A 64,267-nucleotide genomic window follows, 5' to 3' on the forward strand; every position below is an offset into this window, starting at 1 on the left:
AGATGTCGATGACAGAGGTGCCCGCGGACTTGCTCAGAGGACAGTGTCGATGCTGGAGTATAGTAGTTCATGGTTGTGGAAGAGGATGGCTTTGCTCTTAGGAAACACACAAGTCCTGAGTGGGGAAGGTGCCGAGGGTCTCCAGTTTACTCTCAAATGGCTCAGAGAAAAAGTCTGTGAGTATAAACAGAGACGAGGAGAAGATGACCAAGCAAGGGCAGGACGCTGCAACTGGCACGTCTAAGACACTCCCAGGAAGTCCTTGTACTGTTCTTGCAACTTTCTTCTAAGTTTGAAAGGATATAAAAATAAAAATCCCCCCTCCGAAAAGAAGGGAGCATAGGAGCTGGCTTGAAGAGGGTCTCGCTGTTCAAATTTAGATCAGTTTGAGCATCAAAAAGAATCTATGGGGGGCACCTGGGTGGCTCAGTGCTTAAGCCGCTGCCTTCGGCTCAGGTCATGATCTCAGGGTCCTGGGATCGAGTCCCGCATCGGGCTCTCTGCTCTGCGGGGAGCCTGCTTCCTCCTCTCTCTCTGCCTCTGCCTGCCTCTCTGCCCACTTGTGATCTCTCTCTGTCAAATAAATAAAATCTTTAAAAAAAAAAAAGAATCTATGAATTCATCTTAACATTTAAGAATTTTTTCTTAAAAGAGGGAAAGCATTTCTCAAACCAAACAATGCCTACTACATGTAAAGGAACTGATAAAATTAGGAAGTCAGGACTTTGTGATCATAAATGTAATGAAGGAACCAGACACCAGCCATCAAGGGAGGCTAAAGCCACTGGGGGAATGACTGTTGGAAACGCGCAGTTACAGTTTCCGGGAGTCGCCCCACACATGGCTTATTCACTCTGTGAAGAACCTTGACCGTGGGGCGCTGTGGCACACCCCACCTTGACCGTGTGTCCAGAATCTGCTCCCCACTAACAGGACAAGCCGGTGTCCCAGATCTCCCGACGGGCTCTCCCCCTCCTGCCTCACTGCTCGGAATGCTTAGCCGCGGAAGGAGGATCCAGTTCGCAGCAAATGGGGCTGCCTTCTCACAGAATGCGAGTGTCATGGAAAAGTGAAACAAGATGAACAGAAGATGGAGGGTCTGTTGTGGATTAAAAGAGCAAAACAGATGTGACGACCAAAGGCAATGCGACAGCCAGCTGTGAAGGGCCGTTCTGGGGCAAGGGCAATTCCAAAGGAAAGTGTGTATCAGGTGATACCGTCGCACCCATGACCATGTAGGTCATGTAGTCCACCTTGGGACCGGCTACAGGCAGCGGGGAAGGTCCTGGTTCTCAGGAGGCGCTGCTGGGTTACTCGGGTAAATACTCGGGTCATTCTGCTGGCTGACCTTCAGACATAAATACATGTGCAAATATCCATGTGGAGAATAGGCAAATGTGACGAGTCCTTAGCAGTGCTCATCTAGGAGAAAGTGTAGAGAAGTGCTGGAAAGTGGTGGCTTACTGTATCAAGGGTTCGGTTTTCTGTAAATGTCACTTTTGTAAGTTTGTCTGTTTTTTTTTAGATTGTGTTTATTTGTCAGAGAGAGAGAGCACAAGCAGCGGGAGCAGCAGGCAGAGGGAGAAGCAGGCTCCCCGCTGGGCAGGGAGCCAGGTGCGGGGCTCAATCCCAGGACCCCCTGATCATGCCCTGAGCCAAAGACAGACGCTTAACCAACTGAGCCACCCAGGCGCCCCTTAAAGTTTTTGTTTAAATAATCTCTCTACCGAATGTGGGTCTCGAACTCATGGTCCTGAGATCCAGAGTCACATGCTCCTCTGACTGAGCCAGCCGGGAGCCCCTATAGATGCCATTTTTTAACTGAAAATTGTACTGAGATGATGACAGAATCACGTGGAATCATAAAAAAGAACACGGAGCCTACCCCTTGCTCACTTTGCCGGCTCTTCCGCGATCGTAACATTTGACAGAACTAAGGACAGTGTCACCACCTGGACAGTGAGGGGGACATGGCGCACCCCCTTCATGTTCCCTGAGGGTCCCAGGCATTACCCTCCCACAGCCACACTGGCCTCACTCCCTCCCCCAAACCATCGCCCCGAACACCTGACAACCCTTCCAGCATTTCTAAAATGCTGCCATTTCCATCAGGCTGTACAGATGTGCCCTATGATATGCCTGTAGCCCTTGGGGAATGGCTTTTTATGCCTCCGTCCCCTTCCCCGGAGAGCCACCCAGGGCGCTGCGCCTGTAGCTTGTTTTGGACGGCTGAGCCATGTTCCGCCGCGGGGTGACCATGCCACAGGGTGTCCAAGTGCACACCTGTTGAAGGACATTGGGTCATTCCAGGTGCGGGCGTCACAAACGAAGCCGCTGGACCAGGAATGCACAGCCCTGCCCTTCTCCGAAAGAGCGGCTTGGGCAAGAAGAACAGAAGCTGCGCGGAGACGCCGAACAAAACCTGGGGAAGGACCCCTCTTCGTGGCCTGGCCAACCTCCCAAAGATGACCTTTGACCCCACGGTCTCCTCTTCTGGGCCGGAGTCCTGCGATCCAGGGTAGCTCAAGGCCGCATCTGGAATGCGTAGGAGGAGACGGAGCACAAAGCGAGCTTGCTGAGTCGCACAGAGGAGCTGAGAGGCAGCCCTCTTGGGGGAGCAAACCCTCCCAGTGTGTGTTCGGCTCCAAGTGCGCGGTCACCAAAGGCAGGTGAGGGGCCTTCCCACGGTGGCGGGGAGCTGGCACGTCTGGGACCTGAATGTTCGGCTGTGGTGCGAAATCAACCCCCGGCCAAGGGGGGCCACCTCCAGGTGTTTCTTGTCTTCGGAGGCTTGTCAGGCTGTGGGGCCAGTGCCCCAGGGCTCCAAGCCAGGACACAGTGGCCTGAGTCCCCAGGTGCCCCACTGTGTCCGGGTCCAGCCATAACAGGCCACTAAGGGGAAGGGAGTCTGGCCTGACTCTCCCACCTCCCACTGCCAGGGCCCCAACGCAGATCCCACAGAGTCTGGGGCACCCTGCCTCTGTCAGGTGAGGATCAGCGGCGGGAGGGGAAGGCCCGGTTGGGGGGCTGTGTGCTCATTGTACTAGCAACGGTCTAACACTTGCCCCCTGCCAGGCTCTGCCCCACGGACCTCGGACCTCAGACCGGTGCAGTGAAGGGCCGCGCAGACGGAAAGAGCAGTAAACAAGTGAGAGAACGTGAAAGGCCTGTCCTCGTGGGGCGGAGGCTCCAAGGGAACCCCGGCCCGGCGACATGCTAAAGAGGCTGGGCTGGGGACGACTTGGGGTGTAGGGCCCTGTCTCCCACAGAACGCCTGCGGGGGCCTGATAGGCAGAAGGGTGGGGTGGGAGAGCTTGACCCCATAGCGACCACAAAGGCCCCAAGAGGGTGTGCTCTAAGCCCCAGTGTGTCCGGCCCCACACAGACAGTGAGACCCATGAGAGCAGGCAGGAGTGGACAAGGCGATAGCAAGGAAGGGACAGGGCAGCTGCCGTTGTCTCTGAGCCAGTGAAGACCTGGCTGTGGCTGTTTTTGGGGCTTGACCAGATGACCTCACAGGTGCCTCCGGAGTAACATCTCCAGTGTCCTCTGATGCTCTGTGGCCTCGGGGGAGGGGCTCACTGATGGTGAGAGGGCTCCCTGGGACACTCAGGTCCCACTGAGCATTGCACTGCTGCCTGGATCCTGGACTCTGAGGCTAGAGGGTCCTTGGAGCTTCCTCAGTTTCTCTACATATGCATGCGGAGGTCTGTGTTGGTTCGCATGTGGGTACGCAAGAGGTGGGTGGGTCACCTCCACGAAGGTGGGACAGCACCCACACAGGAGGGGTGGAAGGATCCTACGCACCCATTCTCCCGACCTTCCACAGACTCCCCCTGCGGTGGGCTGGGATGGGGGACACATCCTGGCTCAGGGTATGGCTGGTGGTGAATGCGAGCCCGGCACGGAGCCTGTAGAGCGCTGGTCTCGGACTTTCACCCAATGCCCTCTCTCTGGTCTGGAGCCTCTGGCCGGCCTTTACCCCGAGCCGGTCCCTGACCTTCACGCCACCCCCCAGGGCTGCAGGCGGAGTGACCGCGGGGGACTTGGGGACAGTGGGCAGGAAGGAGGGTCAGATCGGCGGGCGCTGGAGCCGGGGCCGAAGGGCGAGAGAGGCGCAGGCCGGCGAGGCGTGGTGGCCGGGCGGGGACCCGGAGCCCAGGCCACGCGAGCTCGCGGCCCGCAGCCACGAGGCGCCCGTTGGGGTGTTGGTGCCGGACCACGCGGGCTAAGAGCTCTCCGCAGCTCGGCGAACGCGCCCCGGCTCGGGCCCGATTCGGGGGCGGGGCCCGGACCTCGGGGGCGGGGCCCGGACCTCGGGGGCGGGGCCCAGACGCCGCGGCGGGCCCGGAAGCGCGCGCGAGCTCCGCCCCCTCAGGCCCCGCCCCGCCACCGCGTGGCTGTGCGTCCCGGCTGTTAGCGAGAAAGTGGTTTGACGCCGGCCTGGCGGCGGCGGGTCACGTGAGCGGAAGATGGCGGCCCCGGCAGGCGGAGGGGGCTCCGCGGTGTCGGTGCTGGCCCCGAACGGGCGGCGCCACACGGTGAAGGTGACGCCGAGCACCGTGCTGTTGCAGGTGCGGCGGCGGCGGGCGGTGGCTGCGGCCAGGAGAGCTGCGGGCGGGCGGGCGGCGCCGGGCCCGCGCCTGCGGTTGGGGCCGGGAGGGGGGGCGCGGGGCGGGGCTTGAGGGGGCGGGGCCCGCGGCGGCCAATGAGCGGCCTCCTGGCGCGACGGGCCCGCCCCCTTCCGCGCCGGGCTTGGGGTTCAGGGGCTCTGCGGGTCGCTGCGGGGCTGGGGTCGTGCTGGCGGGAGTCCGGGTGCGGCACCTCCTTCCGCCCCACGGAGTGGGCGGCGGAGCCCCGAGCCGTGTCCCCGGCCCGGTGTCCCCGGGCGTGCGGCCGTGGCGCCTGGAAACTGACCTGCTGAGTCACTCGTGCCCTCTGTGCGGGGCAGCCGCCGCCGCAGGAAGCGCCCCGGGCCCCGCTGTGCAGGCCGGGTGGGGAGCAGCCCCCAGCGTGGGGCGCTGGCAGCCTGAGCCGCGTGCTCGCGGGGCCCGGGGGCGGGGGCCGTCTGTGCCGGCGGCCCGTGGGGAGGACGGTGACGCGCAGCCGGCGGAGGGGCCCCGTGCGTAGCGAGAGGTGTGTGGTGGAGTCTGCCCTGCAGGCCCGGTGTCGGGGGGCAGGCCTGGTGCCGGGGGGCAGGCCCGGTGCCGGGGCGCGGTGAACAGGCGTTGCAAGGGAGGGGTGTGGGCCTGTCGAGTGGACAGCCCGTTAGTTCACGGAGAGGGACTGTGTGCCTGCCAGCCCAGCGGCCGGCCCCACACAGTGGCTCAGGGGCCTGTGGTCTGACTCCTAGGTTCTGGAGGACACATGCCGGCGACAGGACTTCAACCCCAGCGAATACGATCTGAAGTGAGTTTGCTAGGGTACAAGTCTGTCCACCCCTGCCCAGCGCCCTACCTGGGGCCTTAAGCCAACACGTTCATTTTCTCACAGAAGCCCAAAGTCAAGGCATGGGCAGGGCCACGCTGCTGGCAAGACTAGGAGAGGAGCCTCCGTCATCTCTCCCACCTGCTGGTGGCTGCCCTCAGCCTCTACCTCTTCCTCACGTGGCCTTCTCCCTCTCTGTTGCGTGTCATCTCCTCTTCTGTCTCCTATAAGGACACTTCTCATTGGATTTAGGGCCCACCCCAGTCCAGGATGACCTCATCTCCAGATCCTTAACTCAGTTACAGCTGCCAAGTCCTTATTTTCAAGTGAGGCCCCATTCCCGGTTCTGGGGTTAGGATGTGGATGTGTCTTTTCTAGGGGTCTCCGCAGAGGGTTTTTGTGCGTTTGGTTGTATAAGTTCCTGGTGGGGCTCTGAGAGCAAGAGGACGTGGTCTTGCAGAAGCAGGAAATCCCCTGCAAGCTGGGGGCGGGTTGGGTGGCCTCACGGCCTCGGGGTTACACGCGTGGGTCTCCATGTGCGGGCGTTTTTCTAGAGGGGGGGTTTCCATCGGATTCCCAAGTGGTCTGAAACTACAAAAGGGCCAGAACCCTGCTTTGGTCGGGTTTGGGTTTCAGTTCCACCTGAGAACTTTTCGCCTTAGCCGCATGTCGTGATGGTGTGGCTGTCTTCACGTCAGGGACGAGAGGGGCCCTTCGTGCGGGCGCTTGCTTTCCTGGGCCTCACCCATGCCGCCATGAGAATCCTGGGGCTGTGCCCGTACTGGCTGTCCCCTGCCATGCTGTCACCGAGCCTTGTGCTCTTTCTGTCCCCCCCGCCCATCCCCCTTAGTACCCCTGGGTGTGTGTTTATTTCTTGAGCCTGGACTTGGGCATGTTGCTGCTTTACACCTGGTGGGGGTGGACAGCCCCTTGGTCTGCCCCAGACGGTGACCCGTTTCTGGTTTCTCCCTCTTGCTCTTTTCTTGTACGCTCGAAGCTGAGTCAGTCGGCACTCTCTTGTTCCATTCGAAGACCGCTGCAGACGGGGGCCCACTGTGTCCCGGCTGGCAGGCTGTACGGCTGTTCCCGCAGCGGGGGGCACTGCTCCTAGCAGGGCTGTGCCAGCACCGTGGGATCACCGGGCTGTGTCAGGCAGCCCGGGAGCTATGGCCTGTTTTGCAGGTTTCAAAGGAATGTGCTTGACCTCTCTCTCCAGTGGAGATTCGCCAACCTGCCCAACAATGCCAAGCTGGAGATGGTACCCATCTCCCGGAGCCGCGAGGGCCCCAAGAACACGGTAGGCGGCTCTCAGGGGGCGGGTGCTGCCTCTGGCTCTTTCCTTCAGGCTGTTTGGGCTGCGGGAGGCCGCGTCACAGGAGTGGTAGGGTAAATGGAGGGCGGTGTGCCAGTGAGGCCCGTGTCCCCACGCCCCACGCCGTCCGAGGTCAGCTGTGGATGGGAAGTGAGCCTTCTCAGTCTTCGTTCGGGGTTTGTCTCTCGGGTGAGCTAGCTAGCGCTGTGTCTGTCAGCAGCGCTTGCCGGCCTGATGATTGTGCTCGTGGAATTGTCTGGAGCCTGCAGAGTCCCGTGGGATGTTGCATGCAGCCTCGTTTGGGGAGGACGGTGGCCCAGGGGCCCAGGCTTCACCCTGGACCTCCCAGGTCTCACCCAGACTGTGGCCCGAGTCTGATTGTGGCCTGTGACTCTCCACCAGATCAGTGACTCTTAGGTTCTGGAGACTTAGGCGGACGACCCCACGGTTATCACGGGTGGAGACGGCCATAGTGGGGCTGGGGGCAGTGCTGGTGGGTGTCGGACACACGCTCGCCCCCGGGTTCTGAGCACGCGTGCCCTGATGTGCCTGTCACGCAGCAGAGGGACGGGAGAGGTAGACCCACGTCCCCACTTACAGAGGTAGCTGTCATGCCCGGAGCCGGTCCGTGGAGAGAACTTGGGGGGTGCGCGCTCCTCATCTGTTGCTGCGCGACGGGCCGGCCCCAAGTCTGGCAGCTTCCAGCGTGGCGACAGACGATTGCAGCGTTCCGGGCGGCTTCCCATACGCCCACACGATCCCGGCAGCCCCGAGGGACAGGGCTCTCTTACCTGTGCCCTGAGACGCGGACGTGGGTCCGGGGCAGGACGGCCGCTTTCCTTCCTGACTGGTGTCCTGCGCCCGCGCCCCTCAGGTTCGCATCGCTCTGCAGCTGGACGACGGCTCTCGGTTGCAAGACACTTTCTGCTCGGGCCAGACGCTCTGGGAGCTGCTCAGCCATTTTGCACAGACCAGGTGAGCGCCGGTGAGCCGGTTCCGGGCTCTGCCCCGCTGTGCTGCGGGTGCTGCTGGGCCAGGGGCCTGGTCCGGAGCCATAGCCCTGAGGCTTGCCGTGGCCTGTGGCCGAGCCTCTTGGGCTCTGTGGTCCTGGTGAGGGGACTGGCTTCATGGTGAAGGGGCTGCCGGTCCGTTTGCTGCCCCAGAGGGTGTGGCCGCCTGCAGCTCATCTTTCTTGCTCGGCTTCCTGTCATGACTGTGGTGCGGTCCGTGTCCTCCTGGAAGGGCAGAGCCATGCTTCTGTCATCATGGGGGGCTTGGTTAGTGGTGAGGGGAACAGGGGGCTCTGGGCTCCTCAGTGGACCAGGGGTTTGGGTATAAAACTTCCTTATCGTGGAGCCATGTCCTGTTTAAAGAGAAAATCTTAGTGGCATTCGGCGTGTCAATTTTCATCTGGTAGTTAACGGTGTAAATGTTATTTTTGAATGTGTCAGAGTGGTGGTGCTTTGCTTTTTGGTCTTTCATTTTGGCTCAGATGTCTTCGTCCACTCGCGACAGTGCAAGGGCTGTGGGAGGGTGTGGTGCTCTGTGTGTGACCCGGGGCTGCCCGCCAGCCGTCTAGGGGGCTCCCGCGGGCGATGTGAGGATAGGGCGGGTGAATGTGTGTCCAGTCCTGAGAACAGGCCTGGCCCTGAGGCGTGTCTGTGGACAGGGGGCCTCCAGGTAGGGCTCTCCTGGGGACAGAGCCTCACCACAAGACAGCCCCTGTTGGTCTGACCGTGGCCTGTGTGGTCCCTGCAGCCGATTCCTGCCTCCCCTTCCCCCCCACCGGAGCTGTCCCACTGGGGCTTCTCTTCCCATTTCTGACGTGCCGGTCCTTCTAGTGATGTGGCTGCCGAGGCTGCTGGGCCGAGACCAGGTGGCTACCTTCCGCTCCCCCGAGCCTGGGCCCCGGCAGCCAGGGCTGCCTCCCCTCCGCCAGCCTCCGCGTGCTCCCCGGGCGCTCCTGCTTCGCTGATCGGTGGCAGTGATGGCCTCCCTGTGCTGCTGCTGGTGCCTGTTGTCTGACCTGGGCGGAATTCCTGTTGGCTGGGCGAGGCTGGGCTTCTGGTACCCTTATTTTCAGAAGAGGATGGGACATCCGGGGGAGGAGGTGTTGGTCAGAGCTTGGCTCCGGGGCCACGGGTGCCTGCCCTCAGTGGCTGTGTCTGTCTGTCCCTCTTTCATCAGGACCACTCAGCACAGGTGGGGCTGCCTCACTGAGCTCACCGAGCTTACCGAGATGGGCTCCGGAGCGGATAGGCAGGTGCACAGAGCCACGTGGAGATGTCACAGAGAAGAAGGGAGGGTGCCCTGGAGGCGACAGGGCAGCATTTCCTGGGTGGTTCGGGCAGGGGGGAGGGCTCGGGAGCAGCAGCACCAGGATCTGGGAAGGAGCTTTCTGGGCCAAGGGGACGGCAGGCGTAAGGGCCCCGAGGCAAAAACGAACAGGAAGAGTTCATGGAACGGAGCGTGTCATTCATCCTCCTCCTAAAAGGCGACTAGACCAACACTGAAGGACTTCATGAAGCTACGACTCAGAGCCCAGGCAGTGGCGTGCCAGATTGAGGGTGGGGTGGGCGATGGCTAGGCAAGGAGGCAGGAGGAGAAGATGGGTGATAGAGGAGGCAGAGCAGGCAGGGGGCCTTAGCTCCCCTCCTGCGTTGTGCTGCTGGTCCTGGAGGCAGCGCTCAGGGCTCTCTGGACTGGAGGTGCTGTTTCAAGAACTGGTGATTACATGAGCGTGTCCCCTCCCCCAGCAGCTCCCACAGGCAAGCGAGCAGGACAGCGGGCACTCAGACCCGTGAGCTTCGGCACACACACCCGGGCCTGTGGCTGCTCGATCCTCCGCTGTGCCTGACCGACCCCCCCCCACTGTGGAGCAGCGGGAGCTGGGGTGGAAGGGTCCGTTCTCCATGCTCAGACATGGGGCAGACCTGCAGGAGGGCCGCGGCGCCGGGAAGCTGGCAGATCAGTGTCTTCCAGACCTGTAGGAAAGCGTTTGTTCTAGAACTATCCGTCGAGGTACCTGTGAGCATGAGGATGGACAAAGCCATTTCCGGGCCTGAAAGGTCACACGTTTGCCCCTTGTGCGTGGTCTGAGGATGCCGCTGAGACCGCACCACTGAAGGGCAGATGGGGTCCACCAGGAGGAGAACAAAATGAGCCGCACTGGAAACTGAAATATTTCTGTTTGTTTAAGATTTTATTTATTTGAGAAGAGAGAGAATGAGAGAGGGAGAGCATGACAGGGGGAAGGTCAGAGGGAGAAGCAGCCCCCCGCTGAGTAGGGAGCCTGGTGCGGGACTCCCCATCTCAGGACTCCAGGATCATGACCTGAGCTGAAGGCAGACGCTCAACCAACTGAGCCCCCCAGGCGCCTCTGGAAACTGAAATCCTAAAGGAATCAGCGTCTCCTGTGGCAACACGCAGGACCTGGTGCCTGGCCAGCTGGGGGACGGAAGCAGAGGAGGAAACGGTAGACCGGCTTCTCGGGAGGGGAAGCTGCCGATGGGGTTTAGGGAGTTGAGTGGGGTGGGGATGGCTCTGGGGAGGTGGGAGCTCACCCCGGGAGGAGCTGGGCGGTTGGAGTTGGCAGCGGGCATCCATGAACATGCGCCGCGTGGCTGCCCTTCGTGGTGTCCAGAGCAGGCTGTGTCCTCTCTGCTTTGTGCTCCCAGCACCAGTCCATGGCTGCGATGTGCGGCTGCGCCCGCCGTGTGCCGCCAGCCCCGCGGAGAACAGGAGCAGACCGTCCAGCTGCCTGACCGGGCCCCTAGGTCCCCGCTGAACAGCTTCTAGGGGCAGAAGGCGAGGCCAGCAGAGAGGCCCCGTGCTGAGCCTGGTCTCTGAGGTTCTACGCACCTCTCGGGAGCTGGCGTTCACTAACCACATAGCCGGGTTCACGTGAGGGGGGACAGGTGGCAGCGACATCCCTGGGTCCCGGCCCCATGCCCAATTAGCTGGTGATGCACACTGGAGCCACGCGGGGGCGTCCCGCCAGGTAGGGACACTTGTGGACGTGGACCCATGCGTGGCCCCCCAACAGACCCTCGTAGGGGTCGACACACGTGGACTCTGGTGGAGGCTGGCGACTCTGGGAATTCCAGGTCTGCGCAGAGTGGGATGAGCAGGGGGCCCGGTTCTCCTCGCCGGTGCTCTCTGGCGGAGGTCCGCGTCCAAGGGCAGTGGTGTGCCCTGCTTGCCAGGACGCTGGCGGAGGGAGCATGGCTTCTGGGGGCCACTGCTGGCCAGGGGGGCAGCTCTTTTGCACGGTGGCCCTGCCCTGCCCACTAGCATCTGGATCAGCTAACTGGCCACTGGACATGCCACCTGTGCCACACGTGTGGGCCACGGAAGTAATTCCGAGTTTTCGGGCAGCCACATCAAAAGAACAGTGAGAACAGGTGCAGTTAATCTTAGGACTTTGAAGGACTTGACCCCGTGTGTCCAGATCGTTGGGCTTTGAACATGTGATCCACAGGAGAATGAGGTATTTTTACATTCCTTGTCGGACGGAGGGCTTTGAAATCTGGCGTGTCTCACTCTCGGACTGGTCTCCCCATGGGCTGTAGCTGTATACGTGCTCCGCGCCCACACGGGACTGGGGGCCGCCGCAGACAGTGCCGGCCTCCGAACGGACTAGCCAGTCCTCCTCACTTCTCAGCTCTCTGAGGCAGGGAGAGCCCCAGGGAGAGGGGCTCCAGGCCTGCGACTCCCGGGCTGCTGCCCGGTGCCTGGGGTCCCTCTGCTCCCCGCCGGGCTTCGTGGCTGAGCCTGTGTTCTCAGCACCGTCTGTCGCACTGGTAGGAAACGGCTTTGAATGTCCTGGGAAGGGCAGGCTGTGTGCGTGGTTCCCTCAGTGTTGTGTGACCCCGGGGCACGGTGGACTGCAGGGGGGCTGCTGTGAGCTTGGGGACCAGCCCGGGGTCACACCGAGGAGGGTGTCAGAGTTCTTGGCCACTGCCTCCGTCCTTCCTTGGGAAGGAAAGGAAATTTCCCTCTTGAAACCACCCCTGCCCCATCCACCCTGGAGGAGGGACCCTGTGGCTCCTTCTGGCCCTGACCTCATCTCTGTGTTGGGGTATGCATTGCCTGGCCCCTTGGGATGTGGCCTTGCCCGAGTTGGGCCTTCTAGTGGCCACTGTGCCTGAAACCCAGCCCTGTGGTTTGGGTTGGGTTTTGTCCCCTTGTGCTGACGTGGGGAGCGCGGCGGCACTGGGTTTGTGTTGGCAACACCGTGTTTGTACCTGAATGGCTTGGTCAGGCCCGAGGAGGTGAGGTAAACAGGGTCTCCGGATACCTGGCTTGTGCCCCAGCACAGTGCCCTGCCGGGAGCCGGCCCTGGGTGGACGGACGTCTTCTGCCTGTGGTGCCCGCACGTTCGTGGTGAGCGAAGAACGTCCATGAAGCCAATGGCAACAGCATGTCTGCCTTGCCTGGCCGTGCCTGCTGGGCTCTGGCCCAACCAGAGGAGCAGGTTTGCTGGCCTTGGACGGAGCTGGCGTCATCCTGCGGGTCTGGGGCAGCATCTGACCAGGGGCGGGCAGGCGCCCACGGAGGCCCCCCACACCAGGCCTGGCCTCGAGGGTTGCCTGTGGCTCTGCCTGGGCCTGGGGCATGGGAGCAAGTCGGGCACCGGGCTCGCCTTCAGGAGGCCCCTGGCCCAAGAGTCTCGGGGCTTTGCTGGGGTCTCTGTTGCAGGGAGTGCCGGGCCAAAGCTCTGGGGGGAGCTCTGCTCGTTGGCCAGGAAGGTCTGGAAGCCATTGCGGCTGCCCCTCCCCTGGCTGTTTACAGGCCAGCCCTCAGATCCCCACACAGGGAACCCGATCCCTCTGGGGGAGCCGCACATCAAAGACGGGCTGGCTTTGATGTCCAGGGGCCTCGAGGGCACAGAGGCAGGCAGGCCTTCCCTGGGCTCCTCCCCCCACCCCCCGTTTGTGATTTGTGGGGACATCAGGTGCCCGGAGCCGGACTTGGAGAAAGTGTGCCCAGCCAGAGGTCCTGTGAGTGCAGAGAGGGCTCCCTCGGGTGGGCTGGGTGTCAGCATGGCCAGCGTGTGGCCGGCCAGCTTCCTGAGCCCAAGCCGCTCCAGGACCCCCTCCCTTCCTCTCTGCCCCAGGACCTTGTTGGCTGGGCACATCTCCGTCGGCTGAGGTCCCTTCACTTTTCCTCTGTCTGGTCTTCAGTAAGAAGAGTGTGTGGGCTGGGGCCCCTTTTGAGGTCCTCTGTTTTCCTGAGGCCTGGGGTCTTGGTGGGCACCCTGGCCCCGCTGTGCCTGCAAGGTCGCCCTTCCCGTGGCCAGCCCCTGCTTTGCTCTGGTGCACGCCGGTGGCCTTGCCTGCGGGCAGCTGCACTGCAGGCACGGGTGTGAGCAGAGCATGGGGTGAGCTCCATGGGGGGCTGTTAGCCGAGGGGCCCCCACCTTCCCTGGGGGGTTGGTGGGAGGCAGCAGGGCTGGCCGGGCTGGGGCGGGAGCAGGGCCGCCCCTCCCTCGTGGGTCGCAGTAGCTGGCTCTGGATTGGGGTTCTCTGCTCTGGGCAGCAAACGCAGAGCCTGGAAGCAAACAGGAGAAAGAGGAGAAACACCACGCTGAGTCGGGCCAGGGATTGGATCCCAGGTCTCGGGGCCGGGGTACGTCCAGAGTGTCCATGGGCAGCCAGGGGCCCTGTTGCTTCTAGTCTCTAGCTCAGCTGCCGGTCTTCTGGTCCAGGCATGTCTGCGTGTTAAGCTCCGGGCCCTGGTGGGGCCTCACTGCGTGGCCTGCCGTCACTCCCGGCCTCCCACTCCAGCCAGCCCTGCTTGGAGGAGGGGGACCAGATGGGGCACTCCAGGTGTGGTCTTGAACTGGCGTTTACGGGGCCCGATGTTGCGGCGACATGATAGGAAACCCAGATGGGAACATCCTCTTGCTCTGGCACCAGCAGTTGAAGGGCCAAAGCCAGGCCTCGGGTGACCTGCACCCGGGAACCTCACGGTCAGCATGGGGCCACGCCGCAGGAGTTGGGGTCCAGTGTTGCACAGGCATGTCTGGGAGCAGGTGTGTGCGTGTGCGTGTGTGCACACGTGCATGTACACCCGCACGCCTGTCTGTCCAGCTGCCCCTCTGGGGGCTCTTCCTTTCTGTCTGGGGGTCCCGCTTATGAGGGGAGGACGCCCGCTGCCATCTGTGTGGAGCGTGTGGAGCGTTCGTGGTGTTTCTGGTCCATCTGCCTCCGCGTTGCCCTGGCGCCCAGCCTGTGCGTGACGGCGGCTGGGGTGTGCGCACGGCCACGCCGACACCCATGCCCGCCAGTCTCTGCTTTGACGGCTTCTTGGTGACGCGGGTTTGGGCGGCTGTAGGGAGCCTTCTGCCTTATGCTGCTCAGCCACCTGGGCATGAGGGTCTGATGCTGGGGGACATCACTGCCATCCTGCAACCCGGCTCCTCCTCCCCTGGGTGCAGGCCGCGGGCCGACGCGGTGTAGCTCGCATGTAGCTCGAAGACCAGTGCTCTCTGCCCCTGGCCTGGACCTGGGTTCACGTGCTTGTGGCCTCAGGGACCCGGACACTTCCTCTGGAGTCCACTTGATGGGGGCCAGCCCCAAGCTGCTCCCGGCCCTTCAGGGGTCAGCAGCGCTCTTGGGGCATGGCTTCCGATAGAAGCCCAGAGCTCCGGGCTTCTTTCTCATAGTTGACCTCCCGTAGTGGACCACGAGCCCCCCGCGGACCGTGAGCCCAGATGTGTCTGGCAGGTGGCCGGTCTCTTCTGAGCCGGGAGCTGGGAAACACCCCCAGGGCCTTCGGGCAGGTGGCTCCCCACCAGCGGCTAGCTGTCTCCTCCTGGTGGCCTTGAGGGAGCCAGAGTGGATGTAGCCGCACTGTCCTGCCGGGCTGCCCTGGGGGTGCTCCGGGGTGGGGGGCTCCCACGGCTGGCCTGTGAGCTTTCCTGTGCTCCCCCCGCAGGGAGTGCCTGGAGCAGCTGAGCGAGGCCAGCCCGGTCTGTGTGTACATGAGGGATGAGGTAGGTGAGCGGCCCGGCCCCAGCGCCCACCCCCAAGTCACCACACAGCCCGGCCCTGCTTTCCAATCTGGAAAATTCACTCTCTCAGACCCGCCTTCAAAGCAGCGGCCGGGGAGACAGGCTCTGAAAGCGTGATGTGTTTCATGGAAAAAAGCAGAGTGCCGGCTCCGTTGGCGCTAACCGCGGGCCGCCCGGGCCGCTCCCCAAACCTCCCCGACGCGCTGTTTGTTTTCCCGGCGTCTCTCAGAGCCTGAGAGTCACAAAAGTGGTTTCATTTTAATAAATATTTGCTCTGCTCCTTGTTTTGATCTTTTTCAAAACTGAGTGCAGCACGGTGCGGGTGTAGCCCGTCCGCGCCTGCCTGTGACGGGCGACCCTCCTGGCGCTGGGTCCCCTGGCTCACAGGGGCTTTTTGTTCTGACCCTGGCCAAGCACCCTTCCCTGGCCCTGGGTGGCCGCTGTCCCCGAGGGGCCCTGGTGTGGATGGGACCTGCTCCCCTGCCCATCCCCACTCAAGGTTCCCCAGCACGAGCTATGAGGGGCAGGGGTCCCAGGGCTGTCTGTGGGGGTGCAGGGGGGACACATCTTCCCCCAGAGGAGACAGGCGCTGGACCTCAGGCACCTCGGCCTGGATGGAGGCCCTCATGGTTGGGTCAGTCCGCAGAGGTGGCCAGGAGGCCACATGTGGCTAACTCGGGCCTGAGCCGTGCCTGCCTAGACCACAGCTGGGGTGAGGTGGGGGAGGCGGCTGCCGACCAGCCAGCAAACGCTCGGGGGCTGGTCGGGCTTCAGGAAGCAGGACCCAAGCCTGCTGGGAGCTGGTGTCCCCCAGGGGCTGGCTGGGGGCCCCTGTGGGGCCAGTGGTGACCGAGTAGGTGGAGGGAGCCAGCGGGAGGTGCCCTTATCCTGGGCGGCCGGGTGGGGGAATGCTGTCCACGAGGGGTCAGCCGTGTGTCCTGTTCCCTCCTCACAGGTGACTGGCAGAGCCTCCTTGCAGGCCACGACACTCAAGTCCCTTGGCCTCACAGGGGGCAGCGCCATCATCAGGTGGGGGGCCTCAGAGTCCCATCGAGTGGCAAACAGGGAAGAGTGGCAGAGAAAATATGCACCCCCCCACTGTGGCCCTGTCTCCTCGATCTGGGGCCCTGGCCTGATGGCTGCCCATTCCCCGGGGGTCTGTGCGGCAGCGGCTGGCTTGGGGGGCAGGGGCTGGCAGCACCTTCGGGGGGCCAGAGGATCACGGGCAGGGTTGGGAGACCCAGGCAGGGGGGCGCTCCGTGTGGCGGTTCACTCGCTCTCTGGGTCTGCACCCTCAGGTTTGCCGTGAAGCGATGCAGCTCTGCTGGGGTTTCACGGAGCAAAGCCCCAGGAAGCCCGACCGCCTCGCTGTCTGCTGACCAGGCCGCTGGCAGCCCTCTGCCCCCGCTGGATTCAGCGGGGCTCAGCCGGGGGGATGTGAGCCATCAGGACGAGGCAGACATCTCAGGGGCCGGCCGTGTGGACGCTCCAGCCAAGCAGATCTCCAAGGAGCCCGCCCCCGCCCCCGCCCCCTTTGTTCCTTTCTCAGGTGGGGGGCAGCGACTGGGGGGCCCCTCTGGCTCGGCCAGGCCTCTGATGTCGCCTTCAGCCAAACTGCCTAAGTCCTTCTCCAGCCCTGGAGGCCCGTCCAAGCCAAAGAAGTCGAGGCCTGGCCAGGAGCCCCGGCCAGAGGCAGAGCCGGTAAGAAGCAGGCTGGGTGCTGGGGGTCCTTCCTCCGGGCCTCGGTTAGCCTGGGGGTGCGGCAGGGCGCTGGGCACGTGTCTTCTCTGGGAACTGATTGTTCAGCCTGGATCTCGTAGAGGCCGCATTGTAGGTGGGCGTGTGATGGGGGTGTCCCCGCAAGCGTGGTCACGCCGGGAGGGGAGGGCCTCGAGCATCAGTGTTGCGCTGAACACTCCTGTCCCGGGCAGTGTCCCGGAGCCGCTGCCGGCTCCCCATGTGCCTGGGCCGGCCTGTTGACTGGCTTCGGACTCGCAGGTGGCTCTGGCCTCGCTTGTCCCATGCCGTCTGGGTTCCTGAGCCCGCGTCCCTGTGTCCGGTGGGCGTGCCGAGCAGGCCTCCTTGCCTGCAGTTCACGCATCTGCTGAGGTTTTGGGTGGACTGCCCCCTGTCGCCCCGTCCCGGCCTCCCAGGGAGCCGTCCTGTTTGGGTGCCGTCTGTCTGGGAACAGCTTCTCTGGGGGTCAGAGCTAATGTTTTAGCTGAGCTCCGTTCATGAGTGCAGCAGCCTGTTCTTGGTGCGGAGACACACCTGCTGGCGTCCTGTCTCTCCTGGGGTCCTTCTGGCTTCCAGGTTGCACATCTGGGGAGGCTGGAGGGTCTGGGGCCCAGGGACCTTAGGGGGTGGCAGGTGGGGAAGGCCCGGCCATGCGACAGAGCCCACGTCCTTTCAGAGGGCCTTTTCCTGCTCCCTCACTGGACACCCTTGGTGGGCTAAGTGGATGGGATGGGGAAGCGAGCCAGTCCCAAGTGTCGTGATGGTCTGTCCTGGGGAGACTGGTGGGGCTGTGTGAGGGACTCATCCACAGTCCCCGCTCTCATGCCCTTTGGGACCTGGGCCCGGAATCAGTGGCTGAAGGCAGACCTGTGTGCTTGGGGTCTGACTCTGTCCGGGCTAGCTCTTCCTGGGGACCACTGTGTTTGGGGGCTGGAGCTTGGGGCCAGGGCTGGCTGGCCCTTCTCCCACCCTGAAGACACAGGGCACGTGGCTGGTGGGTCGCTGGCCTTGCTGGGCCACGGCTCTGTGAATCCCTTGGGAAGCTGCAGAGGGCCCTGTGGACATCCGGGGGGCTCTGGGCTACGCTCTCCCGTAGGTGGTTCCTCTCTGGGCCTGGGATCCCCGGGCGTTCCCAGGCTCTGAACCCGCGGCCCCCGGGTGGGAGAGGTCCCAGGGAGGGGCTGCCCGGCCGCAGCAGCATGTGCCTTTGATCTGGACGTCCCAGCAGCTGGTGGGTTGTGGAGCGCCCCCCGCCCGCCTGCCTCGTGCCTCCTGTCACTAACAGCCCCACACGCGGAGGGCTGGCCAGCCACATGGTGTCTGCTTTGTGTCCCTTTTTAGCCCCCCCCCAGGGGGGGGAAGAAGGGAACAAAACGGAACTTTTGGGGGAACTTCAAAGGTACACTTTGGTAATCAAAAGGAGTTTCCGAGTTTCCTATTAATGTTTTGCCTGTGTGTGGTTTTGGATTTAAATAAAGAGTCAGAAGAGACAGGATAAAATATAGGCAGGTCCTCGGCTGAGAACTGGGATGGTTTACAGATCCGGACGGCTCTTGCCTTTGATGTCAAAGCGTTAATTATTAGAAGGTAGTTTTACTGGCCGTCAGAGAGGGGTGCAGGGAGAGGCGGGGGCTGCCCGGCGGCCCCTGGCCTGTCCTTTGAAGTCCTTCTGCCGGCCCGGGAGGCCGCCCCGCAGCCCTGTGCGCGGCTGGGCTCCCTCCCCAGCCCCCCAGCCTGTATGGGGGTCTCTGATCAAAGGCCCTGATGCCCTGGGCAGGGCAGGCGGCTGACGGCAGTCTCCGGCCTGCCCCTCACCCTTCCGGGCTTGGTCTGCCCCTCAGAGAAGGGCCTGGGACTTTCTCGGTGCTCAGCCTGCAGGCAGGTGTCACCCTGTCTCTGGCCACTCCTGTGCCTGGTTTGTGGGCAGGTTTAGAGCATGTGAGGGTGGGAGGAGCCTGGCCAGGACCTGGGGGTCAGAGTGAACGTAAACGGTCCCCTCGCTGCCCTCTTCCTCTCGTCCTGAGGCACCTTCTAGCGCCCTCCTGTGAGCACACCCTACTGTCCCCTGTGTGTGGGTCCGGGGCAGGGTTTGAGCGTGTCCTTGTCGTATGTGCTGTTTTGGGCCGTCCCCAGGGACCCAGGTAGTCTGGATGCCACTGAGGCCGAGGGCAGATAGGTTGTGGCCCGAAAGGTGCCCTCCAGCCGTCTCTGCCACGGCCGGATTTCGGGGAGAGGTGCCCTGGACGCCTGGGTAGGGCCCCCACCCTGATGGGACTTGTGGGCTGCCCAGCACTGCTCCGCCCCTTGGGTGTTCTCCCGTCAGTGGCTGGCTGACCTCGCGCGTGTGTCTTCACCGGGAGACCCACACCCCAGCTGCGTTCACTCGTTTCAGTCCTCTGGGGCCTCCCGTGGCTCACCCGCAGGGGTGGTGGTCTGGTCACGCTCGGGCGTGTGGGGGCCTCGGCTGGAGCGTGGCTGCCCCGTCCTCCCGTTTCCTCTGCCCGGCGTTCCCGGTAGTCGCCGGTGCGGCCTGGCCTCGCCCTCTGGCTCAGCCCCGCGGAGGACGCAGGGCGCCGGCTCGGTGAGTAACTCCGGAGGTTTGGCCTGCGGCCCTCGTGTCCGGATTCATTTAGTCTCCAAGCCTCAAGGGGAAACGCTTCACATTCCCTTTGACCAAAGACCATTGTCAGAGGACGGTCTGGGCTGGGATTGGGGGAGGCAAACAGGAGCCCTCACAGGAACGTTGGAAAATCGGAGGTTGAGGTCACCCCCAAGTCCCTTTTACATTTTTTTCTCTGTGTGTCATCACGTCCCGGAAAATTACTGTCAAGAAAATGAGCCTCAGCAGCCTCGAGGCCGCTTCTAGCAGAAGGGGCCTGGGGTGCCCGGGGCCACTCGGCCACTGCCGGAGGGTGTCAGCCCAGTGCCCAGCCTGCCCGGCCCTGCTGGCTCTCTGCCCTGGGCCGGGCCTTACCTTCGCCCGCACCGAGCCTGGCGCGGGGCCACGGCCGCCCCCTGTGGTTTCCCTCCTGCGTCCCATCCTGGCGAAGCAGGGCATGTTCCGCAGGCCGGCCAGGCTGGCGGTTGGTCACTGCGTCCCCACCTCTGAATGGGCTGTGTGTCTGTCCAGTGTCTGTCCAGCCTTGGGCCATTGTCCCCTGCAGAGCGTGCTCCTGCCCCTCTCATGTGCCTCCTGGGCTCTGGCCAGTGTCACCCGCTTTGTAGGCAGCATTAAGGCTGTTGACGTCCTGCTCACTCTCTGTCCCTCCATCCTCCGTTCCGCCATGGCTTTCCCTCACGGCGGCCACCACATGCGCTCTCTTTCCCCAAGGGTGTCTCCTAGAGCTTTGTTCTCCATCCACAAACCTCTCCCCGAACCCGCCTAGGACAGGGGCCGTGCGGAGTGACTGCTGGGACCGGGCACGGCGGGAGAAGGACCGCAGAGGAGGGTGGTCTGCTGGCAGAGCCTCGGGCGGGAGCAGGACCAGGGCTCAGCCTAGCCGCCGCTGGGCCCCAGCCTCCCTGGCTCCCTCCCCGCCCCCAGCCCAGCCCCTCTTCTCCACCGTGGAAATGCTCTCCCGGGGACGGCCAGGCAGAGGTGTCTGAAGCTGCCTGGCCTCTCTCTCCATCACTGAGCAGTTGGGTGGTCCTTCCTAGCAGCCCAGCCATGGGCTTCGGTCTGTTCCTGTGGGACAGGGCCTGCCTGGGGCCAGGACGTCAGGAGGTCTGGCCCTGGGCTCTGTGATGGCTCTTTCCCAGCCCTCTGGTTCCTGCATGGGGCCTGGCTCCCAGCTTCTGTGTGACAGGTTTCTGGAGCAGAGTGAGAGGTGGGAGGAGAGAAGGAACCAAAAGTAGATCTAAAACCCAGAAGAATTTTGTCCATTTTGTTTTGTGACCGAGAGTCCATGGCTCCTGAGCAGCATGCAGCCAGTTGCTGGCGTCCCGTCCCTGGAAGTGGCCTGGGGAGCGGGCCATGGACCTTGGGGTCACCAGTGCTGTCGGCCGCCCGCGGTCCTGGCCACCCGAGGTCAGGCCCTGGAGTGCCCAGGAGGACCACGAGAACCAGTGAGCAGGGCTCCCTGGGACTGGCTTTGCCGGCCAGGTCTGAGCACACAGATTCCCTTCCGTGCCACGGACCGCGTGCCACCAGACGGCTGGGTTCTCAGGGCGACTCGTGCGCCTGCGGTGGGTCCTCCCAGCGGGAGACCGTGACAGGGTGGCCTTCGAGCCGGGCGTTAGCCTGCAGGCTTCGTGCCTGAGCGAACGCGGCGGCTCCGGCTCCCAGCCTGGGCGCATCCACGTCCTGCCCTCGCTCCCCCCAGCAGCCCGCCCCAGGCGCCCAGGCCAGCTCTTGGCCCTTCTGGAATGCAGGCGCCGTGGCTGTGGGGGGCAGCCTGGCGCCTGGCATCTTGTTACAAAAGGCTCTGGTGTAGACTGCCCGCGGCAGCGCAGGATCCTTGTGGCTGCGCGCGGGCAGCCCCCGGGGGCCTCAGCCAGCCACCTACAGGGCCCTGTGGCCAGAGCTGAGGCCAGCCCTTTGCAGCTGCTCTGCCCTGTGCCTCCGGGTCAGAGGGCTTCCTGGTGAGAACCTACCTCCCTTCACAGAGGGAGGGCTGCCTCCTGAGGCCTGGGACTGCCGGGCACTGGCCGGACCGCAGGGACCTCAGGCCTGCTGGGGTAGAAGGTCAAAGCCTCGGGTGTGGCTGGGGGATAGCACTGGAGACCCCGGCAGGTGTGTCAGTCCCCAGGGTGGTGAGCCTGGGCTGCAGGACAGGACGGGCTGCGGGGATGGCTAGAGGGAGGGTTGGCTGGGGATGGGTGCTCCCAGAGCCTGCCGGGCCCACAGCCTGGTACAGAGAGGAGGCGGCGGAGGGCAGAAGGTGGCCTCCTGGGCTGGAACTTCGCACCCTGGTTAGGCCCGGCCCCATGGCAGCCTTGGGGCCTAGAGGTGTCCCACCCTGTGGTCATGGGAGTCATGGTGGCGCCTCGGGCTGAGCAAGTCCTGCCTCACGATTTCTCTCATCTTCATCATCGTTGCTGCTAGTTAGGAGTGATGCGTCCCTTTCTGTGTCCTCAGGGTGGTCACAGGGTCGGCTGGGGGCAGCTCAGCTGTGGGGCAGGTTTCTGCCAAAGCTCTAATCTGGGGGCTATGGCTTCCCCTGCCCTCCTGGGGAGCCCCAGTGTGGCCTCCAGCAGGGTGCTGCTCCCCGAGTTTGTCTCTGTTGGGGGGACCCTGGTAACAGGCAGCTCCCTCGGCCTCTTAGTGGGAGGCCCTCCTGGAGACAGGGAGTGAGCACAGGAGCTGCTGGGGGAGGCTGGCCCCTCAGTCCACTCCTGGAGCCCCCCACTAGCGAGGGGACCTGGCCGGCTGGGCCTGGCTGTGCCATGTCCAGGGGTCCATGCCCTGCTGGCGAGTGAGGGTCTCTGTGTCCGTGGGGCTGAGCAGGAGGCATGGAAGGAGGGTGTCCAGTCTTGGCCCGTGGGTGGCCAGTGAGCTACGCGCTTGGCTCAGGGGTCTGTGTGGCTACTGCAGCTGTGAGGCCCAGGGGCCCTGTGTCAGCTGAGCCCTCTGCCCTCCAGCCAGTGGATCGGGACCCCGTGGTGTGCCACCCCGACCTGGAGGAGCTGCTCCAGGCCTGGCCTGCAGAGCTGCCGGACGAGTTCTTTGAAGTGACTGTGGACGACGTGAGGAGACGCTTGGCCCAGCTCAAGAGTGAGCGGTGGGTGTGCCATTGGCGTTTCCGTCGTCTCCTTGCTCCCACGTCCTCAGTAGCACGTTTGAGGGTCAGGGGTTCCAGACAGGCCCCTTGTCCCCCTGTCTCATCCGTCCCTATGTGGCGGGGTGGCCCACGGAGCCCGGGTGGGTGTGTGGGACCTCTGCTCGGGTTGGCCCTGGAGACCCCAGACCTTCACGCTCCCACCCCTTCCCCCTGCAGGAAGCGTCTGGAAGAAGCACCGTTGGTGACCAAGGCTTTCAGGGATGCCCAGAGGAGGGAGAAGCTGGAGCGCTACCCTAAGGCATGGAGAAGGGGGGGAGTGTCTGGGCGTGTGTCCTGCTGGAATGTGGGCCCCGTCCCCGCGGCCTCGGCTGGGGTCCCCCACACTTCCCATGAGGTCTGCACGGCCGTGCGTTATGACCACTCTGCCTCGTCGTACGACGGAAACCGGCATTGATGTGTCTTTACAAATACGCACGGTGGTGCTCCACCAGCCCCTCGTGTCGGGCGAGCAGGGGCAGGCGGGCCAGGAGCAGGCCTGCAGAGGCTGGGGCCAGGTCGCCGGTCCTCCTGCCCCAGCCCCGGCGTCTTCTGGCTGGGTTTGGGGGACCTGGCCGTCGTGGGCCTGAGGGGGCCACGGTCTGGGCTTCGGCTGTTCCTGCTGACGTGTGGCATCCTCGCGGCCCAGGTGGTCCTGAGGGTCCTGTTTCCTGACCGCTACATCCTGCAAGGCTTCTTCCGCCCCAGCGAGACAGGTGAGCGGCTCCACCGGGCTTCTCTTCCCGACCACGGGGCTGCAGGTGCCGGGCCGTTGGGGGTCATGGGTGTTTCTGACTTCGTTGCCGTCTGTGGGACGGGCCGTGAGCTTGCAGAGCGTGTCAGGGGGTGGGCACGGGGCTGGGGTGCCCCCTGCGTCAGCCTGTTCAGGGTGCGGGTGACACAGGAGTACCCAGAGGACAGGCGGGCCCGGCACCCCCAGCAGCAGGGGTCCCCAGAGCAACGTCACCAGTCCTGAGTGAGGTGTTCGGTGAAGATGGCCAAGACTGCCAAGGGCCCCCCCAGGGCAGAGTTTAGGATTGGATCGCGGGCAGGGTAGGAGACAAAGGGAGGGAGACTCCAGCGGGGCCGGGGCCTGGCCAGGCCGGGCGTCTCAGAGGACTGCAGAAGGGATGAGCCTGGGGTTCCAGCCCCGGACCCTCCGTCTGGCTTGAGGGTGGGAGCGGGGTCGTGGCGCACCTGAGGCGGAGATGGCGAGCTGCTGGGCCTCCCGCGCCCTAGGGTCGTGGGGGTCTGTGTGGCGTGGGGCCCGGCTGGTCCTGTCCTGGGAGAGGGCCGGCCCTGGGGTGGGCTTGGGGTGGCCCGTGTCCTCCCGTGGAGCTGTCCACTTACCCTGCGCTCTCTCCTCCAGTGGGGGATCTACAGGCCTTTGTGAGGAGCCACCTGGGGGACCCCGAGCTGCCTTTCTACCTGTGTGAGTTCCCCAGTTCTCCTGCACGCAGCCGGGGGGGTCTGTGTGCCAGTGACCCCCGGCCCCTCCCAGCTGGGGCTCAAAGCAGCTCGTCCCCTAGAAACAACATGGTGGGGGTGGGCTGGTCCCAACCGTAGGAGCCCCACTGGCATCTGAGGACAAGTCCAAGTACCGAGGAGCTGGGAAGGGAGCTTGGTCTTTGCCCCACCTCAGAATCCCTGCACCCTTTGCTTCCAACCTTGCCTCCTTCTCCCGGGCTTCTGGGAGCTTCTCCTTCCAAGGGCATCTGGGGAGGGAGGAGTCAGGCTGCCCGTCTGTGGGGGGAACTGTGTGGGGCCGGGGTTCCTTGGTCCCAGACCACCGAACTCCTGAGCCCCCTGCCAGGGTTTTTGCCGCAGCGGAGAGGTGGCAGAGGGCTGTGAGGTGAGGGGCCCCTGGAAATACCCCGGCTGAGGCCGTGGGCTTGGGGCCTCCCCCTCCCCCTCAGGCCTGTGTCCCTGGGGAGTGTGGGCAAGGGCCGGGGGTGGCAAGGCTTCCTGGCCCAGACGACTCTCTCTTTGCAGTCATCACTCCTCCAAAAACTGTCCTGGATGACCCCACGCTGACCCTCTTTCAGGTACCGGCCCTCTGGTGGGCTGCGTGGGCTGGGGGTGCAGGTGCCGCTGGCCTGGCTCTGGAGGGCGAGCCTCGGCCAGGAGGATAATGACGCCTTGTAGCCGGGTGGACGGGGCAGGGGGGTGGGTGGGGTGTGCGGGGGCACAGAGCACCTCTGACGCTGGAGCTGGGGCTTTCCAGCCTCCTCGCTTCCTGCCCCGGCGGGGAGGGGCCTGCCCAGCCGGCTGCCAGCCTTCCTGAGCCGGGGTCTTCCTGGCCTGGAGTCTGGGTGAGAGGGGCCCCCCGAGGGCGGGGTCAGAGGCCTCCCCTGCAGGTGGCTGGCTGCCTGCAGGACCTTGGGGTGGCGGTTGTCAGGCTGGTTTGGCCCCAGGCTGCAGTGACTGCTGCCCCGCCTGCTTCCCTGCCTCACCTCTCCCCTGCACCCCGAGGCCTCTGCCGGGAATATGCGCTGTGCCCTCCCCACTAGAGTCTGCTTCTGCCTGACGCTCCCTGTGGCCCCCAGAGCCTCTGAAGGTGCGGTGAGGTGCCTCTGTGTGCTCCCCTGGGGGCTGCCTTCCAGAATCAGGCAGAATGTCCTGTCCCTTTGCTCCTGGGAGGGTCGCCTGGGGCCTCCCCAGCCCTCTGGCCTAATGGTTTCCCTTCAAAGTCTTCTCAGATATTTTAATTAGTACCAGAGGCCAGGCCTTGTTAAGTGGCTGGCAGGCCCTGCAGAGGTCTGAGCTGGGGCAGGGGGGTCTGCCTCTTGCCCGGGGCTGCCACCTTTGTGGGGGACTTGGGGCAAGACCCTGCAGAGGCTGGAAGCTCACCAAGGGAAGGAGTCCGGGGGGCGGGAGCAGGGCGCTGCCCCCCATCCCCCCAGTTCCCCCTTCTCAGCCCCTAGGAGCCCCAGAGGCGCTGGGCCTCTTCCTCCATCCCGCCCCACCTCCTCCCACCCTTCCTCGCTGGCCGGCCTGTTGATAAACATTGCATTGAGGAGATGCTGTGGGATGGAGGGGGACTGGTGCCCAGTCCCGCCCTGACGAGGAGCCCTGGGGTGCTGCCTGTCCTCCTGCCCCAGCAGTCTGATTCCTGGTGACACTCTGCCCCCAGCTACCAGCAGCTGTCTCCTTTCATCTGTCAGCCCCGCCTGGAGCGGCGGGGGCCTCTGTGCAGGGTGGCGTCCCCGCCTGCCTGCGATCAGAGAGCTGGCAGGGCTCGGGGAAGGAAGCCTTCCTCCCTTGTGCGGCTGAGCAGGCGTGGGTGCGGAAGCCGCCCACTTTCATGTCCCTGGCAGGGCTGTGCTCTGGCTGCCTGGGAGGGAGGCTGCCGGGGGCCGGTCCTGAGCTCCAGAGAGTGACAGCCTGGGGTAGGTGTGAGGGACGGGGGCCCAGCTGCCCCTTTGGGCCACTGGGCCGGGAGGAGGAGTTCTGGGGAAGGTGGGGCTGCGGACAGGGGTGTGGAAGGAGGTGGGGGTGCCGCTGGCAGGCACAGGAGCCCCCGGGGCCCGTCCGATCTGCCTCCAGTGCTGGTGTTGTCCTGAGCCCCGCAGACCCCCCTGCCCTCAGCCTCGCGTGGGGTCCAGGGTCAGCCTTAGCAGGTCCTGAAGACGGCCATGACCTGTGCAGGCCACCTCGGCCTGAACAGGAGGGTAGGGTCTCCCTCCTGACGGTCACGGTGGTCTCCCACGCTGTGTGATCACCCCTTATTGGGTGGGAATCCCAAAGGCATCAGCAAGCGAGTGGGGTCGTTCTCTTGGGAGGCTGGGGTCAGGAGAAGGCGCCCCAGGGTCCCTGGAGGACTCCTGGCTGGTCAATGGGGCCCTTCGAGGCTTGAAGCCCTATAGCCGCAGGCTCCACTGCCAGACGCAACGTTCTCGCACTCACTGAGAATGGCCGCAGTACCTGGAGGGTCAGCTGAGGGCTGGGCACTCGGTCCCCGTGCCCCCTCCTGCTCCCTGGCTTCTGGTGCCTCCAGGGCCCTGGTGCCGGCAGTGCCTCTGAACAAGGCTTTGATCTGGTGTCAGAACAGGCTGTGGGGGTTTCTGACCTGGCCTGCCCTTGGCTTTGGTCCCATGTTCCTAGGCTTGGCCTTGGAAGCTTCTCTAAGACAACGGAGGGTAAGGGCTCACCTGGTGGCTGCCCCTTCCACTGAGGGCGAGGACAAGGGTCTTCCGGCCGGCATTAGGGTTTGCAGCCCCAGCCCCCTGAGGTACAGTCACGAGTGGTGGCCTCTGGGGCCCCCTGCCTGCAGCCTTGAGTTTAGCCCCCTGCTGGGTCCTAGGGGCACGTCATCCTTGACCCACCCTGAGCAGGAACTGGGCACCACTACCTCCAGGGAAGGAGACTCAGGAGAGGCAGTGCCCAGGCCCCTGACGGCACGGCGTGTGGGCTTCCTCCAGCAGCGGCGCGCTCCCTGTGGACGGGGCTGCTCGCTGCCTGGCCCCAGCTCTTCCTACCGGGTCAAAGCCCGGAGTGCGGTCAGGGAACTCCTCTGCGGGCTTCTGGGGCCTTGGGTAGTGAACTCTCAGAGCTAGCTGACCAGGGCAGCACCTGCCTGCCCAGGACTCTAAAGCCCCTTGGCTCCAGGAGTACCCCCACTCCCCAGGCCTGGGCCAGCCAAGGGTCCCCGCTGTCTGCAGGTCTGGGCACTTGCCCTGAGCCTGAGGCAGCCCATCTGGCCGCAGCTGCAGACCCCTATGCTCTGTTCTTTGATCCACGATGCCCCGTCTTCCTTTCCACACCCCCACCCACATCGCTGCGTCCCCCTTCGTCTCCTCTGCAGTGTCTGCTGAGGGTGGGGGCTTCCAGGTCCGGTTCCCCCAGGAACCAGGCGGGCAGGAGAGGAGCTCGTCGGAAGGCAGTGCGCACACGTTCCAAAAGCTTCCTGTTCTGTGGTGCTTGGGGCTGGCCCCCGGAGGGACCCCTGTGGTCTCCCAGCTGGCCTGGCTGCCACTGGGGCGGGCAGCTCTAGCTGGGGGTACCTGGCTGGGACTGTGACCCTCCGTGGAGCGCTGGTCCCGGTGAATGCCCCAAGCTTCACACGTGGCCCTAGAGGCCACCACAGAAGAGGGGTGCAGCCCACCCTATCCATCCCCTGTGGACTTTCTGCTTACCTACGGTCCCGCCTGGTGTCCTGAGCTGCCTCCCGTTCTCCCTACAGGCAGATCTCTTCCCTGCGGCCCTCGTGCACTTCGGAGCGGAGGAACCAACCGGTGGGTGGGGGTCCTTCTCTTTGCCCACCGTGGCTGGCCAGCCCTGGGCCCAGTGTCCTGGCTCATCATATGCCCCAGAGTAGGGGATTTCCTTCCAGTCTGGGAGGGAGACCTGTGCCTGATACCCTATTCCCAGGACAGCCACCTGCATGGGCCCCATCCCCTCCTGGAGCAGAGCAGTGGTGGGGAGGCCGTCTCTGTGGCCTGAGGGTGGGCTCCGTGTCCTGCAGGCCTCTTCCTGGAGCCTCGGCTGTTGGAACACACGGTCTCCCCATCTGCAGCTGACATGCTGGTGGCCAGGTGAGCGCCCGCAGTGGGGAGCAGAGAGGCCCTGCCCTAGCACGCCAGCCATCCTGTACCCCGGCCTTTTGCCCGCAGGTGCATGTCCAGGGCTGCTGGAACCCCACCCCCGATGCCAGCCCCTGACCCTGCGCCCCTCGAGTCAGAGCCAGCGGCCGAGGCAGGGGCAGTGGGCCTGTCTGAACCCAGCCCCGGAGCAGCCCAGCCAGTCAGGAGGGATCTGGGGAAGGTCCCCAAGTGGCTGAAGCTGCCAGGTAGCGTAGCAGGGGCACTGCAGGGAGGGAAGGGCCACCTCTTGGGGACCCACTGGTCATCCTGGTGCTCGAATTGCAGCCAGCAAGAGGTGAGCGCCACCAGCCTGGACGTGCCCTGTGTGCCAGCCGCGGGACCCCTCCCCACCCTGAGCGGGAATAAAGGTGTGAGCTGCTCTCGAGACCCTCCTGTGGTCCTTTCTCCAGGAAAGGCCCCCGCTGTCCCCTGGGCCCATTGGTCCTGCGTCCGGTCTGGATGGTGCTGTGTGCTGAGTTCTCGTGCTTGGGAACAAAGGCATAGGCGTCCCCACTGAGCCGCTAACTTTACCTAGTTGACGCTGGGGGTTACCGAGTGCGAGGAAGGCCGGGAGAAGGGCTCCAAGCCGGCCTGGGGGCACCTGGGGAGGGCAGGCTGGTGCCCCCTGCGCCCCCGATCCGAGGCACTTCTCAGTAGCTGTGGGGCGCAGGTTCTTGCCAGCTCTCCGTTCAGGTCTGATCACTGCCTCATGCTCCCAGCACTCTGAAGCCCTGAGACTCCCCGAGGAGGGGTGGGGGGAGGAGAGCTGGGGGGGCCAGCATGGGAACGGGCGCAGGAAGGAGCCAGTATGCTAAGCTCGGGAGGGCAGTCTTGTCCTCCAGCCCATGCCCTGCTCAGGTGTGGGTCAGGCTGCCCCTGGGGGTGCTGCAGGGGCCCTGCTGATCCCCGTGGTGGGTGGGGTGGCTGTTGTCCTCCCCAGGGAACTTCCTGCCCCTCTGTGTGTCCTGGCCGCAGACACCGGGTGGGTGTCCGAGCTAAAGTGAGGCGGCTGCTGTGGGGCGGAGAGGCCCCTGCACTTTCAGGGGCCGCCGTACCACCTGGACCGAGCTCCTGACTGGTCTCCACCTGCAGGCCCTGCCCACGGCGACATTCCTGGCCCAGTGGCGGCCACATGGCCTTGTATCCCGTGGCAGAACCATCACACTGTCCTCCCAGCGAGCGGCCACGTGTGTGCGGGCGCGGTCTGGGTTGGCCTGCCTCTGAGCCAGTCTTCCCTTCCAGCCACGTGGACAGAGGCAGCCCAGGAGGCTTTGAAGCAACTTGACTTGGGGCGACAGCCACAGAGAGGCGTGCCCGAGAGTATGCCTTGCATTGATGGTTTATTGATAGCTCAGGGAGGCGGCTTCTGAGGGCATCGGACGGCTACACGGTCACACGGGAGCTTTGACGGGGGGGGGGGGGCGTCGGGCCCCTGCTGCTTCGTGGCACCAGCCTTCTCTCACACCTGTGGGTGTAAGGGGAAGCCACCCGCACACCTGGGTCCCCTTGGCGATCCCAGTCTCCGTGTCCAGGCGGTCAGCAGTAGGTCACCAGGGGGAGTGGGGCATTTGCCAGGACCTGACTCAGTCTTGGGGGCTGGAGAGGGGGTTCTCCAGCATCAGCACCTCCTTCCCTGTCTGAAGCCAGAAACCGCAGAAATGGGGCATAGGGCCTCGCCTCAGCTCAGACAGCAGGCTGCAGTGAGGGTGGCGGCCCCTAGAAGTCCAGAAGCTGTGGGGAGAGCAGCACTCAGAACCCACGTGCCTCCAGCCCTGCTCCCGGGAGGGCGGGACACAGGATGGGACACTGGGGCACCTACCAGCTGAGGCAGCACCTTCTCCAGCTGGTCCACGTCCACGAGAGCCAGGTCTTCTGCCTGGGCCTGCCGGACACTGCGGACAGCCGCTTCTGCCACCACGTGGGAGGACGGTGAGGGGAGAGGTGGGAGGGGACTGGCAGCTCAGAGCCCAGAGCTAGCGGACACAGAGCTTAAGCACTGCTGGGAGGATGGGTCAGAGGTGAGTGGGGATCCCCCCCCGCCAAGAAAACACAAGGGGACAGTGTCGGGACCGGTCTTCTGGGGGCCCCAGCTTACCCACAACGAAGATTGTCAGCAGCTCTGCCATGAGCTGCAGTGCGTCCCCGCCCACTGCAAGGAGGAGGGGAGCGAGTTGTTGGACCTGCGGCCTGCCCTCCCCGCCGCCCTGCCCTCCCCGCTTTCCTCACTCCTGACTTGTCGCCGCCTCACACAGGTGGCCCTCTGCCGTCCCCAAGGCCTCGGCCCCCCCCAGAGTTGCAGTGCAGGGTCACGGGTGCCTGGCAGCTCCCTGGTGTGGCCCTGCCCGCCAGCTGGTGTCACGAACCTTTGGTCTTGCCGTCCGTGAAGTGCACGCGCAGCAGCTTGCTCACCAGGTCCTGGGGGGTGGGGACAAGGGGGGGCAGAGGGGTCAGCGGCCCATCACCTCCCCAACCTGCCACAGACCCCCATGGGCACTGAGTTCTGGATCCTGGAGCAGGGGACTGGGCAATGAGGATCCCCTGACGCCTCCAGGAGCATCACAAGTCAGACACAGGTGGGGAACAAGCGGGGGCAGCCCGGGTGCCCACCCACTGCTCTCTGGGTCCAGTCCTCATAGGATCCCAGGTGGTCTTGCACTCCCACCCCTGGGGCTGAGGTGCTCTCCCCAAGTGGGCCCTTTGGCAGGTGTGTCCACACCGCCAGCACAACCTAGCTGGTGCCAGACCCCGCTCTAGGCACAGGTCAGCTACCTTTGAGGTCCCTCCCTGGAGTCTCCCCTATGCGGGCCTGGGATGGCCACTGTGGGGAGCTCAGAGCTGAGCAGAGGTTGGGCTGCTCCCGTGATAGACGCTCAGGGTGAATGCAGGAAGACGGCGGGCAGAGCCAGAGCAGACAAGGGTGGGGCCAAGCTCAGACTCCTCGAGGTGGGGGGCTGGAGCCCCTAGAGGACAGCACCACTCTGCAGAGCTGGGGGTTGTGGCCGGAAGAGATTCTGGGAGCCAGGAGCTCCGCTTGGAACATGCTGAGTGGAAGACACGCATGATGCCCTCAAGCAGAGTGGCTGCGCAGGTGGCTGGAGTGGAGAAGAACCTTCCAGAAGATCGAAGGATGGTGAGGACTTGGGGGTGGACCAAGGGACGTTACAGAGAGCAGGGTCCAGCCAGAAGAGGCCGTGAATGAGGAGCCAGCAGCCCCAGTGGGGAGGCAGGAGGAGCCCAGAAGTGATGTGTGGGGAAGGTGAGCTGGGGACTAGCCACGCTCCAGCTGTAGCCCTGCTGTAGCCAGCTGTAGCTGCCTCACCCAGCGCAGCTCCGACAGCAAAGCAGAGGGGCAGGGCAGGGAGCAGAGGCCATGGGGCCCAGGCTCAGGAGGGTAAGAACTTGCCACGGGGTCAGGCGGAGGCAGCCTCGCCCTCCCAGCAGAGACGGTGAGAGCCTGGTGCCACCTGCTGGTCCTGCCGCTGCCCACCGAGAAGGTGCTGGGGAAGGCCCCTGAGGCTCTGCGCCCCCCCCGCCCCTGCACCCTGGGGAGTGTACCCCTCAGGGCCGCGGCAGCCCAGCACCAGCTGTGTTTGGCGGTTCCTGAAACAGGCCAGTGAGTCCAGGCTGCGGAGGGCAGGACCGGCCCTGGGATGCAGTCAGCCTCTCCCCGCTGCCTGCAGGTCCTTGGGCTCCCCTCTGACCCTCCGCCCTCACCTGGGACAGCTCTCCTCAAGGGTAATGATCATCACCCCAGCTCTGGCCAGAGCCCTTGGGGTGGGGACTCAGGGCTCTCCAGGTCTGCTGGTGCTGCCCTCTCCAGCAGTTGCAACGGGGGGATTCGTGCGACCACCGCTCTGCCAGGCCACCCTGGCCTCAGTGCCTTTGCCTTTTCAGTCGCTGACCACTGCCGGCCAAGCCGCCCTCCCGGGGGCCAAAGCAGAGAGGCCTGAAACACACGGCGAGCCGCAGAGCCCTGCCTCTCCCTAAGGCGGGGGCTCCCACCGGCACTGGTGGAGCCAGGCCCCGGGCCTTCCTGGCTCACGGCCTGCTGCCCCGCTCGGCGCCTCCTGCAGGGCCCTGTACGGTCCGGCCGCCCGCAGGGCTGCGTCACCCCGGCAGAGCGAACGGTGAGGCTCCGGAGCGAAACGACTTGAGTCTGACCTAGCCCTGCCTCAGTTTCCCCACTAGGAGCACCGTACTTGCACCCACGTCCGAACCGGGTGACCCTTGTGTCCGGGGCCCGCAGCGCGCGGTGTCCAGGAGGGCCCGTGCGGAGCCCCCCGCCCCCCAGGAAGGGACACAGGGAGGCCAGTTTCCGCCCCGCGCGGGCGGGACGCGAAGCCCAGGGCCCCGCGGGAGGCCGCAGGTCAAAAGGAAGCCGGAAAACGTGCGGGCAGCGCGGCCACCAGCCAGCCGCCTGCAGCCACTCGCGCCGCGCCGACGGCCAGTCCCGGGGGCCGTCCCCCGCCGCAAGCCCGGCCGCCGGCTCGGCCTCGGGAGACTCGGGCGCAGGACCCCGCCCGCGGAGGGCCGAGGACGCGACCCCGGGAATGGGAGTCCCGCGTGGGGCCGGGTCGCGGCGCCCCCCGCCCCGCCCCCCGCCCGACCGCCTCGCCGCCCCGGCGCCCTCTCACTTTCCGGAAGCCGCCGCCAGCTCCTTCCATGACAGTCGCCCCGGCGCGCCCTCCAGAAACCCGGGAGCCACCAGCCAGTCCGCCCTGAGCCCGCCCGCCGAAGCCCCGCCCCCGCTCCTCTAGCCAATCAGCCCGGAGCGCGCCGTCCGCGGCCCCGCCCCCAAGGCCCCGCCCACGCAGGCCCGCAGCGCGAGCCCGCCCCTTCGTCCCTATTGGTCCGCGGTGAGAAACGCGCGCTTTCCCCCCCTCCCACCCGCTGCCCCACGCAAAGCCTCCTGGGAGTTGCAGTTTGCGCCCTCCCTTCCCGGCGCTCCTCCCTCTTCCTGGATACTGAGGCTTTGCGGCGGCCGCGCGGACCCGCGGCGGGAGAGTAGGGTCCGAAGCGCGTGGGCTGGGTTCCTGGGGTCCTGCCCCGCCGCGGGAGAGCCCGTCTGCGAGGGGCCTCATCCCCGCCCCTGGCGGATGCCCCCCTCCCCGGTTCCCTGCGAGAGCGGCCCCTTGCCCACCACGGCCCCCCGCCGTCATGGGGTCTCCCTCCTGGAGAACCAGTTCGGTTGATCCCTCGGTGCGCGGCTGCTGAGGACCTCGGGGCCCTCGTGCTCCACCCTGAGCCGCCCGGCGCCGTAGGCCCCCACGGGAGAGGCCCTTAGGGAGCGGGCCTGGCAGTGCCCGCGGGCCCGCGGCTAGGCGCGTCCGTACGAGCGTGCCATGGAGGAGTTCCGGCACTGCTACAGCCGGCTGTGCCGGGAGAGCGGGGCCGAGCCCCAGGACACTGTCCTGCAGAAACTGCAGGAGCCGCCGCGGGGCCGGCTGGACCTGGCCACCCAGAGCCTGACGGTGGACACCTGCCGGGCCTTGGGCAAGCTGCTGCAGAAGGAGGCCCTGCTGACGGAGCTCATCCTGAGCGACTGCATGCTGAGCGAGGAAGGTGGGCACCAGACCCGGGCGGGGGCAGGCGGCCCTCCCGACCGAGAGCCGTGGCTGGGCTGTGGCAGCCTGGCCTTGCCCTGGTTTGCGCCTGGCCCTCGTTCCTTGGCAGCCTGTGGCAGAGAGCTCTTCCTTCGCCCCAGGCCTTGCCTTTGCGAGGTTTCTGTTCTTCTGCACTGTATGTACTTAAAGCCAGCAGCGGCGTCCCTGGCAGCTGGGGACAGTTTCTCTTTGTAACAGAGAAACCTTACCTTCCCCTGACTTAGCAGAGGCCCTGTGTGCTGGTGAGCGTGCGGCCGGTGGCCCGGCTCTGAGCCTAGCACAGACTGCAGACGTTTCAAAGCTGGCAGTGAGCAGGGCAACTCATTCCTGGCATGAATCCTGACCATTGGGGGCCACTGGGACAGTCCTCTCTCTCCTAAGTCTGGGTTGCTGCTCCAAGCTGGAGCCCACAGGGAGGAGCTCAGGGACACAGAATGACAGCCCTACCCCCTTACAGGGGCCACACTGCTGCTCCAGGGGCTGTGTGCCAACACCATTGTGCGGTTTCTAGATCTAAAGGTGAGCAGGTCTGCACTCGGGGGCGTACTGCTTGAGACCGGGAGTGGGGGTGCAGCGGGTGGGGGGGAGACTTGAGTGTCCCGGCAGCCTGAAAATCTGGATGGTGGCCAGAGACAGTGTCTGTAAGTACTCTTGGCACACAGAGCTCCACACGGATTTCTGATGGTCTTGATGGGGTGGGTGGTGATTGGAGGTCAGGAACGTGAGTTCCAGACTGTTCATGTGAACAGACAATGAACCTGCACCAGGAGGCCCCCTGCGGCCTGGGAGAGCAGCACCTGAAAGGAGCTGCACCTGCTGCCAGGAGCGGTCCCCCGGCCTCATCCGCTGCCTGACCAGGGCCCTGTGGGGTGTGGACATGGCATTTAGAGCCCAGCCTGTAAGGACACGGAACTAACCACCCTGCGTCTTCCTGTCCCAGGGCAATAACCTCCAAGCTGCAGGCACTGAGGCTCTGGGGCGACTGCTCCGACAGAACAAGTCCATCCAGAGGTAAAGTGCAGTCCGGGCCCCTGCCCTCTCCGCCGGCCCCCAGCACCGCCCACCCCCATGAGTGGTTCGGGGTTGGCTCAGGCACATTCTACAGCCTGAGAGCGTCATCTCTAGGCTGGTCATCTGTGTGTCCCGTACAGCAGTAGGGAATTGGCAAGTATCAGTTACTCACGTGGCTTCAGCCTTTCTGCCCTAGACCCCGAAGCCTGCACTTCCCCTCTGGTCCCTGTGACCGCAGGGTGCTCCTTGGGGCCACACAGCTCACGGCCACCTTTCCTGCAGCCTCACCCTCGAGTGGAACAACCTGGGCACGTGGGAAGACGCCTTTGCCACCTTCTGTGGGGCCCTGGCAGGCAATGGGACCCTCCGGCAGCTCGACCTCCGTAACAACCAGATCAGCCACAAGGGCGCAGAGGAGCTGGCCTTGGCCCTGACCTGTAACGCCAGCCTCCAGCAGCTGGGTGAGGCCACCCTGCGCTGGCCTTCTCTGCCAGGCCTGCGGTCTGGGGCCCGAGCCGCTGCTCCCTCAGCTTTCCTGCTGCCGCTTTCCCTTGCTGCTGCTTTTGTCCTCTGGAAGCAAGGGGGCAGGAAGGTGTCGTGGGGAGGTTCCCGGTGAGCAGGGCTCCTGCAGGGAGGACCCTCCCCCAAAGAAAGCATCCCAGGCTGGGCCGGCTCTGTCCAGGTGCGCTCCGTCTGTTGACAGCAGGTTTCCTTCCAGACCTGCGCTGGAATAACATCGGCCTCCTGGGGGGCCGGGCCCTGGTGAACTCTCTGCCCCGCAACAGAGCCCTGTGGAGGCTGGAGCTGGCTGGGAACAACGTCCCAGGTGACGTCCTCAGAGCCGTGGGTACGTGCAGGGCCACCAGCCACTGCGGGAGGGGCAGCTCGGAGCTCAGGACAGAGATGTGTGCAGGCATCGTGACGCAGCCTAAATCAGACGCGGGAAGAAGAGGGAGAAGGGGGCAAGGGAGGGGTATGGCATGGCAAGCTGGCGGAGCTTTGCCTTGCCCTGCTCTGAGCTCTCCTCAGTGTGTGCACCCCTCCTCAGCCCCGCCAGGGGCCCCTGGCACAGATGAAGAAGCAGAGGCACCGTGGCTTGGGGCCTTGGCCCGAGGTCCATGCCCATGCCTTGGTGGCCCAGCCACAGCTGGAAGGGGCTTCTTGGCATCTGCCCCTATGCCCCAGAGTTCATGGCTGTGCGTGGGAGCTGTGTGGGTGTGGGGCTGCCCTGGCTCCGTGGTCCCTTCCCCTCAGTGACCCCGACAACTCAGCCCCAGGCCCAGTAGAACACTGTGTCACTCTGCGTGGTTACTGTCCTGCTGGTAGTGCCACCACCCCGGGGCCTGAGCTCGGACTGGAATCCGAACCCTAACCCTGCTGGGCTGGCCTGGCCTGTGTCGTCATCCCTAACTCCTGCTAGTGCCCTAGCTTTTGGCGGGCTCCTCTCCAAATGCTGCCTGAACCTCTCCAGAACACGGGAGTTGGGCACGACATTCACGTCTTAGAAGTCGAACAGTGGACTTTGACCTTCGGGATGGAGCCCAAATGCCCCAGGAAAACCCCCGTGTCTGGCAGCTGAGCAGTCTCCCCGTCTCTCCCCATGGGCATGCCCCCCCGCACAGGTGCCTACGCGGCTCCTGGGCCCACCATTAGCCCCGTCCCTACCCCTACGGAAGCCCTCCCCTCCTAGCGCAGTCTGACTCGCGGGGCGAGACCGCAGACGGGGTTGGTTCTCCGACGACTGGCTTCCAGGCCCAGTGCTGGGCTAACTGTTGGCCACCCCGAGGGCTAAGCAGCCCCCTCGGTGGATCCCTGGGCTCTTTCCCATAGAGCAAGGCATGGACCGCAACCGGGAGCGGCAGACCACTTCCAGAGAGAACCGGGCCCGCACCCATGTGCTCAGCAAGGAGGTACAGCACCTCCAGGAAGAGAAGTCCAGGCAGGTGAGGACAGCTTCTGACTGCAGAGCCTCTCCAGCTGCGTGGACGCAGGGCCTGCCTCGGTTCCCGGCCGTGGCCGTCTTCCTCTGCGCCTGAGGGCTTCTCTGAGTGGCCAGCACTCAGGCCTGAGAGGCAGCCTTTAGGTCTGACTCTGGCCGGGTGGGTGGGCAGGTGGGCCTCCCCGTGTGGGAGCCCTGCCCCTCCCAGACAAGACGAATGCTTCTCTGTTCTGCTGCTTTTTGTGGGTGTCTGCTCTCCGTCCTGCTTGACCAGGGCGATAAGCAGGCTCCAGGCCCTGACGGGGCTCTGGCTGGCTCTGTCCCCAGTTTCTGGACTTAATGGAGACGATCGATAAGCAGAGAAAAGAGATGGCCAGGAGCGGCAGGTGAGCGCGGCCCCAGGGTCACAGAGCTACAGCTCAGGGGGGCAGGGTGCCTGACGTTTCGGCCCTGACTCTGGCCTCCTGGGGTGACCGACCCCGAGGTTCGTCACCTGCCCAGCGACGAGAGGGTAGCATGTGCTTGCCCAGCGCCCTGGCTGGGGGGTTGCGGCCGGCACTGAGAATCTCCCCGCCGCACCTGGAGCGCCGTGGAAGCGGGAGAAGCAGCGGCTGGTACCCGAGCCCGGGGGGCCTGGCGGTGCTCTGAGGTGGGGCTCTCGGGCCTTCCTTTCTGCTTACAGGGCATCGGCCGCACGTGTGGAGCAGCTTCAGGAAGCCCTGAACGAGAGACATTCGGTCATCAATGCCCTCAAGGCCAAGTAAGTGGTGCGGAGGGCAGGAGAGTGGGGGAGGGGTGGCTCCGGAACATCTTAGAGACCTGTCCGTGGGCAGAAGAGTGATACGCACAGGAACCCTAGACACCAGTGTACAAAGTTGAGGTGGGAGACCACTTGGTTGGTCATCCTGGAAGGGTTCTTGAAGGAGACGAGCTCTAGCTGAGTTGACTAGCGGTAGGCAAGAATGAGAACACGGCGCTTTCGCGAGGCTCCAGGTGCAGCCAGGGGGGCTGGCTTTTCCCTCCCTGCAGGCTGCAGATGGCGGAGGCTGCCCGGGCTCTGTCCGAGCAGAAGGCCCAGAGCCTGGGGGAGCTCTTGGCTGCCGCAGAGCAGGAGCAGCAGAGCCTGGCGCAAAGACAGGCGAAGGAGCACAGGCTAGAGCAGCAGGTGAGCAGGGAGGGGTGGGCTGGCACAGGGTGGGCGACTGGGCAGGCGATGCCTGCCGGCGTGACCGGTGGTGACTGGTGCCCTGTCACCCGCAGGAGGCAGCAGAGCGGGAGTCTAAGCTCCTCAGAGACTTATCCGCTGCCAACGAGAAGAACCTGCTTCTGCGAAACCAGGTATGGGGGTGTGGGGCCAGGCCTCCTGGGAGGTGAGGCAGGGGCCTCGGGGCAGGGGCCGGGGCCACTGCTGCCCGTCCATGGTGCCGGCTCCCCAGGTGGACGAGCTGGAGCGGAAGGTGAGGTCTCGGCAGGAGCAGCTGTTCCTGGCCCGGCAGGAGCTGAGCAGCGCGACGGCGGAGCTGAAGATGCGGGCCAGCCAGGCCGAGGGTGGGCACCCGCCCATAGCTGAGGGCCCGGAGAGGGGAGGACAGGGCGCAAGGGCCCCCCGGGGAGTCCCACCCATGCTCTCCCCCCTGGGCTTTCAGAGCGTCTGGAACTGGAGAAGAAACGGTCCCGACAGAGCTTGGAAGACTTGGAGCAGCTGCGGGCCAAGGAGGTGCTTGTTAATGACATCGCCGGTCCCTGCTGTCCCTGCTGTCCGTCCAGGGTGGCATGGTGTCCCCCGTGCACACCCCTGCCTGTGCTCCCCTGACAGCCTCGGGGCGCCGGCTGGTAGCTCTTTGCCAGCCCCAGCAGATGACAGACCCAGAAACTCCCGACCAGCTTCTAGAAAGCACGCTAGCGCCAGCTGCCACCTGGGGGTGGCACTGGGATGTGTTCTCCATCCTTGCTTCCTACAAAGCAATAAGGAGCAGCCCCTCCGGGAAGAAAGTGTCCCCAGGACTCGCCTGCCACGGGGTGGGGGTTCCACGAGGGGACATAAGCTGGGGACCTAGTCTTCCAGCCTGTTCTGCCCCCTCACCTGGGCAGGTGGAACACGTGACTCGTCACCTGGAAGAGAGTGAGAGGGCCATGCAGGAAAGGGTACAGAGGCTGGAGGCCTCGCGCCTATCCCTGGAGGAGGTGAGCATGTGCTGGCTGGGTGCCAGGCCCTGCCCTTCCCTGGGGCATCCCTTCTGTGGTCTCAGAACCCCATCAGGACCACCCACTAAGAGCCCTGAGGCCAGAGGGACTTAATGCAGTGGGATGTGGGATCCCTCAGCCATAGCAACCCTGCCTAGTGAGCGAGGCTCTTGGGAGGCTGGAGCAGGGGTACCCCTGGTACTCCCAGACGAGTCCCTGGAGGGCAGGACAGGCCCAGTGGGGGACTGTGTGTGGTGGAGGACACTGTGTGTGGTGCAGGAGCTGAGCCGGGTGAAGGCGGCGGCTCTCAGCGAGCGTGGCCAGGCTGAGGAGGAGCTCATCAAGGCCAAGAACCAAGTCCGCCTGGAGGAGGTGAGCCCACAGCCGGGCAAGCCGGGAGCCTGCTGCTTGTGGTGCCTGCCAGGGAGCGAGGCCTGAGGGGCTGAAGTGCACAGGCCAGACCCAGATCTGTGGCTCAGTAGTGGGAGGTGAGAGACAGGAGCCCCAAGGGTACAGGGGCAGATAGGAGTCTGAGCAGGTCAGGTCTAGGATCACATCCAAGCCCCCTACAAAGAGCCACTGACGACCAGCCCTGGGATTGGGGGAAGGGGTTTGCATAGCCAAAGCCAGGACCCAGAAGGCAGAATGGCTGGCCTGGGAGAGGGGGCGCCTGTAGCCTAATTAAGCGTAGCCTGTTCAGAGTACGCATCCGAGGCAGCTTCCGTGTCGCACGTGAACACTCCCCCTGGCTGAGCAGGGGGGTCCCTCCCACCCCTGTGAGCCCAGGGCCTCACGCAGGGAAGCAGCAGGCAGGCCTCGGGCCCGCTCCACGTTGCTCACCAGCCCCCCTCCCCCCCCAACAGCAGCAGCGCCTGGCTCACCTGGAGGAGAAGCTGCGGCTGCTGGCACAGGCTCGGGACGAGGCTCAGAGCGTCTGCCTGCAGCAGACCCAGGCGGTGGCCGATGCCCAGGCCCGGGCCGGCCAGTTGGGCCTGCAGGTTGAAGGCCTGAGGCGGCGCCTGGAGGAGCTGCAGCAGGTACGCGGGACTGGGAGGGACGCAGCAGGAGCTGCAGCAGGTACGCGGGACTTGGAGGGACACACCCCTGGCTTCCAGCCCCCTCTCACCCCCATGTCTGGCAGGAACTGAGCAGCAAGGACCAAGAGAAGGTGGCAGAGGTGAGCAGGGTCCGGGTGGAGCTGCAGGAGCAGAACGGCCGCCTGCAGGCAGAGCTGGGGGCCCAGGAGGCGCTGAGAGAGAAGGTGGCGGCCCTGGAGCGCCGGCTGAAAGGTGAGCTGAGCTTGGCGGGACCAGTTCTCCCTGGGTGACCCCACGGGTGGCCAGGCTGCAGCGCTGGGCAGTGCTCATGACACCGGGCAGTGTCCGCATCACAGAGCTCCCCCCGCCCCCAAGGGGGCTCTGCCCACATCTGGATGGCCTGGGGTCCAGGGCGGGCCCTGAGCCGGGCACCGCCCCCACCCGAGTTTCTTGTCCCGCAGTGATCGCAAGTGACCACCGGGAGGCGCTTCTGGACAGGGAGAGTGAGAACGCCTCTCTCCGGGAGAAACTTCGGCTCAAGGAGGCAGAGATCGCTCGGATCCGGGAGGAGGAGGTCCAGAGGGCCAGCTTCCTGCAAAATGCTGTCCTGGCCTACGTGCAGGGGTCTCCTCTGAGGGCTATGAGCCCCCAGAAGTGAAGGGAGGCAGGAGCATGGGGGAGGAGGCAGGAGGGCAGCACCTCCCAGACGTCTGTGGGTCCCATCCCTGCCTGTCACTTTTTTAAAACAGCCTGGCAGGGGGGTCTGCCACTGGGATCCGGGGCTCTTGGGATCAGTGAGTGGGGACCGCTGCTGCTCACCACCAGGGTGCCCGGCTTGGCGAGCCCAGGGCCGCTGGCCACGACGTCTGGAGTGGGCACCCCTCCGGGCGGTCCCCAAGTCCTTCCTCCAGTCCCCAGGAACATGAAGCACGCATGGGGGAAGAAAACCCAGAAGAGCCGCCCCTGCTCCACGGCAGCCCCTTCTCGCTGGCGGTCAGCCCGCGAAACGTGCCCACACAGGCCCCTTTCACAACTGACCATGCACAGCGGCTGCCCCGTCCGCTGGGTCTCTTGAAATACATAACTTTTGCAATTTGTGATACATTCTGGGCTGGTACCTTTTCCCACGTTTGTGCGCCGATGCCCCAGGCACCCTCTGCCCCAGCCCTGGAAAGAAGACCCTCCGGGTGCATCTGGGTGGCCTTTCCCTCCTGCCCACGGAGGCGGGGGGCGGTGGAGGGACAGGGCAGCGCTAGCACCTGTAGTCTCCTGGCCAGAGCGCGGGTGGGTCTCACCCCCCGCAGAGCCGGCCCTGGGCATGCCCTCCCCGGCAGGGCCGCAGGCACACAGACCGCCCCAGCTCAGCCTGGTGGGGGCCGGAGGGCCCTGCCCGCGCTGCCCCTTCCCCACCTCGGCGCGCAGCAGGGATCCCGGGGCGCTGGGGAGCCCGCCCGGGCTTGGGGTACTGGCCGGGATTCGCCGCATCCCCACCCCTCGGCGGAGTTCTCCGGGAACCGCGAGGGCCGGGTTCGGGGCGGGCCCGCGCCCCCCGCGCCCCCCGCCGGCCGCGCTCGGCTGTCTCCGCGCCCGGCGCTCGGCGGCGCTCGGCTGTCTCCGGCCGCTCGGCTCGGCGCTCGGCTCGGGTCCGCGGCCGCTGCGGCGCGGGGCATTTCTCCGCAGCTCGGCTCGCGGCCGCGCCCGCCCGGCCCGCGCCCATGCAGGCCATCAAGTGCGTGGTGGTCGGCGACGGGTGAGTGCGCGGCGCGGAGGCCGCGGGCCGGGCGGGGGCGGCCCCGGGGACCCGGCCGGGACTGAGCGCAGGGCTCCGGGGCGGGTACCGCCTCGGCCCGGGCGGGGCGGCTCTCACCAACCTCTTCCCGCCGACGCCCTTACCACGCGCGCCCGGGGGCCGGGCAGGAGCGGGAGGGCGCCTCGGGGCGGGGTCCCGGCTGGCCGCCGGGCGCGGGCCTACATTCCGGGCCCACCTGATGCTGCCCCGGGGCCGCCGCCCGGCCTCCGGGTGGGTGGGGCCGGGCCTCTCACTTGGACTGAGCCCCGCTCCGGTCCCACCCTCCCGGGGTGCCGGGGGCGCCTCCGGGCCGGCTCGCCCCGCCCTACCCGCTGGAGGTCTCCGCCTGCGGTTCGGGAGAGGGGGCGGCCCTTGCTGGGCAGAGGGCTGGAGGCTCGGCCGGAGCAACGTGGGCTCGCCCTGTGTCCGCAGCGCCGTGGGGAAGACCTGCCTGCTCATCAGCTACACGACCAACGCCTTCCCGGGAGAGTACATCCCCACCGTGTGAGCACTCCGGGGGGCGGGTCTGCGGCCGGCCGGCGCCCGGCTCCCCTGGCGGGGCGGAGGGGGGTGGTCTCGGCTTGTGGGGTGGGGCCAGGGTGCCGCCAAAGCTCGGGGTCCGGGCAGCCTGCGAGCCCTGGACCTGGGCTGACCATCGTGCTCTGCCCGGCAGTTTCGACAACTACTCCGCCAATGTGATGGTGGACGGGAAGCCGGTCAACCTGGGGCTATGGGACACTGCCGGGCAGGAGGACTACGACCGGCTGAGGCCATTGTCCTATCCCCAAACTGTAGGTGACAACAGGGCCAGCCGCAGGAGCTGGGTGGCTTGGGTGGGGCCTTGGAGGTCCTCCTGTGTGAGTGTGCAGGGAGCAGGGGCCGTTTGGAGGTCCTTGACTGCTCCCACCCGTGCCCCCCTCTCCCTTTCTCCCAAGGATGTCTTTCTGATCTGTTTCTCTCTGGTGAGCCCGGCGTCCTTTGAGAATGTCCGAGCCAAGGTAGGGCATTGCCCTCGGAGGGCCTGTCTGTGGGAGAGCGGCTGGTCCCGAGGGCTTTCCCTGGTGGGGCGGGGCCTCTTGCCTGAAGACCTCAGGTCACTTGTTCTTTGGAGGCAGAGGAGATCCCTGTTTTCCTTGGGTCTGAAGGTGACCAGGGGGAGTGACAGAGGAGCAGAGGTGGGATAGAGGTGGCAGGGAGAGCTGATAGACCCTTCAAACTTCCAGGTAGCATTTTTGTCCTTAGTCATTTCCCCACCAAGCCCACGGCCACTTCCTGAAGCAGGAAGGGTTCAGTGTGGGTCCAGGGACTGAGATGAAGGCACCCCTGGGAGCCATGGCCTCTTGCAGGCATAGCTGTGGGGGAACCCCTGGGTGTCAGGGTCAGAGCCTCCATCCCCACAGTGGTACCCAGAAGTGCGACACCACTGCCCCCACACGCCCATCCTCCTGGTGGGCACCAAGCTGGACCTCCGTGATGACAAGGACACCATCGAGCGTCTGCGGGACAAGAAGTTGGCACCGATCACCTACCCCCAGGGCCTGGCCATGGCCCGCGAGATCGGTGAGTGGGCACTGTGGGGCCCTCGGGTGGGGGCAGGAGAGAAGGGGCAGAGGCAGGCTCTGGAGGGCCCCCCACCTGTGCTGACCCCCTCCTCCCCCTCCTTGCATTCCCCCTCCCAGCTGCGCTGCCCCCCTCCCTTGCTGTGCTCCCCCCCGCACTGACTCCCCTCCTCAGCATCCCCCCCACCCCGACTGCCCTCAGGCTCTGTCAAGTACCTGGAGTGCTCAGCCCTCACTCAGCGGGGCCTGAAGACGGTGTTTGACGAGGCCATCCGGGCTGTGCTCTGCCCGCCGCCTGTGAAAAAGCCGGGGAAGAAGTGCACGGTCTTCTAGAGGGTCTTCTAGAGGGGGCTTCGGGAGGGGCAGCCCCGCCCAGCCCCGGTTTGCTGTCGTGCTGACATGTCTGGTGTCCTTGAGTCTGCTGTGGGGGAGTGGTGTGGGTGGGGAGGGGGAAGCATGGGGACGAGGCCACCGCTCCTGGGGACAGGGCTGGGGCAGTGGGGTCCTGTCTGCTCTGTCTCCTCTCTTTGGGGTTATAGCTCCAGCTGTACCTGGACCCCACGGGAGGCTGGAAGGGAGCAGGGTCTCCCTCAGGCTGCAGGGGCGGGTCCAGGGCAGCCCCAGGATGGGCTTCCTGATGGGGGGGGGGGGGGGGGGTGGGTCCTGTTCGAGCACCCCAGGATCGGGTGGCTCTTACTTCTTTTATACAATAAACGTTCTCCACCATCTCCCGGCTGTCTGGGTGCCCTTCTCTCTGGCCTGGGGTGCTTTGTCCCTAACCTCCCCCATAGAGAGTAGAGGGGTGAACTTGACCCTACACGCTGGGCAACAGGAGAAAAAGATCTTGCTCAGCTGTGTCAGTCCCCAAACGATGGGACCCAGACCAAAGCAGGTGTAAGGGCACGTAGCCCCTTCGGGGTGAAGAAAGCCCCCGTTGTCCTGACCTGAGGCCTCCAAGAGGGGCACACCCCGGGGGTGGGGGCGGAGGTGGGCTCCAGTCAGCCGGCTCCCAGGTGTGGTGAGAGGACAGCCTGTAGTCAGGGCCCACCGAGCCCTACGGAGCCCCTGGCGGGACTGTGCTGGCAGCTGGTAGCCTCCCCCTAGCTCCCCGCCACCCACCAGGGCTGGAAGAGAAGAGGTCAGGAGGAAAGGCAGCCCATATAGAGAGAAGGGAGAGAAGAGGAGAGGAGGGAGCAGCAAGGGGCCAGTCCGTCATTGCTGAAGCCAGAGACAGTGGGAGGTGAGGCTGCCGTCAGCCTGGGAGGGCCCCGCGGTCCAGGAGCTTGGACTTCACCGCAGGGCGCGCTCCAGGCAGACCCGTGATTAGAAAGCCCTGCTCCCCGTGCGCTGCACAACAGGCCCCTGCCAACAGGCACGCCAGCTGTGAGATTTTGGGGAATGTGCTAGTCAGTTGTTCAAGAGCCTTTATTAACTGTGTAAACTTGGGGTGCCTGGGGGCTCAGTGGGTTAAAGCCTCTGCCTTCAGCTCAGGTCATGATCTCAGGGTCCTGGGATCGAGCCCTGCATCTGGCTCTCTGCTCAGCAGGGAGCCTGCTTCCCCCTCTCTCTCTGCCTCTCTGCCTGCTTGTGATGTGTCAAATAAATACATTAAAAAAACAAACAGTCCAAAGACTCCTAATTGTTCTTGTACACAGGGCTATCACCTATGTTTGGGGTTATCTACGCCTGGTGTGTCTGTGTAGCAAGGGTGCCACGTAAAGGCTGGGGAGCTCGGAGCCCCTGGGCAGCTCAGGCGGCTCGTCTTCTGACTCGGTTTCGGCTCTGGTCGGGACCTCGAGCCCCACGTCCAGCCCTGTGCCGTGAGCTCCACACTTGGCAGGAAGTCTGCTTGAGGTTCTCTCTCTCCCTCTCCCCTGTCCCCGCTTCCACGCTCTGTCTCTCTAAAAATAAATGACTCAAAAAAAAAGGTGGGAGACCATGCATCTCTCCCCAACTCTGCCCTCAATGGTATCAAGTGTGGGAGTCTTTAGGCCGTGGGAACAGGAGAGTTCTGCCACAGGACTTGATTGGCTATTCGTCGTGTAGACTTAAAGCAACAACACACAAATGCAGATAAAACTCACAGGTGCCATGTCTCGTGCACTGGGTGCTCCGTGAAGAACTCAAGAAGGTGAGAGAATGTTCTTCCCGCACTTGAAAACTCTCACCTGATTCAGCAAAGAAGCCTTTCAGCTCACCGGCAGATCAGCGAAGCTCCAACGCCCACCTCTCTCGCCTCCCTTTCCGCTAACTCCTTACCTTACCAACAACACTTATGTCAGGGTTACGCCCACAGAGCTGGTTGGTAAGAACTCCGCTGCTTCTACCCCGATGGCCTCTGGACAGGGCCGAAGGCCATTCCTGGTCAAATGCGTCACCAAGCTTAGGAGCTGGCCTGGAAGGTCCTACCTCCCAGGCCCTGCCAGGGACCCGGCCGGATCTTTAAATCTTGGGCATGGGAGCCAGCCTGCCCCCTGGCCTGGGGTCTAAGCTGAACGGCACCTGCGTACCTGGGACTCATTCCCACACACGGCGCTGGGCTCTGCATCTCTGGCCGCTTGCCAGCAGCCTAGAAATCAGTGTACAGGTTAGGCAGAAGAATCATGTTTATTGGAGAGATGGGGGGACAGCAGTGTGCTCAGCATGGGGCCGGGGTGTGTCAGAGACTCAGGAAGCCAGGAAGCCCCCGTCCACCGGCACAGCAGAACCCGTGGTCATGCCGCTCCGGTCACTCAGCAGGAAAAGGATGGCGTCTACCACGTTCTCCACCTCTGTGGGCAGAGTGGAAGTCAGGGCATAACCAACGGAGGCTGCCCTTCATCCTTCCCTCCCAGGCCTCAACGAGGCAGGTACGGGGGCTCCTGCCTGACTCACCAGCAAACTTGCCAAGTGGGATTCGATCCAGCATGGTCTTGGCCTTCTGGGGGTTGCTCCAGTTGGCCTGGCCCATGGGGGTCATCACCACTGTGGGGTTCACCGTGTTCACGCGGATCTATACCAGGATAGGCAGGAGGTCAGCAAGGCAGGCTAGGTGCCCAGGGCCGGGGCGGGGGGCTGGGAGCTGGGTGATGGGAGGCATCCCAGCAGGGCTCACCTTGTGTGGCCCGAGCTCCAGGGCCATCGCCTTGGTCAGCATGTCCATGGCGCCCTTGGTGGAGCCTGTGACGTAAGGCGTGCCTTGAGCCTGAGCTGGCTGCAGGCTTGGGGGTCACCGGGGTCGGGGCCGGGGTGCAGCTGGGGGATCACTCACAGTAGACGCTGTGGTTAGTTATTGCACGCTGTGAGGCCTGGCTGGAGATGTTCACGATGGACCCCGGGGCTCCCCTAGCTATTAAGCCCCTGGCCACGATCTGGAATTGCAGAGGGAGCGTGAGGTAGAGTGAACTAGTCACCCACCATTCCCACTCCCGCTCTGAAGGCAGCTCACCTGGGACACTTGGACGACAGCCCGTAGATTCACGTTGAAGGACCTGGAGGCGGGTGGAGAGACCCTCGTCAGGGACTGGGGCTGCTGCTGCAGAGGCAGCCCTTGCCCTAGGGTTCCTCCACCCTGGCCGGCTCACGTGTCACACGCCTCCTTGGTGACCTCCAGGAAGGGCTGCAGCAGTGCCACGCCAGCGTTGTTCACCAGCAGGTCCACGGGCCCCAGGCTGCCCAGTGCCCGCTCTGTGGCCTCCCAGTCACCCAGGTCCACACACACGGGTTCCACCCCGGGGCACTGTGTGTATGGGGGTGGGGGACACAGCTACCAGAGGCTCCATGCCCAAGGAGGGGCACAGCTGGGCCTCTGCCACACGTGAACTTTCAGACAGACATGGGGAGAGATTGGAGGTCTCAGAGGATCCAGCTCCCTTCTTGGGGTTCAGAACCCCAGGCTGCTGAAGGAGGCGACAGAGGAGCTAACACGGCCCCTGCCCCGCCCCCCCCCCCCCCCCCCCGGCATTTCAGAGCTTAGGGACCTGGAGGCTGGCCTGCCTCTGGCCAGTCCATGTCCTGCACCCCGGTGGCTCAGGCGCCGGGCCTGCAAAGCCTGAGAAAAAAGCCTGAGAAATGGCAAAGCAGCCACTTCGGCCTCCTTCCAAGCCCAGCGGGTGTCGCCGTTCTTCCGGTCGCCGGGTGGCCAATGGAGGCCGAGCGCCCCGGGAGGGCTTGCGGAGGGTCCCTAGTCAGCCCCAGCGCCAGGCGCCTGCGCGTCCGGGCCAGACTTCCCCGCCACCCCGCCCGCCACCCGCGGCCCGCTGGGCGGGGACTAGGCGGCGCATACCTCGCGGACTAGGCTGTCCAAGTCGGCCCGGGTCCGGCTCACGGCCACCACCCGCACACCCGCCGCGTGCAGCGCCTGGACGGTGGCGCGCCCGATGCCTGCGGGGAGCGCGGCTCAGCGTGGCGCACCCCCGGCACCGCGTCCCCACCGCCCGCCGCGCCCCCAGTCCCCCGGCCGCCCGCCGCCCCCGGACTCCGGCCGCCCGCGCCCCCCAACCCCGGCCGCCCCGCAGGTCCACCTTTGCCCGCCCCTGTGACGAGCGCCCGGCGGCCCGCGAGCCCCAGCTCCATGGTTAGCGTTTGGTCCCAGCGCCTGGCGGCCGCAACTCAGCAAGTGCGCGGACGCGGGGCGGGGCGCGGGGCGGCCAATCACAGGCCTGCGTCCGGGCTGGGGGCGGGGACATTAACATACCCCCGCCCCCACCAGTGGGGAGACTCGGGGAAGGGAGGCGGCGCGGCAGGGGCGGCGGGTCCGCCCCGCGTGAGTCGGCTTCGCAGCGTCCGCGAGCGTTTCCCCCGCCCGGCTGGTTACAGGAGCGCAGACGTGGTCCTTAATGCCGGGAAGAACTGCGGCGACGTGCGAAGGGGAGAGCGCGGAGCTGGCGCTTCTCGTTTGGTTCCTGCAAATGAGTTCGGTGGGAACGATCGCGCGCCTCCTCCCCGGCCCCGGCCGGGAGCGGCTCGGGAGGGCTCCTCTGGAATGCCCGAGGGAGCGTTTGCACAACTGAGAAGAAGCCAACAAGATCCGCGTTGACCTTAAAGGGACCCCAAAGTCATCCAGGACCACCCACCTGCCACCACCAGCACTTACCAAAACTTGGGCCGGAGAAGAAGAGCTAGGATTGGGGTCATCGAGGTGCACGGTGGCCAGCAAGGGCAGGCATTGCTTCTAGAGGCTTTGGGGTCATTCACAGATACGTCTGTGAGCCCACATGCATACAGATACTTGTAAGATGCACACCCATGCACTGTCTCCCCCATAAAAGCTGATTCGTTTAGCGGGTTATGGCAAAAAAGCTAGAACTGCCTGGAGTACCTTCTATGGCCCAAAGTGGGGTGGTTGCAGGGCCTCTGGGTCACTGGGGCTTTGGGCCCAAGTGGACAGGTTGGAGGAGAGGGTAGTGGGGCAGCCCGCGGCACACATCTGAGAAGCCCCCAGAGAATGGCCAAGTGAGTCCTCCCCGCCAAGCCCTGAGGTCCCCACCCCGGCGCCCCGCAAACCCTGGCCTCCCTGCCAGAGGCCAAGGGAAGAGTGGCCCCCAACTGAAAGTCCTTCCTGAGAGGTACATCTGTTTAGACCCCTTCTGTGGCTTTCCTTTGTCCCCGGAATGCTGTCTAAATCCTCTAACCTGTCCTGTGACCATCAGTGGGCCAACTCTGGCACCAACCTTGCTGTGGGAGGCCATGCAGGTGGGCTGGAAATGCCCTCAGCTCTCCCTGCCCCCACTCCCAGCCCCGTGGGACCATTGCCTGCAGGACCCCACCCAGCCCCTCCTCCCTTGCATCCTTGCTCAGGGTTGGAGACTTTTCCAGTCCAGCTGAGTGACCCCCTCAGGCCTCATCACCCCCCAGGTGTTCGGTTGGCACTGAAAGTTCCCCCACCAATGGGTCCGTGATTAAAGGAGCGAGACTGATACAAAGCGAAGGTCAAGCAAAGCTTTATTTCGCACCAAGCATTGAGAATCGAACTGACCGGTTGGGGCCGTCTCTTGCAAAGAGGTGACCTCTCTCTGCCTTACAGACTAGCTTTTAAGAGCAAAGGCCATGTGGTTGGGCCTGGCCACGCACAGGTGGCCAGTGAAATTGTAACACACAGAGAAAGCGGCACAGTCCTGCTAGGTCACACATAAGTGACCAATTGAATTATAATTTACCCTAGTAGATATTTGAACCAGCCTATCACTTGGTCAGAATTGGCGCCCAAAAGGCACGCAAAGGCGGGGCCCACACTCCTTGGTAGCTAGGGAGACAGTATGCGCCCCCACTGATTGGATACCTCCACCTGGCCTGACCCACCCTTGTATTTGGGCTTTGTTACCTGGGACTGGTTTCCCGGGCTTGCTTTTAAGTAAGTCCCCTGGCGGCTGGGGGGGGGGCGGGGACCAGGGTCAGTTAAGTTTTACTGCATAAACAACAAAATGACTGTTTAATCCAAGATGGAATCGCTCTGGCTAAACAGGCCTTTACAGGGACTTGACTCTGGTGAGCGTGGGGGAACCCGGCAGGGTGTGCAGAGCTCCTTGCCTGGACTCGGGCCAGAGACAGAAGGCAGGGCAGCAGCTTCGGACCCTTGCCCAGCTCAGGCCTCCTTCCACGGAGGGGTCTTGCGAGGGGAGGTGGGCCTGGAGGTGGAGCTGGATTCCCTTGGGCTGGATAAACTCCACTGTTCCAGCACCCCACCCCCACCCCAGCGGGGCTGAGCGCTCTGTCCCACCTCCCGGAGGGAGGGTCTACATCCGGTCCAGATCCCCCACCCGACCTCTCTGACCCGCGGTGGTCTCAGCAGTGGGGCGGGGCTGAAGGGCGGGCCAGAGCCTCCCCGGGAGGGAAGGGGCTGTAGGCTGCCCTGTGCCCTCTGGACTCTGGCCTCGCCCAGGGCCGATTGGGTGTTTGGGGGGACGGGCCTGGACAGCAAGAATCTTCTGTGTGTGAGCAAGTCGCTGCCCTTCAGCCACAAGCCAGGGCCAGCGGTGGAGCCCGGCTGGCTCTCCGATGTGCCCCCTCACTTCACGGAAGGTGAGATGTGTGCCCTCCCTCCCTGATCCTCTCCTCCCCAGCCTCGCGGCTGCCCCTCCGAAACCCTGGCGCGCACTGGACCCAGGAGAATGGCCTCCGTTTGTTTAGGCAAATCCAACCAGCACAGCGGACACAGTGGGCGGGGGCGACCGGGGCGGGTTTCCAGGCAGCGCGGGTGCGGACGGGGAGCGTGGCCACGTGCGGAGTCTGGGCGGGAGAGGGGCTGGTGGGGCGGGCGGGAAGGGGGCCTCGGGCGTGCGGGCGGGGGGCGGGGCGTGCGGGGCCTCGGGCGTGCGGGCGGGGGCGGGGCGTGCGGGGCCTCGGGCGTGCGGGCGGGGGCGGGGCGTGCCGGGGCGGGGCCTGGCGGGAGAGCGCGGGCGCCGCGCGCTCTAGGAGGCTAGGTACCCGGCGTCCACGAGGATGCCCGAGCCGCTGGTGGAAGCGCTGCGGTCGCTGAGCAGGAAGAGGATGCTGTTGACCACGTCCTCCACCTCTGCGGGGAACGGCGGGGGGCAGTGGGGGCAGGCGGGGTCAGCGCGGCGCGCCAGGGTCGCCCGGGCCGCCCCGGCCGCCCCGGCCGCGCCGCGCTGGTCGCTCCCCGCAGCCCCGCTGACCTGCAAACTTCCGCAGCGGGTGCCGCTCCTTCAGCTTCCGGGCAAGGTCGGGGTACGTCAGGGCTTTCTGGCTCATGGCCGTCGGCACCACCGTGGGGTTCACAGAGTTTACCCGAATCTAGCCCCCGGGGGTCCAAGCGGGCCTCAGCAGGTAGATGAGCCCCGCCCCCACAGCCCCTGGGCACCTCCCCCCACACCTGCAGAACTTGCTCTCTGCGTTCAGTCCATTGCTGACCCCACTGCCCAGAGCCTTGGGTAGGCCTCATGCCTCTCCCATGCCCTCTGCTGCCCATTGCCATTGCCATCCCGAAGTCCTGCTCCCCAACACCTACCTGGTGCCTGTGCTCCCCAGCACCTACCAAGTCCCGACCTTCTGTGACCCCCCGACCCCTGTTCCCCAGGTCCCCCCTCCCATGCCCACCTTGTATGGCCCCAGTTCTGCAGCCATGATTTTGGTGAGTGCCGTCATTGCGCCCTTGGTGGAGCCTGTGGAGGGCAGACAGCCCTGAGGACCCATTAGGGATTCCGCCTCCTTTGCACAGAGGCTAAGCCCCAGAGCCCAGCGTCTCCTGCCTGGAAAGGGGGGTACAGGCTGGGCAGAGGGACTCACTGTAGACAGCTAGGTTGGGGAAGGTGACGTGGGCCACCATGCTGGACACATTGACAATGGAGCCAGGCACTCCTCGTTGGATCATGCCCCGGGCCACGATCTAGAAGCCAGGAAAGAGGCAGCCTGACCCCAGGACACTTCCACCTGGGCCTTGTCATTGCTGGGCCTTGTCCTCCCTCTGGCTCACCTGGGACACCTGGACCACAGAGCGCAGGTTCACGTTGAAGGTCCTGGGGGAGGGCAGAGAGTCAGATGGTCCGTGGCCACACCTGCCCCACGTCCCCAGCAGCCCCTCCCCAGTCCACCTGCTCTCTTACTCCCCACCTGTCGAAGACGTCTTTGGTGACCTCCAGGAAGGGCTGCATCAGCAGTGTGGCAGCGTTGTTCACCAGCAGGTCCACGGGGCCCACGTTGCCCAGTGCCCGCTCCGTGGCCTCCCAGTCACCCAGGTCCACACACACGGTCTCTACCCCAGGGCACTGTGGAGAGGCATTGGTCAGCGATCAAGGAGGTAGTCCGGCAGGCTCCTGAGGCACCCGGAGGGCGTGGGGGGCAGGCTCGGGCCACGGCGGGGGTGTGTGCCTCACCTGCTCGGAGAGGCTCACCAGGTCCGTGTTGGTGCGGCTCACGGCGATCACTGCGGTGCCCAGCGCGTGCAGGGCCTTCACAGTGTCTCTCCCGATCCCTGCAGGGGTGCACTGGTGAGGAGATGGCCCAGGACATCTGGGTCAAGCCTGAGGACCGAGGCTGCAGCCCCCTCTGCTCGGGAAAGGGAGTGAGAAGGTGCTGGGCAGAGAGTGGGCACCAGGGGGACGTGGTACCAGGTCTGAGCCTGGCTCCGGCTGAGGGAGGCCCCCGAGGAGCTCCTGCCCACCAGACCCAGGGAAGAGGCCCCGGCTGGATCTCTGAGCTTGAGGGCCACCATCTGGACAGCGGTCTTGCCTTCATATCCCAGGGCAGCCTGACGGGCTCTCAGGTCCAGGGGCTGTCAGGGCTGCAGTGAGGGGATGATTGCTGGCGGGTTGGTCCGTGACAGGCATGGAGGGACTCAGACCCCAACACAAACCTGGGAGGCTTCGCGCCCCACCTTCCTCTCTGGCTCGGCCCCTCCGACACCCTTACCCGCCCTGCTCACACCCACCTTTCCCTGCCCCGGTCACCAGGGCCCGCCCGCCGCTGAAGTTCAGCCACATGGTACTGTCTCTGAGCCTCCGTCCAGTGGGAGAGGAGGGCACGGAGGTTTTAAAGGCCCGGGGCGGGCCGTTCTGGGGGTGTCCAGGAAGGGAGGCTGGGGGCACGGGGCAGGGGTGGGGCATCACAGCAGCTTCTGTTTCCTTGTTCACAGGGATCTGCTGCCCTCCTGACACACAACCCAAAGGTGCTGGCCAAAAGCCCCACCCTGAGTTTTGAAAAAGGAAATTAAAAAAAAAAAAAAAAAAACCGTGGACCGTGGGCATGCCCTTCTTGGCCGGCTGGGGGAAGATGGCCCGGAGCTGACCCCCGCGAGCCCTGGGGCCGGCATCGCTGCACGGTAGTGCAGGTATACTGGGCTTGGGGCTGGTCTCCCGCCCTGCTGACCCTACTCCTCCATGGCCCCTTTCTGGGGGCCGCTGCAGCTCCAGAGTCTTCCTCACGCATCCCTGGCCAGCCAGGACTCCTGCCCCTCAGGCCTCCGAGCACAGTGCTCAGCCCTGTCCACAGGTGTGGCCGCCCTGAGGTGCCCCCTCTTCCCTCTCAGGTGTGGCTCTGGGAGTTGGGGGGCGGTCCTCTCCTTCCCCAGCTGTCTTCTTTTTGTTCCCCTCCCTCCCCGTTTTAGAATTTCATCTCAGCACAAATTGGCAGACTCTTCCCGGTGCCAAAGGACTTGCTGTGGGCTTCTCCTTCATGGCACCGATCCCCGTGGCTTCTTTTTTTTTTTTTTTGGACAGAGAGAGATCACAGTAGGCAGAGAGGCAGGCAGAGGGTGAGGGGGAAGCAGGCTCCCCGCTGAGCAGAGAGCCCGACGCGGGGCTCGATCCCAGGACCCTGAGATCATGACCTGAGCCGAAGGCAGAGCCTTAACCCACTGAGCCACCCAGGCGCCCCGATCCCCGTGGATTCTGATGGCCATTCTGCTTCTGGGGCTGAGTTCAAGGGCCTGTCCCAAGTGTCTTCCAGTCCTGTGCCATAGGCCTCACAGGACCAAAGCTACTGTCCAGAGGTCTGGAGTTCAGGGCAGGGCCATGACACCTTCACCAGGCCCCTCCAGGTGTGACCCTGACACACAGGCGGGCCCTTGCTGACTCTCCCTCACCCAGGCCTGGCCGGACCCCAGGTGTGGTCCCAGGAAGAGAGGCTCCTGTCCTAAAGCGCATCCGGCCTCTCTGAGACCTCTGCTCCCCGGGTCCCCGGTGGGCTTGCCCTCTGGCACAAGTCCTTGACCTTGTCAGTCATCAGGGAGTCCAGTGGAGGAAATCATTGCCCTGGGCATGACACAGCACACACAGTCTGGCTTTCTACCCAGCCGCTTGTTAGAAATCCCTTCCCATGAGGGATGCCGGGTGCCGGCTATGGGGGGAGGAACAGTCGATCCCGTGCACAGAGGCCTCCAAAATGCAGGTCGGAGCGGTGCCTGGGAAGCATGTTTGTGCAGCGCAGGGGCGAGCCCTCGTCTACAGTGGGACCCGCAGGTCTCATCCAGGATCCCCAGGATGGAGGGCACAGACTCCACCCCTCCCAGAGCCCTGCCCTGCAGGACGGCCCCCAGCCTCCACCTGCCCTTGCCTGCTCTGCTCCCAGAAGGCCTTCTGGGGAGTGTTCCCCAAACACGCACAGGTTAAAAGCACCTCCCTGCTTCTGTTAACCCACACCCCCAATTGGAACCCCACACCGTGCGTTCTGTCCCTCCAAGGCCGCCAGCACATTCCAGACACAGCTCAAATGCTACAGGTAATGTTTATTTTTAAATAATTCAGGATTGCAAGGCTGCGAAAGCTTTTCTCCCCCTGCGCCATTTGAGAGTAAAACGAGCATCCCATCACCCCCAAGTAGCTTCTGGTCTGCTTCCTTCAAACACAGACGTTATCCCGCACGCACACACGCATGCACACGTGCTAGCCCCGAGACTAGCACCACGAGTCCCCCGTGTGTGCTCAGCTCCCATTCAGGTCCTACAAATTACCCCAGTGCTGGTCTTTTTAAAAAGAACGGCTTCATCGAGGTATAATTGACGGGCCCTGCCAGCAAACATTCCACTGAGTAAATTCTAAAGATCTAATCAGCTTTTTCAATCCATTTTGGGCAGGGATCTTCCCATCTAGAGGTAGAGAGGAGCTCCCATGAGCGGCAGAAAAGGAGAGGTTTTTAAAGGCAGAGAGGGACTGGGAAAAAGGAAGTTATTGGCAAAGGATGCCTTGCTTCAGACGAGGGGGCTCTTGAAGGGGGAAGACATTTCTGAGTGTTGACTGGGACCATCGCAGCTTCACTGGTTCAAGGGTCCCTGACGTGAGTTACTACAGTTTGGGCCCATGGGTTTTTTTCTCCTCTCCTCCCCTCCCCTCCTCCCCGCTCCCCTCTCCTTCCCATCCTTCTTTTTTAAGATTTTATGTATTTATTCACCACAGAGAGACAGCACGAGCAGGGTGAGTGGCAGGCGGAGGGAGAAGCAGACTTCTGGCTGAGCAGGGAGCCTGATGGGGGGCTCGATCCCAGGACCCGGGGATCATGACCTGAGCCGAAGGCAGATGTTCAACCAACTGAGCCACCCATGTCCCTGGGCCCGTGGTTTTCTTTTTAGCAACATGGAACGCCACAGATTAAACGTGTACAATTGGAGGAGTCAGGGCATAGGCAAACCCCATGAAGCCATCCCTACAGTCAAGGTCACACGCACGGCGGTCACCTCCCCAGGTTCAGGCACCCAGTTGCTCGTGTTTGCAGTGAGACCTGCCCCCACAGCGTCCTGGGCTCCGTGCCTGGAGTCACTCTCTCCTCTCGCCTGAAACTCCCTGTCAGCTCTGTGTAGGGAAAGTGTCCAGTCCAGGCTCGCCTGTGGTTAGGGGTAGCCCCTCGCTCTCTTCCCCCTCACTCCAGATCACTCCTCAGTCTTTCCTCGACGTTTATGACCTTGGCATTTCTGGAGCCTGGAGGTCAGTCCTTTGTAGAAAGTCCGTCAGCTGGGGCTTGCCAGGTGTTCCTCTGAGGTGAGGTGCCCCGTGTCCCCGTCAGGGAGGGGCGCCATCAGCCACTGCCTCGCATGGACCTGTCTCACCGCTGGCCATGTTAGCTTGATCGAGGGTGTCAGCTTTGACGACATCAGGCACAGCACTGTCCCTGTGCCTCACATCTGCCCTCCTAACCTTAGGCAAACCGTCCCCTGGGGCCAGGGTCCCACGTGCGCGGTGTCCGTCCGCCCCGTGTGAACCTTCACCACGCATGTGACTGAACCTCCAAGTAGAGCCCGCAGCGACCTGTGACTCACAGAATCCAGCCGACAGCGCGGCCAGACGCGTGTCCCCCAGACACGCTGGCACCCACACTCTGGGCGGCGACGGGCGGGAGGGCAGAACCGCCGGCGTGCACAAGCGACAAGGCGGGGGACGACAGCTCTTGTCACAAGTACCGTCCACCTCACGGCTCTCCAAGGCCCGGGCGCCTCGCCCGCTGGAGGGAGAGCCCGGCCGGGTGACCTTCTGACTACCGCGACGCGTGGCAGGCGCCACCAGCGGGTCTTGGGGATGGGTGGCACCCTGGGACCCCGCGCCCTCCCTGAGCTCAGGAAGCCCCGCGGCCGCCCCCACCACACGCTCTGGCCCCAGAGAGGAGCCCGAGGCGGAGTCGGCTCTGGAAGGGGCGCTGAGGCTGGCACCCCCCGGGCTCCCCGCGCTGGGAGGGCGGGTCTCCCGGGCGGGCCTGCCTCGCTGCGCCCGTAGGCGCCCCCCTGCCCCGCCGCGTTTCCAGGTGGTGCGGGTGGCCAGGGGCCCAGGGCGCGGGGCAAAGCTCCGGCGGCCGCCGCCCTGCTGCCCTCCGGGGTCCGGCTCTGCCTGGCGAGCCCCGCGGACGGCGGTCTCCGCGCTCCTTGCGTCCCCCCCGCGCCGGCTCCCACGCCCTCAGCGGCCGCTCCACGCAGACGCCTCGGCGCGTCTGCGGCCCCAGATCGGCGAGAGCGCGCAGTGTGGCCGCCGCCACTTCCCGAACTCGGGCTCCGCACGGCCCCCAGCCTGCCGGGACTGGGGTGGGCGCAGCCAGAGTGGGGGCGCGGGCCGAGCGCCAGGACGACACCAGCCGCTCGGGCGGCGCTCAGGCTTCCTCGGACGCTGGGCTCCTGGGACACCTACTGGGGCAGCGGGCGCGTCCGTCTGTCCCGCCCCCGAGTTCCAGGTCCCGCTTTAGCACTTGGTGCTGCCGCTTTGACAAAAGTCCCGGGGGGCCCGAGGGGTCCGTTCGCACCATCACTGGGGGGGGAGACTGTGTCCGCAGAGGCCCCGCGCTCCTTCCAGGACCACCGCGGACACTTTCCTCACCAGGCCTTGGGCTGGGGCCGCCCCTTCCCCTGTGTCTCCAGCACCAGGAGAAGCAGCCAGCTCAGCCCCCGTCCCCGCCGCGGCCTGCTGGGGAGCAGCGCGCTGCTGTGGGCGCGGGGACGCACGTCTGGCCCACCGGGCCCAAGAGAGACCCAGGGTCCAGCCTGCTGTGGGCTCCCAGCTGCTGCCAGAGTCTCTCCAAGCCTGGGACCCAGAGGCCACGAGGGCCGACCAGCAGAGGCGCCAACAGGCGGCAGACCCCGAGGAGCCGGGACACAGGGCAGTCTGAGGGCCTCCCACAGCCTCATGCATGCCCCCCAGACCCCCCACAGGCACACCACGCACCACACACGCACATGCACACCATACACTCCAGTGCACACACTCGCCCTGTTGTCTGCATTGTGGCCTGTTTTCTACCCCCGAGATTCTGGTTTTGTTTTTTTTGTTTTTTTATTTTATTTTATTTATTTAACAGAGAGAGAGAGACAGAGATCACGAGTAGGCAGAGAGGCAGGCGGAGAGAGAGAGGAGGAAGCAGGCTCCCCGCTGAGCAGAGAGCCCGATGCGATGCGGGGCTTGATCCCAGGACCCTGAGATCATGACCTGAGCCAAAGGCAGAGGCTCAACCCGCTGAGCCCCCAGGCGCCCCAAGAGTCTGGGGTCTTCAGTCTCCTGAATCAGCCGTCCAGGGGCTGCCCTCCGCTCCAACAGGCCGTGGAGGCCTTCCCAGGGATACGGCTGAGGCGACAATGTGAGAGCACCCGCACCCCAGGGCAGGATGCGAAGGGTCTCCCGTGCCCAGATCAGGGCCGATGGAGCAAAGACTTGCCAAGCGCCTGGCAGCGGCCCAGGCCCCCGCACGAGCTCATTGCAGTCTCGGAAAGGAAGGTCTTCAGCCCCTCCCTGAGCGACACGTGGAACCACCACAGCCCGGCTTGTGCTCTGGGCTTGGGACCCACCCAGAAAGGAACCATGAAACAGGTGTGTCCCATGCTGTGCAGGCTGCCGGTGCATGGAGCCCCCGCCCAAGGCTGGGGCCGGGCACAGGTGCTCACCGCCTTGCCCCAGCTTGCGTGGCGGACCCCAGCCCTCGCAGACTGTGTGTCGTGGAAAATTAACTACAGGGGCCTGGCCCTTGCCGCTGTTCCCGGGACAGTATCTCCAGGCCCCTGCCGGGTCCCGCCCAACAGGCGTGTCTGGACTTTCCTGGGAGCCTGGGCACAGGGTAGTCTCGGATGTGATCTTCGCTGGGGGCTCAGGGCCTGACCTCTGGGGGGATCTGGAGTCTAGGCGTCGGCCGGCCACACAGGCAGTAGGTGACGGAGCCCCCAAGCCCCTGGACACCAAGGGTTCAGGCAAGCCTCCCTGGTTGGCAATATTCCGTGGGCGTTGTCACAGGTCAGGACTCCAGCGGGAAGAGACAGTCGGAGGTTGGCCCCTCCCAGGTGCCACCCTCTGTCTCTCCCTTTGGTGATTTTCCATATCCATTTGGTGTAACAAAACTGTAACTCTAAGTACATCTTCTTGACACCAGTGGATCATTCTAGTAACTTATGGAAACTGAGGATGTCTGGGGGTCCCCTGCATTTGTACCCAGCTGGTCTGCAGGGAGGGTGGCCCTGGGGACCCCTGAGCTTGCCACTGGTGTCTGAGATGAGGGTTGTCTCCTGAGGATGTCCCCAGGGCTGCCACTGGCTAAGCTCCTGTGCCACAGGCCAAAGCTGTAACCTCAGGGGTTTGATGTAAGGACACCTTCACTCCCGCTCCCGCCGTGGCCGGGGCCAGCCGTGCAGGGACTCCGGCTGGTGTAGGCTCCACTGCCTCGTAGCTGTGACATCTGGACCCTGGTCGTCGCAAGAGGCAGCTGTCATGCCCTGTACCAGCTCTTGGTGACACACATTCCTTTGCCCGCGGCCAGGGCTAGGATGAGTCTCTTGGTCCCACCTGCACTTAGAGCCACTGGGGCAAGTTAGGGAGCAGCTGAACGTTCTCCACTGCACCTGGCCCGTCCAGCTGCCTCTACTGATTGCGGACCGAGAGGACACACACATGCCATCATCACTCACTCCCACAAACGGCCTCTCTGAGCTTCCCAATGACCGCCCACAGTTCCCAGTCCTTCTCACCTCCCGTTGTCTCTGCAAACCCTCAGTGCTGGCCCTCCTCCCTCCTAGCCAATGGCCTGCAGCACACAGCCTGTCCACTCTCCTCTCCCAGCCCTGTCCCCCTGGAGGATCCCCCCCTTCACGAGTGACCCTTCCCTCCTGGCGTCCCGCAGCCTCCCCAGGAGCCTCTTGCTGCTGCACCCATAGCTTGCTATCGTCTCTCTCTCTCTTTTTTTTTTTTTAAGATTTTATTTATTTACTTGACAGAGATCACAAGTAGGTAGAGAGGCAGACAGAGAGAGGGGGGAAGCAGGCTCCCCGCTGAGCAGAGAGCCCGATGCAGGGCTCGATCCCAGGACCCTGAGGTCATGACCTGAGCTGAAGGCAGAGGCTTTAACCCACTGAGCCACCCAGGTGCCCCAACTATTGTCTCTTCTTAAAAGCAACCCAGGGATGCCTGGGTGGCTCTGTGGGTTAGGTGTCTGCTTTCAGCTCAGGTCATGATCTCAGGGTCCTGGGATCGAGTCCCACATCGGGCTCCCTGCTCAGTGGGGAGCCTGCTTCTCCCTCTTCCACTCTACCTGCTTGTGCTCTCTCTCTGTGAAATGAATAAATAAAATCTTTTTTAAAAAAAACAAAACCAAAAAACCAACCCAGGAACGTGCCGAAAAACTCCTTGAGAAGAAGTTGTCCTCACCAGCTGCTGCCCCAGAAAACCCGTGTGAATGGAGCTCCTGTGTCCAGCCCCCGCGGTGCCCCCAGGCCCTGCCTCACTGACCGCCAGCAGTGCACGGCCGGGGGCGCCGTGGGGAGGGCAACCCCGGCACATACTTGAACACACACTTGGGTCACAAGCACACACTTCTGGCCACGGGGCTCGGCCGTCGGAGCAACGGGGAGGGGGGACAGGGTGGGCAGCAGGCTGAGGACCCGGGAGAAGGTCTCCAGCTTCGAGGTGCAGAAGGGGCCATGGGGTGGGGGAGGCCTCAGGCGCACGCTCGTGACAGGCCTGTGGTGCCCCTGAACAAAGGTCCTTCCTGAGCCTCAGAGCTAACTTTAACTCAGGTTTCCTCCTTGAGAGAGGGGAGGTTTTCTTTCTCTTCCTGTTTTTCAGGGCAAGGAAAACACTCTTGAGCAGACCTGCCTGAAACTGGACCTGGCCAGGGCTAGGCTCCAGACGGGACACTTGAGCAGGGTAGGGTGTGGTAAGTCAGAGCCGGCTGGGGCCAGGTACGGGTCAGCGCTGAGGGCCAGAGCCCGGGTACCCACTGGAAAAGGCTGGGCTGCGGGCTGCCCCCAGAAGGGCGGGGGGCCTCAGGGAGGCTCGGGCACCTGACAGGCCTGGGAAGGAGGCCCCTCCGCAGGCCAGATCCCACCCCACTGCCTGGGCTGGGCAGTTTCTCAACCGGGAAGGCTTGACAACACCTTGAACATTCTGGGATTGGGACGCGTAGACAGATGCGGTCCCATGGCTGTATTCTGTGCACCTGCAGAGGGAGGCCGGGCGGGAGCGGATGCCAAGCCAGGGCACTCTGGCGCCACGAGGAGTGTGGAGGGGGTTGCCCCTGGTGCCGTTCACGCTGAGCCAGAGGCTTCTCTCTGAGTGGCACGTGTCTGCTGTGTGACCCAGGGCCCAGAGCTGCCCTGGTTCCAGAACTTTCCTCATACTCCACTGGCCTCTTGCTGCCCAGCAGGCAGCACTGGTCTTACTTCATGAGGGTCTACCTGTTCCCAAGGCCAGGTCGCCTGCACTGTCCCACCCCGGCTCCCAGCCCTGCTTAGCTCCTGTCGCATCTGCCTGGAGGGGCCCCGCCCCCGCCCTGCTGGCCGCTGCCCGCTCAGCTCTTTGTTCCGTGCACCTTCCTGGCATCTGGGCCCGAGAAGCCAAGCTGGGACGTCGGCTTCCCTGAGGGTCACCCCTCTGGGTTCCTGCAGCCCTGGTGTGGGCCCCACAACAGCCGCTCTGGGACTCCTGACAGCCTGAGTCCCGGGGTCAGGGCGCGCTGGGGCCTCGGTTTCCCCAACAGCGGGCAAGATCTTCCATGTGTCTGTGGAGTGAGGAGCGAGTGAAGGAGTGAACGAACGAATGCACATTCTTTTTTTTTTTTTAAGATTTTATTTTTTTTAATTAAAAGATTTTATTTATTTATTTCACACACAGAGATCACAAGCAGGCAGAGAGGCAGGCAGAGAGAGAGGGGGAGGCAGCTCCCCGCTGAGCAGAGAGCCCGGATTCGAGGCTCCATCCCAGGACCCCAGGATCATGACCCGAGCCGAAGGCAGCGGCTTCAACCCACTGAGCCACCCAGGTGCCCAAGATTTTATTTCTTTATTGGGATGGCTGGGGGGCTCAGCCCGTGAAGCGTCTGCCTTCGGCTCAGGTCATGATCTCTGGGCCTGGGAATCCAGTCCCGCCTTGGGCTCCCTGCTCTGTGGGGAGCCTGCTTCTCCCTCTCACCCTCCCTGCTGCTCTCCCTGCTCCTGTGCTCTCTCTGTCTCTGTCAAATAAATAAATGAAGCCGCATAGACACTCCAGGTCAGACCTCCCCTCCTGGGCCTCTGTGCTCCCAGCTGGGAGCGGGATCCAGGGCTCAGGCCACCCCAGGAGTTCAGTGTGGGGACGGCTTTGCCTCTGGGGGTGTCTGTGGGCTCAGTGCCAGGCCTCTCCTGCTTCGAACCCCCCATCTGCGGATAGGCGTTCAGGCTGTGGACACCCCAGAGAAAGGACTCCTGCAAGGTTTCCTTTGAGGATCTGGGAGCCCTGCACGCCGCCTCTGTCAGGCCACGCGGGACATGCTGCAAACCACAGCTCCTTGGCTCTTTTCCTCACCCGTGGTGGCCAGGCCTTACCTAGCCGCGGGGGCCCCGAGCCTAGAACGGAGAGCCCCGGGTGTCTGCGGAAGGGGTGCCCTCAGCTCTGTGGAGCCGGCTGGGGGTGCAGGCCAGAGCCACAGCGGAGGTCTCCGTCCTTCTCAGGGATTCCCAGCCCTGTCGGCCTCCAGCACCTCCTGAAGGCCCCGGGCCCACTCCGGGGGTCACCCCTCCCCTCTCAGAAGCTATTTCACAGCCTGGCGCTGGGGCTTGGAGAATGACAGGGAGGCCCTGGGTGTCAGGGTCAGTGGGCAGGGCCCCTTCCTGGAAGCTCCTGGGTCCTTGGGACCGAGCCTGCCCCCCCACTGACAGCTTCTCGGGTGGGAAAAGGCCTCAGGCCCCTGCTCCCAATTTAATGGGGTGACAGCGGAATGTGTCAGGTGTAGAGAGGGCCTTCAGGCAGATCTCCTTTGCCAAGAACCTAGTAAGCTGCTTGCTGAGGTGGTCTAATGCACAAAGCCCATTGAGTGTAAGGCGATACCTCTGGGAAAAGGCATCCGGGCTACTCCCAGGATTAGGCCTGGGGGCGGGGGGGCAGAGAGGTAGTGCTGGGAAGGGGACATCAAGCTTCCTGTTTGCAAGCTGTCTCCCTGGGCCTGTCCCTGGGCCCTTTGGGAGTTGACCCCAGGCTGCAGGCACAGGTGTCCTCCTCCCCCCACCATGCACTGTGAGTCTGGAAGCAGAGGGCCCAGCTGTTGGGACCCAGGTAACTTTCTGGAGGTGAGGTTTCTAGGGGTTTCTCGTCCTCAGGCCAAGTCACTGAGTTCTCACATCCCTTGACCTCTCCCAGTGCATGGAGAAGATGGTCCCTTCCACCAGCATGACAGTGTCTCTGGGGAGCTGGCCCAGCTTAGACGAATTTCTGTCTCCTCAGACCCCACTAGACCCTTCCACCAGCTAGTGCTTCCTCAGGAGCAACTATAACTTGGCCCTTGGATCGGAGCAGAACAAGGGAAAACAGACCAAGATTTACAATGCGATGTCCTCCTCATAGACTGAAAATCTCGTACACTTGCTTCCAGCGGGGATGTTATAACTGGTTCCCAGACTAGCCTTCCCGCTGTGAGTAACCATGGAGTTTGACAAATGTACCCAGTAGTGGTTTTCTGGAAATGGATAGTAGGCAGCACAAGACTTCCACCCTTGATGGATAGAAACCCCTAAGGTCAGACCCACAGACGCTCTGCCGGGGATAACGCGTCCACTGAGGGGCAGGGAGTCAGAATCTAAGCAGAACATGTGGTCCTGCCACGCAGCAGAGGCAGATCAGGGTTTGAGGCAATTGAAGGGATGGAATCTTCAGGGAGGGGAGGAGGCTGTGCCCAGAAGTCTGTGTGTGGTCTCTGTTTGCTCCCTGTCTAGTCCGTGGCTGAGGAGTGGGCTGAACACAGGCAGGATGAGATCACCCAAGAGTGGCTCAGGACAAAAGAGAGCAGTTGTTATGGGCCCAGTGCTGGGGACCTGGGAGCTCTAGCCCAGCCAGAGAGGGTACAACCTAGTGCACACCCTGGGCATCCAGCCAGGACCTGGAAAGTCTCATCCTTAGGAGTTAGGGCCAGTGCTTCTCTCTCTGAAGCCCTCACAGAGTATACAGGGGAGACAGTTTGGAGGCTGAGTCCCACTGAGTTAGAGGACCCGGGGAAACGCCAGAAGTCTTCTGCAGATAACCCTAATAAAGCACAAAACCAAATCCGAACAAGTTTGGAATGATTAGTCAGTAATTAAACTGTCTACCAGAAAAAAAAAAAAAAAAAACAACAAAAACAAAACAAAACAAAAAAAACCCCAACACTCTTCAGAGGAAGATAACAAAATCCAGACTTTCTATAGTGTATCATCTGTAATGTCCAGTACACAATGAAATATATCTAGGAATGAAAAGAAACAGGAAAACATTGCCCATAGTCAAAGAAAAAGCAGCCAACTGAAATAAACATTGTCTTGATATACCAAACAAGACTTTAAAGCACATATTTAAATGTGTTCAGAAATTAAAGGAAAATAACATTTTGATGAGCAATTACAAAGTTTTATCATAGAAATGGAAACAATAAAAAAGAATCAAGGGGCGCCTGGGTGGCTCAGTGGATTGGGCCTCTTTTGGCTCTGGTCATGGTCTCAGGGTCCTGGGATCTAGCTCCGCATTGGGCTCCCTGCCCACTTGGCGGGGAGCCTGCTTCTTCCTCTCCCTCTGCCTGCGTCTCTGCCTGCTTGTGATCTCTCTCTCTCTCTCTGCCAAATAAGTAAATAAAATCTTAAAAAAGAGAATCGAATGGAAATTGTGACTTTAAAAGTACAATAACTAAAAGAAATTTGCTAGGTAGGTTTAATGAGATTGTAGGTATTAGAAAACAGAGTCATTACACTTGAAGGCAGGTCAATAGAAATGAGCCAATCTGAAGAAAGAGAACAAAAAGACCAAAGAAAAATGAAGAGACCCTCAAGGACCCTCTGGATAAGGGTCAAATAAATGGTCTAACATGCAGGTAACTGATGTCCCAGAAGAAGAAAATGAGAAGAGAAGTAAAAAATATCTGAAGAACTAAACCCCTAAATTCTCAAACATTTGATTAAAATTGTCAACATACAGACCCCAGAGCTCACCAAACTC

The 64,267-nt window shown here is 63.9% G+C and overlaps 6 protein-coding genes across 16 annotated transcripts; 3 read left to right on the plus strand and 3 right to left on the minus strand.

Annotated features, from left to right (window-relative positions):
- Positions 1-4,393: 4,393 nt before the first annotated feature.
- Positions 4,394-28,218, plus strand: LOC111160425 (ASPSCR1, UBX domain containing tether for SLC2A4). 7 transcript variants are annotated; one of them, XM_022523538.1, is made up of 17 exons: positions 4,394-4,574; positions 5,354-5,409; positions 6,610-6,724; positions 7,614-7,714; positions 14,681-14,738; positions 15,712-15,785; positions 16,055-16,457; positions 22,074-22,213; positions 22,430-22,511; positions 22,899-22,965; positions 23,619-23,681; positions 24,242-24,294; positions 24,722-24,806; positions 27,432-27,483; positions 27,620-27,783; positions 27,862-28,037; positions 28,117-28,218. In XM_022523538.1, exons 1-16 carry the CDS (start codon positions 4,473-4,475, stop codon positions 28,026-28,028), a joined length of 1,782 nt encoding a protein of 593 aa, XP_022379246.1. In that variant the 5' UTR covers positions 4,394-4,472; the 3' UTR covers positions 28,029-28,037; positions 28,117-28,218. The 7 variants fall into 7 exon arrangements, with proteins under 7 accessions (XP_022379246.1, XP_022379245.1, XP_022379249.1 ...); XM_022523537.1 differs by having other exon boundaries at positions 27,620-28,037; XM_022523541.1 differs by lacking the exon at positions 24,722-24,806 and having other exon boundaries at positions 27,714-27,783.
- A 934-nt stretch (positions 28,219-29,152) lies between these two features.
- Positions 29,153-32,562, minus strand: LOC111160421 (centromere protein X). Its single transcript, XM_022523532.1, has 5 exons — positions 32,466-32,562; positions 30,195-30,246; positions 29,927-29,980; positions 29,651-29,739; positions 29,153-29,562 (listed from the first exon to the last, which is right to left on the minus strand). The coding sequence occupies exons 1-5, from the start codon at positions 32,493-32,495 to the stop codon at positions 29,548-29,550; spliced, it is 240 nt and encodes a 79-aa protein (XP_022379240.1). The 5' UTR covers positions 32,496-32,562; the 3' UTR covers positions 29,153-29,547.
- Positions 32,563-32,715: 153 nt separating this feature from the next.
- Positions 32,716-41,132, plus strand: LOC111160403 (leucine rich repeat containing 45). 2 transcript variants are annotated; one of them, XM_022523502.1, is made up of 17 exons: positions 32,716-33,393; positions 33,892-33,953; positions 34,375-34,445; positions 34,728-34,906; positions 35,164-35,292; positions 36,276-36,388; positions 36,712-36,770; positions 37,067-37,144; positions 37,414-37,549; positions 37,645-37,722; positions 37,821-37,932; positions 38,031-38,101; positions 38,476-38,568; positions 38,848-38,940; positions 39,432-39,605; positions 39,721-39,857; positions 40,067-40,154. In XM_022523502.1, the coding sequence occupies exons 1-17, from the start codon at positions 33,174-33,176 to the stop codon at positions 40,077-40,079; spliced, it is 1,818 nt and encodes a 605-aa protein (XP_022379210.1). In that variant the 5' UTR covers positions 32,716-33,173; the 3' UTR covers positions 40,080-40,154. The 2 variants fall into 2 exon arrangements, with proteins under 2 accessions (XP_022379210.1, XP_022379209.1); XM_022523501.1 differs by having other exon boundaries at positions 32,717-33,393; positions 39,710-39,857; positions 40,067-41,132.
- A 188-nt stretch (positions 41,133-41,320) lies between these two features.
- LOC111160304 (Rac family small GTPase 3) lies at positions 41,321-43,673 on the plus strand. 3 transcript variants are annotated; one of them, XM_022523280.1, is made up of 6 exons: positions 41,321-41,355; positions 41,827-41,898; positions 42,068-42,185; positions 42,330-42,392; positions 42,795-42,954; positions 43,156-43,673. In XM_022523280.1, the coding sequence occupies exons 1-6, from the start codon at positions 41,321-41,323 to the stop codon at positions 43,284-43,286; spliced, it is 579 nt and encodes a 192-aa protein (XP_022378988.1). In that variant the 3' UTR covers positions 43,287-43,673. The 3 variants fall into 3 exon arrangements, with proteins under 3 accessions (XP_022378988.1, XP_022378987.1, XP_022378989.1); XM_022523279.1 differs by having other exon boundaries at positions 42,068-42,200; positions 42,264-42,392; positions 43,156-43,371; XM_022523281.1 differs by having other exon boundaries at positions 42,795-42,958; positions 43,156-43,284.
- A 1,868-nt stretch (positions 43,674-45,541) lies between these two features.
- Positions 45,542-47,532, minus strand: LOC111160360 (L-xylulose reductase). Its single transcript, XM_022523420.1, has 8 exons — positions 47,456-47,532; positions 47,218-47,315; positions 46,517-46,671; positions 46,381-46,423; positions 46,204-46,303; positions 46,048-46,112; positions 45,828-45,945; positions 45,542-45,724 (listed from the first exon to the last, which is right to left on the minus strand). The coding sequence occupies exons 1-8, from the start codon at positions 47,505-47,507 to the stop codon at positions 45,621-45,623; spliced, it is 735 nt and encodes a 244-aa protein (XP_022379128.1). The 5' UTR covers positions 47,508-47,532; the 3' UTR covers positions 45,542-45,620.
- A 2,809-nt stretch (positions 47,533-50,341) lies between these two features.
- LOC111160397 (carbonyl reductase [NADPH] 2-like) lies at positions 50,342-52,369 on the minus strand. Of its 2 annotated transcripts, none has more exons than XM_022523488.1 (8): positions 52,318-52,369; positions 51,764-51,861; positions 51,501-51,655; positions 51,364-51,406; positions 51,177-51,276; positions 50,988-51,052; positions 50,567-50,684; positions 50,342-50,445 (listed from the first exon to the last, which is right to left on the minus strand). In XM_022523488.1, exons 1-8 carry the CDS (start codon positions 52,367-52,369, stop codon positions 50,342-50,344), a joined length of 735 nt encoding a protein of 244 aa, XP_022379196.1. The 2 variants fall into 2 exon arrangements, with proteins under 2 accessions (XP_022379196.1, XP_022379197.1); XM_022523489.1 differs by having other exon boundaries at positions 51,764-51,851; positions 52,314-52,369.
- Between the last annotated feature and the right edge of the window lie 11,898 nt (positions 52,370-64,267).

This window comes from Enhydra lutris, unplaced genomic scaffold (genome assembly GCF_002288905.1).
Source record: "Enhydra lutris kenyoni isolate GAN:26980312 unplaced genomic scaffold, ASM228890v2 scaffoldscaffold75, whole genome shotgun sequence".
Lineage (NCBI taxonomy): Eukaryota > Metazoa > Chordata > Mammalia > Carnivora > Mustelidae > Enhydra > Enhydra lutris.

Bases quoted from the DNA above. Each gene is read 5' to 3' on its own strand.
- LOC111160425 (XM_022523537.1), top strand. From the start codon at position 4,473: ATGGCGGCCCCGGCAGGCGGAGGGGGCTCCGCGGTGTCGGTGCTGGCC. The intron at 5,410-6,609 runs GTGAGTTTGCTA...CCTGTTTTGCAG, and splicing joins CCCAGCGAATACGATCTGAA to GTTTCAAAGGAATGTGCTTG. The intron at 16,458-22,073 runs GTAAGAAGCAGG...TCTGCCCTCCAG, and splicing joins CCCGGCCAGAGGCAGAGCCG to CCAGTGGATCGGGACCCCGT.
- LOC111160421 (XM_022523532.1), bottom strand. From the start codon at position 32,495: ATGGAAGGAGCTGGCGGCGGCTTCCGGAAA. The intron at 29,981-30,194 runs GTTCGTGACACC...TCCTCCTTGCAG, and splicing joins CACGGACGGCAAGACCAAAG to TGGGCGGGGACGCACTGCAG. The intron at 29,740-29,926 runs GTAAGCTGGGGC...ACGTGGTGGCAG, and splicing joins GCTGACAATCTTCGTTGTGG to AAGCGGCTGTCCGCAGTGTC.
- LOC111160403 (XM_022523501.1), top strand. From the start codon at position 33,174: ATGGAGGAGTTCCGGCACTGCTACAGCCGGCTGTGCCGGGAGAGCGGG. The intron at 36,771-37,066 runs GTGAGCGCGGCC...TTCTGCTTACAG, and splicing joins GAGATGGCCAGGAGCGGCAG to GGCATCGGCCGCACGTGTGG. The intron at 39,858-40,066 runs GTGAGCTGAGCT...CTTGTCCCGCAG, and splicing joins CCTGGAGCGCCGGCTGAAAG to TGATCGCAAGTGACCACCGG.
- LOC111160304 (XM_022523279.1), top strand. From the start codon at position 41,321: ATGCAGGCCATCAAGTGCGTGGTGGTCGGCGACGG. The intron at 41,356-41,826 runs GTGAGTGCGCGG...CTGTGTCCGCAG, and splicing joins TGCGTGGTGGTCGGCGACGG to CGCCGTGGGGAAGACCTGCC. The intron at 42,955-43,155 runs GTGAGTGGGCAC...GACTGCCCTCAG, and splicing joins GGCCATGGCCCGCGAGATCG to GCTCTGTCAAGTACCTGGAG.
- LOC111160360 (XM_022523420.1), bottom strand. From the start codon at position 47,507: ATGGAGCTGGGGCTCGCGGGCCGCCGGGCGCTCGTCACAGGGGCGGGC. The intron at 46,424-46,516 runs GTGAGCCGGCCA...ACCCGCCTCCAG, and splicing joins ACCAAGGAGGCGTGTGACAC to GTCCTTCAACGTGAATCTAC. The intron at 45,725-45,827 runs GTGAGTCAGGCA...CTCTGCCCACAG, and splicing joins CCCACTTGGCAAGTTTGCTG to AGGTGGAGAACGTGGTAGAC.
- LOC111160397 (XM_022523488.1), bottom strand. From the start codon at position 52,369: ATGTGGCTGAACTTCAGCGGCGGGCGGGCCCTGGTGACCGGGGCAGGG. The intron at 51,277-51,363 runs GTGAGCCAGAGG...CCTGGCTTCTAG, and splicing joins CTGTGGTCCAGGTGTCCCAG to ATCGTGGCCCGGGGCATGAT. The intron at 50,685-50,987 runs GTGGGCATGGGA...CCCGGGGGCTAG, and splicing joins CAGAACTGGGGCCATACAAG to ATTCGGGTAAACTCTGTGAA.